Source organism: Rutilus rutilus, assembly GCF_951802725.1.
Source record: "Rutilus rutilus genome assembly, chromosome: 6".
NCBI lineage: Eukaryota > Metazoa > Chordata > Actinopteri > Cypriniformes > Leuciscidae > Rutilus > Rutilus rutilus.
In genome coordinates, this window is record NC_140214.1 from 17,144,656 (window position 1) to 17,216,744 (window position 72,089).

The window sequence follows — 72,089 nt, forward strand, 5'->3', positions numbered from 1 at the left end:
TTATTGTTATGACTCCCCAGGCTAGTGTCGTCAGTACAATAAGCCCACCAATGGAGATGAAAGGCGTGTGCTGTAAATTCCTCGGCTTCCCACAACACGGGCTCATCTGTCAGCTTCCTCGGGCCTGTCTGAATCTGATACACCTCTGGCTTTTGAAGTTACTGTCGAGGCCCCTCAGTATCAGGACAGACAGTGAGCGGGTCAAGGGTTTTGCCTCATGGAGTCGGAGAGCAACAACTGAGGCCGTGGGGCATGATCTCGGTCTACGTGTTAGAGTTTCAGTTTATCAAAAGGAACATGTTGAAAGCTTCTGCTTTGTCAAAATTGCTGATGTAAAATGAGAATTCCTTGCTATGCATTTACAAAAGCTAGGTTTACATGCACCCAAATAATCTGTTAATAATGGCGCAACGGCTTTGAAAAGCCTTCGATCCGTCTGAACTTGATTTGAATTAAATATTGATCGTATTGTGTAGACCTGAAATAATCTGATGAATAGTGGGGGAAAATAATTGAGCTGAATCTTCTCAATCAGATTAAAAAATACCTTGTGCAAATTTGTTCATGTAAACGGAAGTTTCAGAATCTGAAATCGGATTGGATTAATTCAAACTGACAAAAAGTTGTGTATGTAAACATACGTATTGAGAAATGCATATAAAATGGAAGTTTATGGGGGAAACAAGCAAATCAGTTAAAACACATTATCAATTTTCATTCAAATGCCCATTCTTAAGTCAATTATGTGTTCCTAAATCATGCATGAAAAGTTTAGGCAGCCTCCACGTTAAAGTATATGATGGAAATTTAATGTGACTTTAAACCAAACTCAACAGGTTATAACCACTAAATCAAGGTTGGAAAAACCTTGATCTGCCAAGACATAGAGAGCTTGTGACCATGAATATATATATATATATATATATATATATATATATATATATATATATATATATATATGATTAAACAAGCAGTTTCCAGATAAACTCCTGAAGAAGCAACAAAAATCTTCACTGGAGGTCCAGAGCTATCAACGGCTTCCGCTGGGAAGCACTGAGATTAGGACAGCTGACGTAGTTTAACTACATCTTCCTGAAGAGCGAGCTGCTCTGTGACGTACTGAACATGCTCCGAGTGAGGAAACTAGAGCGAGAGAGATGATCGCAGGAGAGATAGGGCTGTCTCTCATTCATGTCTGGCTTTGGCAGCGTATCGTGAGCTGTGGGAGCCAAACGACACTGGCACTGTGCAAAACAAAATGGGGGGTCTGACTCTGCCTACCATTCAGTTCTATAAACTTTATCAGAGCAGATTGAGAATGAGATTTAAAGAGAAAGATAGAGCTGTGTGTTTGTTTGTTTGTGTGTGTGTGTGTGTGTGTGAACTGGCAGATATGGAGGGCAGAAGCTGGCACAAACTGAAAGAATCTTTGAAATAGTCTGTAATATATGGGTGAGATAACAGCTGACACCTTTAACAACAGATAGCTGCGTCTGGATGGCAACAATCGGAGCAAAGCAGTGTCTATATGGGGCAGGCAAAAAGGAGGAGGGAAAAAAATTGGGTGAGAACAAAAGAAGGAACACATGATCTGCTGTGCTACTTGGGTGGCCAGAGGATGAGCGCTCATTGTTGCATGAATTCAATAGGGCTGATTAGTTAAAAGTGTGTGTGTGTGTGTGTGTGCGCTTTACATTTATGGTGACTGGCACGGGTCTCTCCCTCTCGGCATGACTGAAAATGGATAAAAAGATTACATTTCTATTCACTGTTTATCTCTTTTAGCCAGTATTATGGTTTTTTTGAGGGTTGATATGGCTGGAAAGGGGTGGTGAGGAAAATGTCATAAAGCTGCCATGTAAAATAGATGCCACTCTTTCTTTAGATATGGGGCAAAAACAACTCCCACAAGTTTACCTCCACATTGAAATGAATAAGAGATGATCAAAATACTGTACAAACACTAAATAGTAATAATAATAATACTTGTATTACGCAAGGATGCATTAAATTAAAGATGGGTAATTTCTCCAGCTCCATGACACCTCTGACCTGTGGTCTTCCACAGGGCTCTATTTTGGCTCCTTCTCTATTTTCTCTATACATGCTACCTCTGGGCGCTATTCAAGGAGTCATGGCGTATCCTTTCATTTTTACGCGGACCACACTCAAATTTATATTCCAATCAAGGGAAACAACCCTGCAGCGATGAATTCTCTTCTGCGATGCTTAGAGGAGGTTAAAGCATGGCTAGCCCAAAATTTCCTCTTCCTAAATGAAGACAAGACTGAGGTCATTGTTTTCGGCCCAAATGAAACCTCTCAGTGCATAAGTCCAGAGTTAGAGAGTCTATTGGCTTTTAAAGGAACTTAGGTGTTCTTGTTGACCAGCCTTTAAAATTTGACAAAACAGATCTCATCCGTAATCAGTTCCAGTTTCTACCAACTTCGTCTACTGTCTAAAATCAAAGGCTTTCTCACTCCGAAAACTCTGGAAATGGCCGTTCATGCATTTATTACGTGTCGGCTAGATTACTGCAATTCCTTATATTGCGGTATATCAAGTTTTCAAATCGCTCGTCTTCAGTTAGTCCAAAATGCTGCGGCCAGACTTCTACATAAGTGTCGCAAATATGACCACATCTCTCCGATTCTCAAATCTCTACACTGGCTGCCAGTTCGACAGAGAATAGACTTCAAAATCTCTTCATAACTTAGCTGCTGCCTATCTCTCTGAACTTGTTCATCCCTACACTACTTCCAGAAGCCTAAGATCCAACCACCAGGCTCTGCTGGTAGTCCCTCGCATTAGACTCACTTGAACTTGATTAAATTCATCAAAAGTCACAATAAAGACTTGCACATTGTTACAAAAATTTCTATTTCAAATCAAACTCAAGTTTTTTTTGGTGTTTTTTTTAAATAAATAAATATTTAACATGTGATAACCACAATTTTAACATTTATGAAAACATCTAAAAATCAGATGTTATGTTATGTTATGTTATTTTGTCATCACTGTAAGATGTTTTCTGGTACCTCGTAATAATCAATGCAGTATTTTGTCTAAACATGTCTATCATAAAAAACATCCACCTAAACTAAATCCGCCCTACTACATATACTGAAACGAGAAGCCGCAGCAAGGAATCAGTCTGTGTCCATCCATAGGTCTTGTTTACCTATCCTCATTAGTTCACTGACCTCATTATACAGAGCACGGATCAATATTTACAGAAATCACTTCAAACTAACAAATGTGTTTGCAATTTCTAGGTCCTATTCCAGTACAGAAAACAATATGAATTTTCAAGCCGGCCCCTGCAGTGTAAACATGTTTTAAATAAACAGGAACTAACGTAATGCTCTTTTAATTGATTCATTCTGCCCAGCGATGTTTACAGAAGGGCCTAAATACGAACATGTAATGCAAACCCAGTGTTTAGAAGTGGTTTGTTTGGTTAAAACAATAACAGTTTGAATGCCAGCCATGTTAGAGTTGCATTGTGTGCTTCAAGGGCTTTATTTGGGGATGTAAATCTTTCTAGACTGCATGCTCTCTACAAATTGTACTGCAATTCGCAGGGCAGAGCTGTCTACGTTCGAAATAGGAGAGGGAATAATCATAAAGCAGTTGTGCGTAGTATGGCACTCTGGGTAAAAGAACATCAGATTATAATTAAACACATGCGAGAGGTAATAAAACGTAATGAACGTAGTGAGGAGACAGGCAGAGCCATTTTATGTGGCCAGCACAACATGTTGTGTAGCGCTGAACGCCGCGCCATATGTGTCCTCGGGTGCTCTGGGTTAAAATGTCTGTCCATATATGGTATCTATAGCACTTTTTTGAAACACATTCATAGTACTGATATGGAAGTGGCCTTGTGGGTAGTGAAAAAAAATCCAAAGATCTGTGTTGAAGCTTTTTTGGAGAGCAAGTTAAAAGTGTCTGTTCAGAATTTTTTTTTTAATTAAATTTGATTTTACATGCAACATTGGAGAATAAAAACAACCTAATTTACTCATTACCAAGTTTAATATGAAAAACTTACTGTAAACTACAGGTTTGGAGACATTTTCTGCTAATGCAAGATGGACAGTTTTGGTAAAAGAGACTCTTTGTAGCTGCTTACAGCTTAACACAAAGTTAAGCAATTTTGTGTGATTAAAAAACAAACAGTTTGATTTAAAAACAGATTTTTACCAGTAATTGGAATGAGCAATTCACTGACGATTAGTAGTGAACCATGCACTTTCTGTAATTGCAGTGTAGACGTATTACACAACTCTGGTCAGTAAGATTTAAAGTGTAATGTTTAAGAGGATCTAAAATAGTTCATGATTTAGAGCAAAAACTGCAAGAATTTACAAGCTTATGCATCAACTTGCAAGTGGAAGTTTCAAATCGGAAAGTTATGAAGGTGCTTGATCACTAGGTGGTGCTGTTCAGACTATAATAAAGACTGCAAAATAAAAAACAGCAACCCACAACAGTCAGTTCCAGCTTTCATACAGTTTGAAGAACGCACTTGTGTCTTAAGCTTTATTTATAGACATGTTAAATTGGATAAACACACTGAAAAGTACTTGTAAATGAAGAGACTTGTAAGCTAGGTAACAAAGTAAGACACTTGTATATGGTGTAAAAGTATGGTGACGCTTGTAAATGTAAATGGAACAATAATATCTGATAAACCTTTGAAGCTGAATAAAGACACAGTAGGCTACGTAACCACTAGTTCCAGTCAAGTTCTTAGAAATCATGTAATGTTTCTATTCATGTTGGATTCATATTATTTTAAATGTGTTGATGAAATGACACCAACTCATTGGCTCCATAATCCATTTATTTTTCCTGTTCAACATTAAAGAATTATTTCTGAAGAATCTTCATGCAGATCTTTTCTATCCACATCAAGTTGCAAATACGTGTCAAGTTTCTATACGTCAAGTTGCAAAAATGACTAAATAAACCACAAAAAAACACCATTAAAGTATGATTCGTTGAGTGTATTCTCAAGCCAATCTATATATTTGTGTGAGGAACAGTCAGATTGAAAACTACGTCATTTTTCAACGATTTAGTAAGCTGAAATCGTGAACAAATCATTATTTTGAACCAGTTCTTTGAAATGAACCAAATTAAGACACTAGCTGTCTCAGTGGTTTTTGATTAACAGCTCACTGAAGGGAAAGTAACGTAATATCCGGTTGTTTTTTTACAAAAGTTATCATATTGGGATAAATTTGATAAACACTACTGTAAATTAAGACACTTGTAAAGCTAGATAACATAGTAAGACACTTTAAATGGTATTCTCATAGGCTGCAAGGGAGTTCTTGCCCTCATTCAGAGCTATGTATTCAGTCTGGCATGTTCGGCCCAAAGGGATGGGGCCAAGGCATGAGGAGGCCCAATATTCCAAACAAAATGCCTCTCATCGCCTAAATCCATCATTGCAGCAGAGACAGGCAAGTCCCTCTTTCTCTGGATGTTTAAATGAGAGAGTGTGTAAGCATGTATGTGTTGACTGGTCCTGAACTGGCTCAGTGAAAGTCCAGCAGACATTTCTTGCCTCTGGAATGATCCACAAGAGACCCTATTGATTTATCTTTAAATCATTAATATTAATTAGGATTAAGTATTCCAGAGAGCCATGCAATAAAAATACATATTGGCCATTAAACTACAAAACTGATCTGTAGTGCAGAGAGACTAAAGCAGATGTCACACACATCGTACTTAACCTGTTAACTCCCTTTTTGGAGCATAGATATGAACTTAAACGGTCGTAATTCATGAATGCTTTGGAATACAGACCTATGGTTGGTCTCTTTAAAAGAAAAACACTCTAAAGCAAATGTACTGAAGTAAACATTCATTTTATACATACATACATAATATATATTTTACAATATAATCTCCGGATTCACAGACAAGGCTAAAGCCTAGTCCCAGACACACATCAGACCACATGCACTGCCTAAACTGTGCTGATGAAATCACTCTAATTTAATAACATATAAAATAGCACAGTTAATCTTTTTTTTAGCATATTATATTGCTTCATATTGGCATTACATATTTTAACACATTAACATTTTTGCTGTTTTAACAAATTGGCTTTTTTTTTCTTTTTTGGCATTTAGTAAGTCAAGTCATTTTTGTATAGCGCTGTCACAAAACATGTAATTTCAAAGCAGCATTAAAGAAAGTCATTAATTAATGTCTTAAACCTTAAAGCCCCAACAGGAATAGAAGAGAAATAGCCTTAATTTAGAGTACTCAATTTGGGTAAAGAGTCAAAGACAGACATTTTTCAGGTTGCTGACAGTTAAGAGTAAAAGATTATAGAACGTCTAATAACAGTTACAATTTCTACTCCTTGCAGAGTTTATTTATATAAAGGCCTAAAAGATGAACGTCTGCATGAGTTTTAATAATACACCCTTTTTGTTAGACTCTGTGGTTTGCACACCTGTGTTGACGGGCACGATGTCCTCTAGACGCCTTGAAATGGAAGCATAAACAGGCATACCCAGCTGGGGAAACCCACACTCACCACAGCCCTGCAGACAGAGCATAGGCCTGCCGCCAGCGCCTGCATCTTTTCACACTGACATGCGCATTTGATCATTCCACCTGGAAAAGAATAGCAAAAGTATCACAAAAGACATAGGAAACATCCTAAATGACCGTTAGGAATATTCAACAATTCCTTGAAAACAGTGTAGCATTCATGAACAAAATCAAATATTAAAACACCTCTGTGAATACATTAAATTTAGAGACTCACTACCGGTGCCAATGAGCATGGCAGGCGATGCCAAACTGCATGCAAAATAAGCAAGCGCCAATGTGGCTGACTCTGAAGCTATTCAAGATGCTGGGAATTTCCTGGTGTGTAGCACTCACATTGATTTTTAAATGAGTAAACATGCTAAAACAAATAAATAAAAGTGCACATAAATTCCTCAACACTATTACAACGGCAGGAAATGTTATTTCTAATGCAACATTCACATGCGAGTTCAGTAAAAAGTCTGTATGCATAGTTGGACTGCCCTCTATTGGTAGGAAAGGATCATGTGCAGGACAACAAATTCAGCATTGAAACACTGCACCCTGAACTGCACATGAAAATATCGAAATCTAGAACAGTTAACAGCTAAAGATTGGATTGAATCTAAACCCCATTTATTTCTCCTGTTCAACATTAAATAAGTATTTCTGAAGAATCATCATGCAGATTTTTTCTATACGTATCAAGCTGCAAAAAGAACAAAATAAACCCACTAAAGCGCCATTAAGGTGCGATTCGTTGAGTGTATTCTCAAGCCAAACTATATATTTGTGTGAGAAACAGTCAGATTGAAAATTAAGTCATTTTTCACTGATTTAGTAAGATGACACGAGTCATTCTTTTGAACCGGTTCTTTAACCGAATTAACACACCGTCTCAGTGGTTTTCGATTAACAGCTCACTGAAGGGAAAGTTAAACAACAAAGTAATATTCGGTTGTACAAAATACACACATTGCCTGTATCACATTATAGACTGTTTGTATGGGGGGTGGGGGAATGGTGTAATATGTGTGCATGTGTTTATGGAAAGGCTCATCTCCAAGCACCATAACACATTTAGGCAGCCCTGCCACAGGCCTGGCAACGTTGATGGACACTTTCCCCATCCAGATCCATTCACAGACAATCCAGAGCCACAGAATGACAGAGAAGAAAGAAAGGGGTCAGGAGGAAAAGAAAAACAGAGGTTGTTCTGCATGGTCCTCCGATGGGCTCGCTGGGAGGTTTGTCTGTTTATTTAGTCTGTGGAGGTGATGGGAACTGAGCATAAGCCACTGCCAATTTTCTCCACATTGAGAAAATATTCATGTGGACAGCTGGAATCCAGAGAGCAGAGTCAAACAGACTCAGGGCCAACAGATACAAGACTCAGCCTCGCATGAAACACATTTCCAAATCGAAAATCCCAGCAAAAGCTCCTTCAGCTCTCTGGTCTTTTTTAAAATGCATGGTGGATAACCGAACCGAAGGAACCATGTTTGTAACAAGCCAGTGGTCTTTTTGCTATTCTAAGCATGTTGTTTCAGAAGCTGGCTAGATACAGCCAAAGACTCAATGCAAAACTGAATCAAAACTATTTCAGTCTGTTAAAACCAGTGAAGGATCCAATTATAATCAAGGTCTCAGGTAGGTTTTCCTGAGGTGACCCTCCCAAGTCCCTAGTCATGCAAGAGTGTGGGTAATATTAAAACAGACAAAAAAGGTTTGAACAAAAAGATTTAATCCAAAGAAAATATTCCAACCACTTAATTAGTTCACCACAACATCACTATAGGTGACATGTTAATATATTCAGAACAATTATTTTCTACATTTTTTACACATGCACACATAATCCCCCCCAAAAAACTGGATGGAAATTATACACTGATAATTAGATATAGAGAATGACAATCATTTATTAAGTATTAAACAATGAACAGTCTTGTAAAAGGAGTGCAACAGTATGTCTACATCAAACGTAGTGATCGAACAAGATACATATTTAACTTGTATTCACAATTTTGGTGCAATATATGCAAGCACAGATATATGCATTTACACAGTATGGGGGTAAATAGTTTGGGAGGGGGTGGGAAATACCACCCAAAGAGCTCAGAGGAAGCTGTTGAGCTTCTAGGCCTCACACGGAGATGTGGGGCCACCCACTCACAGGTCGATTTTGTTTATTTTCATCCTTTGAGGTAAACTGTTCAGTGTGAGCTGTTTATTAGGCCTTTGATTTGTCATGTGTCAGCTTGTGCTTGCAGGGCAAGTGTATACACTGTTTGTGGCTTGTATATAGTGGCGATTTGGAGGTCAAGGCTGGGGGTGGGGGTTTGGGGATGATGGAAAGGGTCTCATTTTGGTGATAAAAAAACAAAAAAACAACAACAACGTTTCAATGTGATGTGAAACAAGTTAGAACCCAAATGCACAAAACAAAAACAACAACAACAAAAAAAAAAAAAACCAAAAGCTGATGATTCATGAAGACTGCTTTGAAAAACCAAGACACAGCATTCAAAATGTGATTTACAAAAGATCCAAGATGAGGGAACCTTTATTCACTACACAAAAACAATTAAAGCGTACACACACAAAAAAAACAAAACACTTGATGCATCTCTAGCCAGATAGCAGATAAGATTATTAAAAGAACAAATTGAAATTGCATTAGCTTTTCTAAGAGGTTTCTTTGCAGTTGTTCGCAGCTGAATCTCATCTTAGATTAGGTTGGTGACATCCTGACCCTCTGTTCTGCTTCAATAGCTGATCTCAAAGCCTGGTAAGACTCTACAACAAGAAGAAAAACTATTTCAATGCTGTAATTATAAACGTTATATATTCAGTGCGCTGGTGTAGAATGCTCTAGTGACCTTCATAGACAATTATTTTCCCTTAAATAAAAGTACACTTCCATTCACACACACACACATACATATACATATACATATACATATACATATACATATATATATATATATATATATATATATATATATATATATATATATATATATATATAAAGAATTTAACACTTTAGCAAGGAAGCATTAAATTGTTCCATAGTGACAGTAAATACATTTATAATGTGTCTATAATGAAAGATTTCAACCTCAAAGAATAATGCTGCTCTTAAAAAAACAAAAATATCAATAAGCACAACTGTTATTAACATTGATAAGAAGTATTTCTTGAGCACCAAATCAGCATGTTAGAATGATTTCTGAAAGATTATGGGACTGGACTAATTGCTGCTTGAAATTAGGCTTTGCCATCACAAGAATAAATAACATTAAATTAGAAAACAGCTGGAACATCATTAACACAATATTTCAGTTTTTACTGAAATTAAGAATAAAGGCAGCCTTGGTTAGCACAAGAGACTTTTTCAAAAACCTTATTGACCCAAAACTTTAGAATGGTAGTGCATGTCTCTGTTCGGATTAAAATGAAATACCTTGCAGTTTCTTCATAAATGCATCAATCTCTGGTAAATTTGCTAAAATATCAAACGAGGGACATTCCATGGATCTGGCAATCTCGCTGCACCCCTGGAAATGAGAAACAGAAATGACTCAAGGTCTCAGAGCAGTTAAAAGAACTCATGTCTGAAGAAATGCATTCAGGGGTAAACAAATAGCAAAGGGGTGTTTTGTAATCTCACTGCTATGGGGAGTTTTATAACTTTTTGAGTGATAGTGAGGTTTAAAACAAAGCCGCCCACTCAGAGCAGGTGTGTTTACACAATAGACATCCGGAAAGCCAGACAGCTACAAACCTTCAATTCTTCATAAAACCTCTCCTCCATATTAGACACTTGTGATATAGCCTCAAAAGCTGGGACAACAGACTCCTGAAAAATAAGTACATTTGGGGGAGTTGAGCAATTTTTGCACCACATTTCTATAAATAAATCAAACACATGCATGTATATACACATGAATGTCAAGCTGTGACATTCTATACGCAAGCTAAATAGAAACATGCATTAGATGAGTCTCAAACATTAAACTCGGCATGAAATTCACCTATTTTCTAAATGTATCTTATTGTGAATGATTCATCCATGAATAGGTTTAATTTTTTTTATACCTTAAATAAGAAACATGAAGCCATAGCATGATCTTCTCTGATGACATATGCCAAACTTCTCCAGTCAATTAGTTTTCTCTGCCACTTTCTTACATTTGACTGCACTCACATTCTGATCTACCTCCTACCAATCAAGAACCAAAGGATAGAACAAAGTTCTCATCCTAAAATAATTTTTTTTTCAATGTCACAATTTTTGCCTTCCATTTCATCACAACTTTACGGCTAGCTATTTCAATTTGTTTGATTTATATAAATCAAAGAAATATTAAATTATGACTTCCTGAAATACAATTAACTGGTTCAAAATTGTCAAATTCCGTGACTTGGCATTCAAATAAAAGCTCTATTCAACCACTTATAAGCAAAACAAAAACATCAAATTCACTCACCTCCTCTGAGGAGTTTCCCTCCTCAGAAATCTCTAGGTGTGTACCATTCTCCACTGAAGCTCCCTTGGACATGCCATTCAATTCCTTTACCCTGTCAGAAAAACACAAAACTGCCTGTAATAACTAAATCACACCACCAGAGGTCGTTTGAACAAATTCAAATACATGAAGATTAAAAAAAAGCACCTGTTTGCATAACGTAGTGTGTTCAGAGTGTATTCACAAGAGCCCATACCAGGTGATATCATTGCGATCTATAACAGGCAAAATGGAAAAACAAGGAGATTAATGTTACAATAAATAACAGTATTAAAAGCAAGCTCTAAAAAGAGGGTTACTGAAAGAAAAAAGAAAAATAATAAAATCACTTACCATACAGGTCCTTGAATTTTCTCCAATGAAGGAGTCCCGGAGCACCTGGGTGAGTTTGCTCATCCTGAATGGGATATGCTCACTGTTTTGACCCAGAGAGCGGATACATTCCTGAACAGTCAGGTAAGACATGAAAGTTATTGCATTCAAACTCTGTAACTGCCAATTACTTTTGTGTTTGTATGAATGGTGAAACATCTGGGAACTAATTAATTTCTTACAATACAATGGAGCAGCAAACAAAAGCTATAATCAACAAAGTCTTGTTGCATGAAGCCAGATTCAGTTGCTTCAGAGTTTGAGATTAGTTCGAGCAAACTCCGCTTTTTTGGGCTCAAGGTGGATTGGTTTTTAGCGTTGTTCATCGACATTGCAACTTACGCTACAAGGCTAATCTGCTCTGGAGCAGGTTTTATTCTGGATTAGAGATCGCAAACCCAAACTGGACCAATCAGTTGTAAGCACAGTGACATATCTGATGCAATAAAGTCACTCTTGCTAAAAAAATAAAGCGGTTTAAAGTGAAAGCATTTTAGAGACAAAATTGAGTCATTTTAGAGTCAATTTTACCATCACTCCCACAGCTGCTGTATTAGAAACAAACCTCACAACAGCGTTAACTAGTTTCTTGTAATTTAATGCAAAGGTATTATAATACAAAGTATAGGCCTGGTTTCACAGACAGGGCTTTAGGCCTTAGTTCAATTAGGAAATTTAAAGCAGCGCTATGCAGTTTTGGCAATTTCTTCTGTTTTCTCGCTTTTTGCTCACAGGTTTCTCTATAGAGCTCCCCCTACAGCTTCGGAATAGATATTTGACAACACTTGTCAAAACTCGTTGCCGACTCTCCCCCCCTCCCATCTTCTCCCTCTGGTCATGTGCATTTGTATTCAAAGAAGCCGGCAAACGCACGGAGCCAAAGTTGCAAGGGTGTTTTTTCCGCTCACATGCGCTAGGGGGGTGGGATAAGACCACCATTCAACCCGAAAAAATTCCAATGACTCCGAAACTGTTCAGTTAAGGTAAATTAAACAAAAAAAACAAACAAAAAAAAAAAACCTTAAAAATTCTGCATAGTTCACCTTTAAATAGCTTTTATAAATGTGCCTTAGAAAACCACATTACTGGTGTGCATCTTGAGACAGAAATGGCACTGTCAGTGCAAGCTGCTTTCAGTTAAAACAGCTCAAACATGCATTTTAGCCTGGGACTAGGCGTAAGCCTTGTCTGTGAAACCAGGCAGGCCATAGTATTATAAATGTAGCTGTGCATTTAAAAAGAAAAGAAAAAGAAAATATAAAAAAAACCCTTGCCGGATTTACAATGCTGATGACCGTTAAAACCAGTCACAGTCTGTGAAAAGTCTATTCATAATACATATTCAAATAATTATATGAATTGACAATTCATATTAAACTTTGTATTTGAATACATATAAATAAGATTAAATGTATAAAGATTTTAGACAGATTAAGCTTACACGTTTTCTTTTGAGCTGTTTGCAAACCTATATAAATGAAATATATTCAGTTGATTCACCTGCATTGATAGTCAGATATTTTCTTTCAGCTGCCTTCTCAAACTTTTGCTGCAGCAGTGTTTATTCCTGCCCTGTAAATGCACTTAAATTCATGAATTTTTTTTATAATCTCAATCTTCAGCAGATAAGTCAATTGCGGCGGCTCTCTACCGAGAACTTAATCAAACTGACGCACAATGATCTGTGTGATTGGCTGTTCGCTGCACGTCATACTTTCAGGCGCACATGCTCTAGAGTTAATGACAAACTCTGGATCAAACCCGGAGTTGACAATGTTTATACCAAGCGTTGTGTCGAAATCAGGTTGGATTAGTTTGTTCAACTAGCTTCATGCCACCGGCCTCAGTTGTATGAACATATCTCAGATGGTTTACATAGTTTAAAAGTGTTTGAATTATTATTATTATTTTTAAATAATGTAATTTGATAAAGAATCCAAAATTTGTACTCTTTCATATTGACAAATAGAATAAAAATGTGTGTATTAAAATGAACCTATTTGGTCGATCAGTCTGAGGTAGACAAAGCACCTTCAAAGCCAGCAGGCTGCGGTTGATCTCCGCAGTCTCCACTAATGTGTGCCGATCATTACTGCTGACATCAGTGCCACGTTCGTTCCCAGCAAGGTCCACCAGAGAGAACTTCCCATGGAGGAAATTCCGGCGCCTTAGGATTACCTGCAAAACTGCATGTGAACGCGATGAGCTGGCATTTGCAAATGTTTGGCCAGACGTTCTGGGAGGGAGAGATAGAGAGAGAGACAGAGAGAGAGAGAGACAGAGAGAGTGTTATTGTTGAACTAATTATCTGAAACTAAAATAACAGATGCATTGTATTGACGTCACTTTCTCATCATAACACCCCCTTAGCCAGACTGAGTGGCAAAACATCCTGCAACATGACTAGATTTAATAGGAGAAACAGCGAAAACAGGAGTAAAACAAAAGGAATTCTTATATTGAAGGAAGTTGGACTCCACAGTGTTCCTTACAACTTACCAAAGAACCAGTGGTCCATGGACATTGACATGTGGCCAGAAATCGGGTTTCCTGACATTTATTGATGCCGCAGAAATGTATAAATCAAAGCCTGTGATCAGCTAGACAACAATATAAAGACTATATAGGTACTATCTAAATCCAGATTATATATATATATATATATATATATATATATATATATATATATATATATATCATTGTTATACATTGGCCAGCCCTATATCTCTTAGGCATTATAGACCTAACATTATAGTATTTCTGTAAAGCTGCTTGGAAACAGTGTGTGTTGTGAAGCACTAATACATTTGACTTAACGCTTGGTCATACTTCAAGATGGGATAAAAATCACAAGGACATCAATTGATATTCTGGTATTGCAAACATTTTGTAGGAACTTTTAAAAAAGTTATCTGGATAACGGTCTGTTAGCTGTTACCACGCAGAGATTGCAGACATACAGAGTTCCATGCTGTAAGAACTCTTTTGTGCTCCTATTTATCTGTCTAGACTGGGTCTGTCAAACATTCTTCTTTATAGAACACAAGGATCATCATAATTTTTTTTTTTTTTTTTTAAATGCTGACAAAAATATTACAGTAACGTAGAATATAAGATGCTAAATATTTAAGTGATGAGTTGGCAATACAATATATAACCACAGGCTCAGTGGGTATAACCACAGCGTAACACAATATTAAAATAACACTGGTGAGAAGAGCTGCAGCATAAACGTGACCATTTAAGCAAGCATGACACAGGGTTTACTTTAATATTTACCTGCATGCACTTCCCTTCTCAATCATCTTGATGACGTCATCAACAGATAACACGGGAACTTCGTGCAGGCCAACAACGTTGACCTGCTGCTTATCATCCTCCAAAACACGCAACTTTGCTTTCTTATTCAGCAAATCAAACACCTGCAGTGCACATAAAATGTTCATCATCATGCCTGAACAAGAACTTTATGCTTGCAACCACAATCTAAAAATCAAATCAGCATAAAATCAAATAATAATACCCCACTTGTTTAATTGAGCATAAAGACTACATTAATCATTTGGAAATTTGAGGTTTATTTGCACTAGCAAACACAATAAGCCATCCGTTTGACAAGACATCACATAAATGTTTTGGAAACATGTAATACAATATCTGCAAACCTTGCCATTGTAGATCTCAAAAAAGGTGACATATGGGCAAAGGTCCATATCAGCATATCGCTTTTGCTTTAGGAGGGTAAATACATCCTGTGCTGTGAAGCATGCAGACAGATTAATACCAGAGTGAACACGGATAAACGTAACAGCCCACTTTATAAAGTACATATGACAGTTACAATCACCTGCCAGGGCGTAAATCCCTTTAGAGCTGTTTTGGCTCTTTCCAGTGAAGTCTCCACCCATAGTCTGTAAAGAATGCCTTAAGATCAACAACATGGTTTTGCAGTTTTGGATTATTTGTTTTAAAGCATAAACAACTTACATGGGTTTTTCCACTGCCTGTTTGGCCATATGCAAAGCACGTCGCCATACCACCTTCGAAAATGGTCTTAACCAGAGGTTTAGCGGTGAACCTAAAAGTTAAATTCATAATCATTTGAATATTTTGTAGGTTAAACATTGTTAAAATTGGCATATCCCCCAAAAATATAAATTCTGCCATTATTTATGTGAAATACAAAGTTTTAACTAGTAATTCTATTCCATGTAAATACAAAGCATGATTCGTGTTTCTTGGAAGAAAGACAAAGGTTTGGGACGACACGGATGCGAACTAGTGAACTAATTCTTGAATAAACAAAACCTGCCATGTTCACACATGGTAATTAACATGGTAATACACCAAACAGAAACTCAAAATACTCAGCTACCTGTAAATCAAGTCATTAGTGGCGTCTTCATCGAACGAGTAATCAAAATGGAAGGTCTGATTCTCCAGGTACTTGGTCAGATCCACTTTCTGCTTGGGCTCGTGCAACAGCAAGGATCCATTACCAGGTATTGTGACCACATCAATCTCTTTCTTTGCCAACTCTGAACACAAATAAATGAGAAATACATGAAAATCGGCCAAACAAACAATTCAATTACGAGTCAATTGGAGAGGTCTTATCAGCAACCTACCCCTTTTATTCAGAGGACGTTTGCGAACGCAGACACATATTCTGTGAGGTTTGACCTAAAAAAAAAAATGCACTTTGTGTTAAAATAATATGAATGAATAGATGATGATATTAATATTATGTTCATTAACTCACAGGATCGGACAAGGACATGGGTACTTTCTCCAGGGTCTCTCTGTATTCTTCAATCATCTGGTAAAACTGCTTATTAGGGCGACTTGCATCTCCAAACTAGAAACAAAATTGTGAAAAGAGAAATTCAAATACATTTGTGCACATTTCCACTTCAAGACTACAAGTCTGTGACCAAAACAACTGAAAAGTAAAAAAAGAAAAGAAAAAAGGATACAGTAAATTGATAATACCAATAAATAAAATAACTTACAATTATTCTATTTGAAAGTTGAAAATAAAATAATTGTATATTCTGAAGTAAATTAGCAAAAAAAAAAAAAAAAAGTATACTAGTATTCACAATGAAAGTCTAATGCAGAGAAAAAAAAAAATCATATCTGAATGGTTCAGTAATTAAGTAATATTAATAATGACCACCGTTTTGTGCAAAAAAATCAGACTTCATTTGAAAAGGACTTAAACCTATAGGCCTGATATCTGGATCAAATACAGTACCTTTCCTCTCTTTTGTGCTTCAGGATTTTTAGCAAGCGACATCCGTTTGTTTGCCACCTTGTTCATTTCAGATATTTGAGACATGCGATGGCCTAAAAGATTACAATTACAACAGTTCAGTGCTATAAGTGCTGTAAATGTTAATAGCCACCATATCCATGATGTCAAAGCATGCATGACAAATTCAAAACAGTACATACTTGGTGGACCCATGGGGGCACATTTGGAAGCCTCACTCTCACATATAGCCTCAATGGTTGGTAGCAGAGGAGAAGCTGGCTTTGAAACAAGTCTCCTCTGGTAGCCTGCCAATCCAGATGGTGACATTTTTTAACAATGATTTTTTGAGTCTCCAAGCTGACAGCACAAGTGAACTGTATGGATGTGACAGTCCGTTAGGGCTGTACTCAACCAAAGAAAATCTTGGTCGACTGAAGTCCTGAAATTTTCGACTAAAAATCGACTAAAATCGACTAAAAATGACGTTAGAAAAAAAAACGTTAAATTAATTAGATGTGCACTGTGCGCAGTACTTGGTAGCCTTGTTGTCCGCCTAAATGAATTATAAATAAACAAACAACTAGTAGGCTATTTGCAGTATATTAAATCGTTTTTGACCTAATTATTTTGCACTGAAATGAGTCTGACACTTGAGTCTGTCAGCTCTGACAGCGCTGCATCACGTGCACCTGCGCAATATCATAGCTTATGATTTCCGAAAATAGTACTATGTTGTCAACTAGTGATATCATCACAAGAACTGTTGAGGAATATGCAACATAATTTAGACAATTATTTTTGTCATATGTTATAATAATAAGTTATTATTAGTCAGACACTATCATTTCACCGTGCATGTCCTCGCACCGAGCGAGGCTGAGCTTAACGTTAGCTTCGCAGCTGAGACACGAATAGACTATTAACTTAAAGCTTTTACTCTTAATAAACACAAAAGGCACATCCACTTTAATAAAAAAAGAATATTTATTAAACAAACCAGATCAAGAGCAGAAACGAAATAAAGTGCATAACTGAAAAATAAAGCATCCTAGGCTCAAAACTAACACAACCAACAGCACAGCGCAATTGCGTATTAGGCTCCAAATAAAAATTAAAAAGTTAGGTTATCACACTAAAACATTGAAATATGCAAATTCTGATATGTTCATAGCTTACTCAAAACAGACAGGGCAAGTTAACGCAGACAAGTGAGCTTACCACTTTTAAAACAGGCTTTACAGTAGATGATATGTCATGTTTGTCGTCAAGCTGTGGAAAACTGTTGCTTGCAAACTTTGCATTCGACCTTTTTCCTGTTATCAATTTTAACAAAATGCTGCCACACTGTCGATTTCTTTGTTGTTGACATGTGAGGACTGACTATTAAACGCTCTCACTGGGGCGGCAGTGGCTCAGTGGTTCATGTAGGTTGTCTACAAACCGAAAGGTTGGTGGTTCAATCCCTGGTTCCACTTGACCAAGTGTCGAGGTGTCCATGAGCAAGACACCTAACCCCAGCTGCTCCCGACGAGCTGGATGGCGCCTTGCATGGCTGACACCGCCGTTGGTGTATGAGTGAGTGAGTGAATGGGTGAATGTGAGGCTATGTAAAGCGCTTTGGTGGCCATAGGTCTGTGAAAGCGCTATATAAATGCAGTCCATTTACCATTTACCATTAAATAAATAATATTCAGCATCAAACCTTCTACGCTCGACGCTCTCTCTTGGGTTGGACTAATCCAAAAAAGGTGAAAACAAAGGGGGGTAGACTGTTACAGTGAAACAAGGGTATTCTGAAAACACCCCCATTAGCAGAACTGCTTTCCACCTGATGAAATGAGCGCGCCTCGATCAGCGCGGCAAAACTGATGAAATAAACGCGGCAGAAAATCGACCAATCAGAATTTTGGTCGAACCAGAACGTATCGACCAACTAATCGACTAATCGACTAGGACAGTACAGCCCTACAGTCCGTTCACCTCACATCGGATACCCATCAAAATAAGTTCATGCCAATCCAACACAACCTGTAACTTGACTACATATCTTAATATCATGTTGATGTAGAGACAGACCTGAAGGTTTAGGGATCGTAGATGTGGGAAGATCCTGAGAGAGAACTACTTCTGCAGCCGTTGCCGAGACCACAGGTGGAGGGGCAGGCAGTTGGAACAAGCATGTCTGACGTGTGGTCATTCTTCTAGAGGCTGAAAGGGACAAAAATATGCGTTATATGATGTCTCTCCAAAAGTGACAAATCATCAGCCACAGTGTATTGATGGCTGCTAGAACTAATGACTATCTCTTCCATATGTGACCTTTCTGGACTGACAGAGACTAAAGCAATAAGCCCCGCAAAGCCGTGTTTTACAGTGCATTTAGAACAGCTAAGGGGCGTTGCCTAAAACCCCCTTAGATGTTCTAAATCCCCTGTAAAACACAGCTTCGCAGGGCTAATTGCTTTTATAAAACGGTTACTCCATAAAAATATCCTTTTTAATATTCATTTTATTCATAAAATAAACACCAGCAACCAAAAATATAACGTTCTAACACATTTATTTCTCCGTCAAGCAATGTAGTTCCAAAGCAACATGCAGCAACAAAGAATCACAAACGGCAGTTGCGCAGTAATACTAATGTAATGCGGTCACAGGCGTATGTTTGTTGAGTAATTTTCACTGGCTTTGAACGCGGCTCAACCAATCAGAATCAAGGACTGGAACTATCCGTTTTATAAAGGAATTTTTAGCATGTCCTATTTTTGTAGATCATTTGTAGAAAAGACCATGTGGACAGAAGTGAGAAGAGACACCCTGATTAAGTCTAATGAGAAGTTCAATTCAGCCTTGAGTGAGTGTGATTGGAGGGCATAAAGAGAGCATGCACTTGATGCAAACCTGACTCTTCAGATGGACAATCCTGAGGAGCAGCTTCAAATAGGAAACACACCATAAGATTACACTGGTGCAGGTCAGGAGACCAACTATGAATTGGAGTAAACCTACTGGAAACAATGAATAATATAACTTACGTTCTGAAGTAGGTATTCTTGATGACCTTGAAAGAAGCTCTGATGCTCTGATGTTCTGAAGCATACATAAAGACACTGTGTAAATGACTAAGCAGTCAATTGTGCATAGAAAATTTAAATCAGATTTAAAGGAACACGCCGACTTTTTGGGACTTTAGCTTATTCACCGTATCCCCCAGAGTTAGATAAGTCCATACATACCTTTTTCATCTCCGTGCGTGCCGTAACTCTGTCTGACGCACCCACCGCTAGCCTAGCTTAGCACAAAGACTGGAGGTAAACGGCTCCAGCTAGCATACTGCTCCCAAGTGACAAAATAACGCCAACATTTTCCTATTTACATGTTGTGATTTGTATAGTCACAGCGGCCCTCATTTATCAAAAGTGCGTACACCAAATTTCCAGCGTACACCTGGCGTACACCCAAAACCACGGTGACTTTGAGATTTATCAATATGGACGTTGGCGTACGGCACGCTCAAATCCTACGCCAGCTCAGGAGGTGGTGTACGCACGTTTTGAGTGCGGGAATGCGCAGAAAAACAATTTCTAACACCACAAAACGCACTGACAAACTAAAAGATATGATATATTATGACCCACTGTAAAAAAACAACAACATAGTAATTATAAACTTCAGTGTTTATTTTTGTGCAACATGGACTTCAATGTTTAATTTGTGTGACTTTACCAAAGCATTTGAATTGTAGGCATATGTATTCCTTAAGTTGCGAGCCTGTGCGCTTTACCTGACGTTTCAAGCCTTGTTTATACTTTCGCCTGGCTCCGCAGCGCGTCTCCGCAGACTGCGCGCGCACCTCCCCAAACGGACGAGGCGTTTATACTCGACGCGCTCGCCGTTGTACTATTCTTTGAAACGATGGTTAGGCCAGGGTTAGGCCCGGCAGATGTGCACGGACTGGGTTTAGTAATGAAAGGCTTTCAATGACCAAAAAAATAATTGACAAAATAATAAAAATGACATTCTTCTTCTTTTAAATAATAATAATACAAATAATAATAATAACGACATTCTTCTTCTAAATAACAATAAGCGTCATTAATAATAAAAATCTAGAAATCAATTTTGTTTCTTTCCACTTCCCTGGTTTCGTTTTCTCTTTCTCAAAGAAGTTTCTCTTCTTTGCCGTCTTCCGTGTGTCCATGGCGTAAAATGAGGGCGTGTGGGAAGCGGAGACTTGAATATATAGGGGCGTGTTATTCTAATGACGCTCGTTTTCAGCCGCGGCATTTATCAAGGGCAGGTATTGCGTACACCTGGATTTCAAACGTACGCACAGCTTCATAAATCAGGCGATGAGAAGAGTGTAAGCATAATCTTACGCCAATATATACGCCTGTTTCTACGCAAGAATGATAAATGAGGGCCAGCGTGTACAAATAACAAGGTAATATGAGACAACCATCTTCTAACTGTATATACACTGGGAACTATATTCTCAGAAGGCGAAGCACTGCTACTTCTGCGGAGTGATTTACTCCAACTCTGAGCGAACTCTCTGCTCCTCACCACAGGGCTTCTCAAGTGCTGCGATCAAATCACTCCGCCCAAGTAGCAGTGCTTCGCCTTCTGAGAATATAGTTCCCAGTATGTATACGGTTAGAAGAAGTCTGTGTCTCATGTGACCATGTTATTTGTACACGCTGTGACTATACAAATCACGTTATTTTGTCACTTATTGGGAGCAGTCGGGTAATTTCTTTTTTTCTTTCCATTTTTTTTTTTTTTTTTACAGATCGGCCTTTGGTCGGACTCGGGCTCATTTAGCGTTTCTCCTTTCATCGTGCCCATAATATACGTGCAGAGCGCAGGCTACTGTATGAAATATTGTTATATTGATAATATCATAAATATGCAACGCAATATGCTATTATGCGAGTAACGCGGCGCGCGTGCAATGCATTAGGTGACAGTTGACCATGCAGAGCATCAGGGAGAAGTTGGAGCGTGGGGAGTTACTAAAAGTTCCCAATACTTCAGGAAAAGCTGCGTTTTGAAAGAGTTTTGATTTGATTACCACAACAAACAATGAGCCTGAAGCCTTCAACAGTGGCTATTCTTTTTCTTCACAACACTCGCGAATAAACAGTGAATGAGTCTACTCAGTTCAACGGATTTTTTTTCTTTATTACATTCGTATTATTATTTAACGTTAGCCAGTTGGCGAAGAGTTCTTTGAAACATTGTTCTTCTGTAAAGTTACTTGACATCAAAAAAAGGTAGGCCGTAAAACTTTATTTACTGCTGGATCACATTTGGCTATATAATATTCTCTACTGCATGCTTATGCTTCTCTGTAATGGACAGTCTGTATTAATATTTGTGGGCATAATTGTCGGTGGTGGTAGTTATGTTTGAGGCCTATAATACAATTTTACCTAGTAGCGTGTGTGTATGTGTGTGCGTCTAGCAGAGACAGCGTGCATCAGAGAGAGCTCAAAGTGACATTGATGTTGGTCTCGGGTCGGGTTCGGGCTGAAAGATTGCAGACGTTTTTGGGCTGGGGCCGGATTAGGGCTTGAACACCACGGGCCTGAACACCACGGGCCAGGTCTCGGTTAGGGCTGGATGTTTTGCCCCGTGCAGGGCTCTAGGCAGTATGCTAGCTGGAGCCGTTTCCCTCCAGTCTTTGTGCTAAACTAGGCTAGCAGTGGGTGCGTCAGACAGAGTTACGGCACGCACGGAGATGAAAATGGTATGTATGGACTTATCTAACTCTGGGGGATACGGTGAATAAGCTGAAGTCCCAAAAAGTCGGCGTGTTCCTTTAAAGATGAAGATGTGTTTTAGTTTAGAATAAATAACAAATGAGTGTGATTTCAGAGTGACACAGCATGTGCATGAATGTGCGTAAAATACAGTAATGCTCATGTTGTCCCATATGCACAGAATTTGAGGATACGAATACAGAACTCACTTTTGCCATTTTTATCCCGGGTGCAGCGATAGGGGCCGCGGTGCGCTCTGGTTCCTCTTGACGACATGGTTGAAGGTGTTGCATAAGGTCAGAATTGAGTTGCTTGAGTTCATCCATGTCAACCTAGAGTACAATCAATTTAATAGTCTAGATAACAAAGACATACTAGAGCATTGGGGCTGTGCAAGTGCTAACACCAACAACTCCACAGTGGTCAATGTACTAACTGTTCTATACAGTGAAAAAAAGTCATATGTTATGACAAATTAAGTACCAACCTCTTTTCCTTTAGTCATGCCTTTCTCAGCCCATTCCACACTGACTGTAGCTTTAGTGACATTGACAGTTTTCACAGTGGCGCTGTGTATTCTTCCTGCATTGATGGGAAACAGTGCCATAAACAAACAGCATTTTCTTGGTTGAACTTTGAGACTTTCCTCATTGGTGCAAAAAAGGTGTTAGTCACTTTTATTGCATCTTTTTTTTTTTTTACATACAATAAATTGTGACAGAGGATGTCATTCTGCATAACATCTCCTTTTGCTTAACAAAAGAAACTAAGTAATTTGGGTTAAGGTTTGGAATAACATGAGTTATAACAACAAGAGTAGGCTAAATTTTCTTTTTTGGTGAATTATCCCTTTAAAGAAACAATCCCAGCCATCTAGAATGTGTATGTTTCCGTAGCAATCTTATCCTACATGACAAGGGATCACAAGAAAGAATTAACAGTTACAGGTTGTTGTTGTTTGCATTATTTACACATTGATTATTACAAAAAGATTGCTTTCGAATTTCTCTTCTGTTGATCTTTCTGTGTAATTTTCAATCTTTAGAAACCTCTCGCTGCAATCAATTTTGCATCGCTAAGCATTATGTTAACTTTAATCTGATTTTACTTGGTTTGACATTAACTGATTTGATGATGCAGTTCGTGCTTGTAAAAGATTAGCAGTTAGCAAACAAGCATCTTACCATCACTACGACTTATATTGACTGCGAGTCCAATAAGTAGTTTCGCCAATGCAGGATCCATCTCAGGATATGGTTTGTTATTTTCGACCTCTCTAAAGCTCAGATTTTAATTTGGTATGTTTCTGCCACTTTGCCCTCACGAGTCGTAGACCAACATTAACCGCTCTGCATTCAAAAATCGTCAGCGGAAGTTATTGGATTATTTATGTAGGTGGTGCTTCGTTTGGACCAATCAGAGCACGCTAAAAAAAAATGACTGGCATTTCAATGCACCAATAAGATCTTAGAATAGTTTCACAGCACTCTTGCTGCTGGCACCACATGGGAACCTGCTGCATTCAAAAATCGTCAAATTTACAGCAAAACCGAATTTATTTGTGAAGTCATGGAAATGAGACGTTAAAAGCCAGTGTCTTTTGGAATATGTTGTCAAGTAAGTAATACAAATACAGTAAAATCGAATTTACTGGTAAAGTCATGGAAATGAGACGTTAAAAGCCAGTGTCTTGGAATATGGTGTCTAGGTAATAAAAATACACAAACGTCACTGAGTAAAGTCATGGAATTAATACAAAAGAACAAATCACACAAACAGGCTACTGATACAGTGTAAACTGTGCAAAGCAAAACTACGTTTCTTAGATTATCTCAATTATTGTTTTCATTAAGAAGCTGTTATGTCATTTTCAGTAGCTACTACAAATTTTTAGATAGCGTTTGAAATTCCACCGTATCAATTATACAATATTGTTTTTTTGTAAGTAATGGACTGGAAAGTGTAAGATTCTGATGTACTGAATACTAAACTCCACAAATTAATGCGTAGGCTGTTTTTAATATCAATTAAATACATGAAAACCCGAAAATATATTACATTATAATATTTGTTATACATTATAATATTTGTTATGCATTATAATATTTGTTATACATTTTATATTTTTATTACAATATCATTTATTTATTTTGTATATTTGATAGACCAGTTATGTACTATCAACTATTTATTATAATTATTATTAATAATAATATTATTATTATTTTACAAAAATATGCAAGATTATATTAGGTCAAGTTCAGCTGTCATGGAAAAATGGACCATAAACATTTTTTGTGTAGTTGTCAATGAATATAAAATTTAGCCTAATTTCCTATGTTCTCAAGTTTTTGCTGTAGTTGGAAAAACAATGCGTCATTTAGTATAACTTAATATTAAGCTCAATATTCTTTAAAGATAGTTACATTTTTCTGTGGTAATTTTAATTTTAATTTTTTATTTTTTTTAGCAAGCTGCTTAATTTCTCATTAAAAGTGTCCTTATTTAAAAGTTATACATATATATATTAAAAAATAGCACTTTTGAAAAGAATGTACAACAATGTAGCATTTCTACAGTGGCTCTGGTAACGTTTGCTTTTGCCAAATCAGGTAGTGCAAAAAAAAAAAAAAAAAACTGAGCCAACCTTTAAACGTGAAAAATGTGTTCTTTAAACCACAGTTTAGACAGTTTAGACATTATTTGTATTATTTGAATTATTGTAAAATAAATTCAATTTTGAGGTTGAAAAACACTTTACTGCTTACAGGTGACAGTTGTGATTGTGAATGGACACAGGACAACACACAGTCTTGTCAGAGTTTGTTGCTGAGCCACCGTGAGTGTTTTTACTGGCTGTTATTCTTGATTCCTTTATATAATTGTTGTTTAACTGTTTGTAGCTAAGACTAACACTATTTAAATATGTTCTGATTGTTAGAGTTCATAAAAGAATATTGCCTCACAAAGAGGTAGGAAACTAACAGTGCATGAACAAACACAATCTGTGCCAGGAAAGGGTTTATGAAATAGACACATTCACCGTGATTTTATATATATATATATATATATATGAAAAGAAAATGTCACAAATGATCAAACAAAATTTTCTGCTATTATGCCACCTAATTTTTCATATTGTGGTAGTCCTTTTGAAATCGTGATAGTCTATTAAGCCATGGCTTATCTGAAAGTGGTAATATTCCTTGAGAAGATGAAGGAAAACAGTTGTTGCATCTTTTTTCTCTACCAATACTTCTTTTTTTTTTTAAATACAATTTTTTTTTTAATGTTCAGTTATCCTCATTTACTTGCAAATGACTAGAATGAAGATTAAAAAATAAAATTTTAAATTAAGACTAATTAACAGAAAGCTACTGAATATTATTCAGATTTAATGAGAATGATGCCCTCTTAAATTAATCAGTTTCTAAAAAAAATATGGTACGGTATTTTTTTATATATATGCTCTCTCTCTCTCTCTCTCTCTCTCTCTCTCTCTCTCTCTCTCTCTCTCTCTCTCTCTCTCTCTCTCTCTCTATATATATATATATATATATATATATATTTTACACAAGTATATTATTATATTTATAATATAAATAATGCATATATATTTTAATTATGGAATAAAGAAAAAATTCAGTTGAAAATAAAAAAGATTATACAATCAATGCATTTAAAAATGCATAAAATAAAAATATAATAAAAGTAAAAAAAAACTCTCTATTTCTTAAAATGTTTGCATATTTTGATAGGTATATTTTTTTCAACTTAATACCAATAAATACCACTAGAGGGACTATTGAGCTAAACAGAAACAAATTGTGTCTGTAAAAGAAAGTGACCGGTAAACCAACTCGTGCCATTGCTGTATACCCTTTCTTGAAAATTCCCGGACTGGGAGGGAAGATGGTGTTCTAACCAGACACAAAAGAATAAGGATCTGTTCCTCTTGGATTTGCATATTGTATTCAGGTGTATTCACAACCCATCCCTGATGAGATCATGGCAAACACTTAAAGTGATTAATCCTTCCCTTATTCCTGTGATCACAGTTTCAAGACTGCTCACGTTAAATTTTATGTAGCACGGATAAAAAAGCTTGGCCGTGCCCTTTTACATAATCCCAAGCCATGGAGGAAATCAGGTTGTTCTTTCATATTGATTTCACATCATTATAAGACTTTTCATCTAGTGAAATGACTGCGCTTGTCCTTGTACACATCCTCTGCTTAGCTGTTCACTTCCATAGTAATTCTATCCTTTCATAGAGACAAACAGTATCAGTAATTTCCTTAAATTAAAAATGTGTCCCCATATTATATAAATGTAATGTTCCCTTAATTCTGTCTCTTTATTTCCATGCACATCCCATCTGCTGCGAGAACTGAGCCTTCGGGTAAGTTGTTTTGTTCCTCACCGATGGCTCCGTCTCTGTGTTTGGCGTAACGTTTAAAAGAAAAAGCTATTATTAGTTTTGTGTATGTTTTGGGAAATCACATACATCAGCATATATCTCAGCTAGCTGCTAAAACAAGCACTGTACAAAACTGCAGCAAGTAAAGCATTGTTAACAATTAAAATAAAAGCAACATACATGGAGGACTTGGCAGATTTGAACATTTATGAACTGTACTAGGCAAAACGTTTCTGCCACATTAAAACCGATGAAGTAGAAACCACGCAGGATCCTGGCCTCCCCCTCCTGTAGGGATGGAAAATGCACATTCGCAATCTACTGTGATAGTAAAAACAGGTATCTTTATCATAAAGCAAATTATGCTGCATAAAACATCAAGGTTACCGAGGCTGTCGTCAAGCTACTGAAATCTGAGCGACGTATACAATATCATGAGAACAGTTTATTTGAAACTGCAGATATAGTGACCCTCACAACACTGAGTGTGGTTCTTACATCATAGCAGACATGTATGACTGATAGATAGCTCCTGTATTCTGCTCCATCATGCTTCTAGACAGAAGGGTGGTTCCCAGCGGCTGGAACTCACAGCTCATTTTGTAATATTATGTGCTTCAGACGTGATTTGTTTAGAAGGAATTTCCAGTTCAGCAGCACAGTTTGATTGACATGTGAACAAAATACTTGAAAGTAGGTCAAGTCAAACTAAAAGTCTAAAATTACTTTTGTTTAGTTTTTGAATGAAATCTCATCAAATTGTTGAAACAACTTCTTGTAATTTTGTTGTAATTTTGTATTACTTAAAAGCTAAAAGGAATAGAAAGAGAGAAAATAAAATATCAGGGTTACTGAGGCACCCTCAAATGGAAGAGAATGGGGCCAATCCATAAAGGTTAAAATACTTACTGTTTTAATAGTGTAGCTACAAGATTTTTACATGATTTTAGTTTGGAACAAAATCCCCTATTAACCTAAGTTATATCCAACTTTTACAACTTTGTTGCCATGGCATTGAAACCCCTTAAACAACTGAAAAAATTATGATTTAAACAATTTTACAGCTCAAATACACGTTTTAACAGAAAAAAATGATGTATATGTATTAATGTAATAAAGCTTCTCACTTTTGCTGTCAATTAAGCTTAGTTTGATTTTCCTTTAACTACACATTAAACTATAATATATCGTCAATATTGCAGTTCCCATTTCATAATTTCTCTACTTATGTGCAATGTCTGTCACTGGAATCACATTTATGCAAGGAAAAAACCTATATACTTTGCAGACATTGCCAGAACATTGTGAAAACTAACTTGCGTCTACAGAAAAGCCATTTGCTCACACAGATGAGAAACAGATGAAAATGTTTTTTTTTTTTTTCACATTTGCAAGTAGAGGCAGTGACTGCAATAAAGATACTTAAGATAGAACAGACATTTGGAGATGTGAGGACATTGATATAAAAATTCCAATGTAGCATAACTATCGTGGAAACGGTGAATGAATAAGAAGAGATGTTTTATCGCAATTGCCAACATAAATCTTGCTTAGAATTTCCATTTGTGGGTTGGGCGGTTACAGGACCATATGCTGCTCATATTACATTAGGACGGTGGCACGGGATAAGAAGTTGTGGGCCCCTGTGGGGATTGCATGTGAACATTGATGAAAAGAGAACATACGCTCATGAAAACTAAATAAACAAATGCATAAATTACTAACACAGACTGATGGATCTCCATAATCAGCAAGGAAATAGTCTTTGAAGTAATTTCAGTGCTTATACAGTAGTAGCTATTTCTCGAAATCTTACCATAAATAAAAAGGGAAACATTTATGTGCCTTCTCTCTTTCCTTCTTTAAGAGATGTCTGGCTCCAAGTGTCAATGTTGATTCCAGAAGTTGGTTTGGTCCCCATTTGTTTTGATGACAGCAGCAATTGAGCTACATGAACTGCATTGTGCAAAACTTGATGATCAACATGAATGATCCAAAGTGTGCATTAATGTTCACATGGTCACGCTCTACGTTTGATTAGTAACCTAGAATTAGTGGACATTTTTTTTACATTTTTTAGTTTGTTTTTTCCTAAATACATTTCCAAGACGTTTAGACCCCACTGTATATCTGAACTGTTCTTTAAATGTATATCTTCTGCAGTGTTCACAGGACGGCTGTACATTCTCATGATTCATAAATCAGAGGAAAATAACAGGCATGCTCTGAGCTTGGAAAAACTTCATCAAGCTCAAAAGAAACAGCATCTTGTTATTTGAGGTTCCACCTCTGCGATTGCCCGTCCGCTGTGCTCGCCTATTTTGAGATGACAATGAGGTAACTTAAAACGTAGACGTACCGCCTGATTACAAGGCAACATTCGAGCCGTTCCACCCTCCTTCACCACAGAATGCGTGCATACAGGATAATTACCCTCGCCTCTCACACACACAATAACGTCACATATACACTCACACGCTGTGTGCTGATACAAACACACACAGCTTGGGATGTGCATGGTTTTCATTATAGTGTCAATGATTTCTGTTGCTTATTCAGAAGTCTAACTCAGTGTCAAAGCATAGGTGTCATCACAAAAATTGTTAAAGGGGTCATGAACTGAGAAATCACATTTTTCTTGAGGTTTTGACATATAAGAGGTCATCATATTATAAGAATAGCCTATCCCGAAAGTTTCAGACCTGAAAACTTCCTTATTAGTCCAAAATCAGCTTTTATTGTTACCAGGCCCAGCAACAACATAAGTAACCATGTTCATTCTAATGCCTGATCTGTGACCAGTGTATGTAGAAAGCGATCAAAGAACGCTCCGTTTACAATAGCTGTAGCCTGTAGCTGTCAATCAAACGCATGTTTATCACTGAGTTCTGGACTCGCGCCAAAACAAAATCAATTAATCTCTTATTTACATTGTGTTTGCGCTGTTAGTTATGATGAAAGCATTCGTTGGTTAGAGTGCAGACATCGAGTTGCATGACGAGATCGCTGCATACATGTCTGTGATAGGCTGCAATGCTCATCACTGCAACCTTTCATGCCACGATCTTAATAATGCCATAGATTTAATTGCATTGCGATAATTATCACTTTTCACGAGTAGTTAACATTGAGAGCAGTAATAGTAAAAAAATGCTAAAAGGTTTCAAGAGAGTTCCACATGCAATACTAGCATGTGCAAAGCTGTTAGCCAATCACAGCAGTGGGCTTTTACACTGAAGTCTCTCAGCAGACACGCCCCTTCAAACAGAGTGTTCAAATCAGAGGGCTAAAATTAGGCTAGGAAAATGCCTTTTATTTATAATTTATGACAATTTTTGAAGAATCATATACATTATGTGCACGCAAGGAAACATTATGAAACAATAAAACAATGCAATTCATGACCCCTTTAAGGTTTTCTATATTTGATTTTACAGTAATTTATTTGTCAAGCTTGAGGTTGATAATTGAACTGGATGGAGGTGGGATTGAGTCACCAATAGTTTTATTCTTTATTTAGGAATAGTTCTGTTTTGGCCTGCATGATTCTGGATAAAGTTTTTGCTTCATACAAAGATCACGACTGATTCTCCCACGTTTCTGAACAGACAACTAAACAAAATAACATGTAATTTACTAGAGGTTCTGACAAAAAGTTAATTGCTGCAATCTATTTAAAATGTTTAATTAATCTGAATGAATTATTGAAAAAAAATGGTTTGAATGAATGAATGTTTCAATGATTCACTGATCATTTGTTTCATTACTGGATGAATCAGCGTTTTTGAACGAAGCTCCTGAATGAATGATTCAATGACAAATACATTTTTTAACAGTCACTTATAACAATGTAATCGATTCAATCATTATTTGAAGTGTCAAGTTACTTTCAAAAAGTGATTTGCCCTATTTTGATTGCTTCTGTATACATCAGTGTTTATATCCGAACTATAAACTTTTATCCCAGTACTTCAGTGATAATATGAATATTTGTAACACAGAAATAACGATACTGTGGGGTTGAGAAGACTGTTTGTGAAGCTGTTTCATAACTACACGACAGCTGCTTTCTCTGGGTCAGCGGCAGCCGCAGCGCCAACGCAGATCTGAATGTTTGCTGTAATTGTCAAAGGTTTTATAGACACAGGCAAATCATTGTCATTTAGGAATTATCACAATCTTTTAATGATTAATCGTATGGCTAGTTCTGTTATAATTTACAGTATTTACCTTCATGTCATTGAATGGAAAATAGCAGAATGGACATTGGTTTTTCCTCAGAAATAAGAAAGTCATACATGGTTGGAATGACATGAGTAAATAATTACAAAATCTTATTTTTTGTCCAAATTAGTCAATAACATTTAAAAGCTGTTGTGTGTGTGTGTGTGTGTGTGTATATATATATATGTATATATATATATATATATATACATGTATGTGTGTGTGTGTGTATATTCTCTTGTTTAAGGCATCATGTTTATTTAAATTGTAATGTATAGCTGTAATGTGAAGTCATTTGTTTTACAAAATGGTACATTGGTGTAAGCTTAGCAGCTGGAGGCCTGGAATTTTTTGTGGTGCGTATGGTAGTTATCCATCTGAGTTTTGTCAAATCAAACATTGTTCATGAAATGACATTGCCGTCTCCTCCACCCACTCATCAGTCTGAGTTCAGTGAAAATCACTGGGGCTTGAGCCAGAGCTGTTCATGAACATAGACGTACACAGAGAAGAACTCTCCTTAACTGCTGGACTGAATCGAGTGATGTAATGCATCTTAATCTCGTCTTAGTCCCTTTCTGTAATCATGAAAGGCCACATTTGTTTTCCAATTTTTTTGTTGTTGAAAAAATGGGAACCACACTGACAGATGAAACAGAGGTTTTGTCAGTGTTGTTTGAAACATTCAAAAGAATCATTCTGTGAAGACAACTGGTGGGTGGCAAAGGAAAGTTGGCAAAAAAAAAAAAAAAAAAGAAGTACAAGCTAATCATTTCCTTAAATTCACTGGATCGAAACTGCCTACTTTGTCATTGACTAACATAAATGTGTGGTAGCGAGCCATGTGAATTTTTGCATTTATAATTACACATTGTCACTCTTCAGCTACAGTGCTGTTTTTTGTTCCCAGACATTAGACGGGAGAAAATATTATTAGAAATAATTAGTGTGTTAAATATTATTAGAGTGATTTAAGCAGTCCAAATGTCAATGTGTTTGTGCAACAGTGATGACTAAATAAAATTCTAAATTATTGCATTGTCTTCTCACTCAGTGAAGCATGCATGGATTGTTTCTACTTGCTATTTTTGACTGAGATTTAGTGTTTGTTTTAGCCCTCCTTATCTGCAGATCACTCTTTATTGAATTGGAAAAACAAATGAAGCATTGTGCATTGATCCAAAAGTTAATTCAATAGCGTTCAATAGCCCCATATAAAAGTCATTCTCATAAATACAACTTTGCACCATGGCTGCTTGTTCTTCTACCTACTTTTAGTGCCGTAAGGCATTGGAAGACTTAGATGGATGAGTGGGCTGGGGTACTCCAAATATATTACATATACCACCCACCACCAAAACCATCTTAAGGAAACCCAGCATGAAAACATCATTTAATGGATTGTTCATAATGGCTTACAAAAGATCACAAAAATTTAGACGCTCATAAATTTGTGCGGCAAAGTCTACTGCAGTAGAATGTTTCAGGGTAATTTGACAGATTTAGAACAGTACTGTCCTTGTTCAGCCTTTTTTTCCGCTCTGATGTGCTTAATATATGGGTTGTCTACATGTCAGTAGCCGTTAAGTGGCATGGAATTAAAAAAATAATCTTAAAAAGCTAAACATCTGCTCTTATGAGAGAAATACTGAGAAAATGGAAATGAATTCTTACATGCTGACATAATGTTAATTGTTTTTAACTCTTTTCATTGTTAGTCCCTTAAATTGCATTAGATTGCATTGAATCACGCTAATGTTTTCCTCATTTATCGTTTAATTTGGTCTACATAAAATTTCCATTTTCTGTGGGAAAAGGATGTTTGTAAAGTCATATTCTTCTCTGGAAGTGTTTGAGTCACTGAGAGAAACGCCATGTGTTTTCATTTATTTCTAGGTGAAACCTTTAAACTGTATGTGCTAATCATCATGACTTAAAGGAAAAATTCACCCAAAAATGAAATTTGACATAATATACTCATTCCAAACCTGTATACTATTTTTTTCCCCTTGTGTAATGAACACATTCATTAAAGCTGTTATTCACTGAAAATGTACAGTCACAGTGAGCTGTTAACCGCTGCAGGTTGATCGTTGAGTTAGTGAGTTGAGCATATTCTTATGGTTTCCAAAGAAACTACTTCACAAATGTTAATTTATGGATGAAATGTTTGCTTAATGTGTTTGACGTTGGTAAATATTTTGGACTGACCCATACATATTGTAAGTATTATATAATTATTATTTAAAGAAATTAATACTTTGATTCAAATGTGACAATAAATGACTTTTTAAACAAAAAAATCTAATTCAAATAGATACTGTTCTATTGAACTTTCTATTCATCATTAAAGAAATCATGGTTTCCACAAAAATTTAAGCAGAACAATTGTTTTCAACTGTGATAAGAAATGTTTTTTTGAGCATCAAATCATCATATTAGAATGATTTCTGAAGGATCATGTGACACTGAAGACTGGAACAATGGCTGCAATATTACTGTTTTATTGTATTTTTGATAGACTTTTAAACATACACAGTATATGTGTTGTTGGGTTGTTTGTTAACAGGTCTCAGCTTATGTATATTCATGTTGCCTCATTTTATATTACAGATCTTAGAAACTGTCCAGATTCATTTCTTTGTCTCATTTAGTCTACTCCATGAGAATAACAGCATGTCATTGCTATTAAATTATACAGGGCCTCTGGTTTTTGTTTTCTACATTATTGACCAGGACCCTGTTTCCAGCCAGATAATCTCATGGCTAATACAACATCAACTGTTTATATTTCAGTAAAACAGAAAGCCAAACAGTTCCTGTTTTGGCCTATAGCTTTATGACATTTTTTAGAGGTTCAGTTCTAAGTGTTAGCTTGCCTAGAATGTTCTGCTAATGAAACAAAACCTTTTTCAGTTTCATTAATAGCATCCTTGTTTGCTCGATATAGCATAACAAGTACAGTTGTTGAATTCACAGTATGAATTCCTACCTTCCCTCTGATCTGGCAACTCTCGGTCCTGCGCTAGTGTTGTGTATCTGAATCCAATTTCATCTTGTAACACGGCGCACAGTCTACCGCAACCCCTCAACAGCCGGTTAATTGACTTCAGGCTGGTGAGATGCTTAGAGCAGGGAAAAAGCAACAAATATATTTACATTTCAGGCTTCAGCTGTGGATATGTGACAGCCTTTTACCTCATTCTGACAGAAAGTTTTGCTTAAACTTACAAACCATATATCTCTAACAAAGAGCCATCTGAGCCATCATGAGGGAATGAAGAGAAGATGATCTCGTCACACGCGAGCCGCCGAAACGCTTATTATGTAACTGTGGAGGGTCCACAGCTGCAATGAATTTGTGTGCTTTGTAAACCTGAATGTCCCTCTTCATGTCTCATCAGTTGCCCTCTTTTGAAACTTTGGAAATAGAGCCTTTCTGTGTGATGTTTTTCTTATTTGGCACCTTTTGCATATATATTCATACAAAAATGAATGAATGAACAAAAAAAGAGGCGGCAGCGAAGCAGTTTAAAATGTTCTTTTATTATTTCTGTTTTCTTGATACTCTTTCACTTGTGGAAGTGAAACATGAGCTGAGTAAGATTGACATATGAGTCAATAAGCTGAATTATTACATTTCGCCTTTCACAGATGATCCAGTTGGAAATGTATCTGGAAAAACTCTGCTCCTATTATTTGTTTAAACCTCAAATTACAGGAGCAGCCTTCCTCCATGGTCTTTAGATCTTGCCAGATAACGAAAACTGTTCTTAGGAGTATGAGCCATACAGATGACTGCATTTTCTGTAAGCCGCAGAGTCTTCGAAAACGTTCTTGGTCTTAAGGGGCTTAACTCCGGTTCCTGCTGAACTGAGCCAGTGCTAAATACATCAACTGTTATCAGCTCAGTAGGCACAGGAGGTTGAACCCAGTGTTGTACCTCACACTGGCCTCTGTCAGTTACAAGGCTCTTTACAAGGCTCCATTTTTTTCCCTTCTGATTGATCATAAGTGTATATCATGATGACAATCAGAGCTGGATAGCAGCTGGATGGCGGATTTATTAAGGATATAAAACATAATTGCATCAGAGTCAAGTATTAGCACAATAAGTCATATGTATGCCTGGGCATATAAAACATCAAATAGAAATCCATTCGTCCGTCCGTCCCTATCCACCCATCATTTGGGTTTTTTAAACACAAATTTCACGTTTCAAAGCCCAAAAAGAAGTAGTGGACAGTGGGGTCCAAAAGTTTGAGATCACTAGTTAGAATGCTTCTATTTTTTTTTTGATTCATTACTATTTTTTCCTTTATAAATTATATTATCATAGCTGAATTGAGGGAAGTTCATTACTGTCTCTGCTCCAACCCTATGTTGAATAGTGCTCTGGCTTAACGCCAACATGACCAGACCACCCTGTCTGACAGGGTGGGTGGGACTGAGGATTACACTCTGACTTCTTTCCCTGGCGGGTCATTTCCCGTAATTCCTCTGCAACAGGTTTGTGTCCTTTTTCCGGTTTGCTATAGCATGGCCAGCCATCATGTTTGTCTTCTCACCTCTTGGCTGATTTTGAGTGTAGGCCTCAGAGGAGCGGAACTTAGCCACTGTGAACATAGGATATCCGAGATCTGTTCACAGAGTGAGCTAAGTCCTGCACCTCACGAAACTTCAGACATAAAAATCCAGATGCTCTTCAAAACTTTGCCTAAATTATCGTTGAATTCAATAACAAAAGTCACTATGTGTAAACATTATAAAGTAAAATAGTTCAGCTCTCAGTAATGTAATGTTTTTAAGAAGTAAATTACTTATATATATTTATTTATTAGTATGTACTCAGATATGTATTGTATTTAGCAGAATAGCTAAACATGCACAAAGATATGTGGGTGTTTCCTCAACTTTGGGCACTTTTGAATCCATGTAGTTTATTTTTAAAACTCCTTTTTTTGTGTGTGAAGAACACTTTCAAACTGCCTTAAACTTTTTGTCATGCCTTCAACATATTTTTCTGCTTTTCAAATGTTATGTATAGATTTTATTTTTAACACTATTTTAAAAATGTTATTTAGAAAAATACTAGCTAAAAGATGACAAAGAAGTCTTCTTTTTTCTAAAAATATTGAAAATGTCATTTCTATCACTGTGATTTTCACCAAAGAATACTAATACAATATATAGTTTGTGATGTTGGAAAATTACTTGTGCTGGAAATGTAAAAACAACACAAATAACCACGCATTCTCTTCTATGGGGCTTGTATACATCTTATAGGAGCCAATATACTGTTACACATGTGCTTTCTTCTGATCGGTTTACGTTGTTGAATTGAATTGATAACTTGTTATTAATAGAAATTTTAAAAAGGCATGATTAATGAGAGTTCTTTTAAGTAACTATCAACAGAAAAAAGCCCATAGTTGAAGAAACGCCTATAAAAATGTTGTCAGTGTAAATAATATAAATTATATCACATAACTGTATACTGTAAACCAGAAAACATTGGGTTACACCAATGAAAGTAGCTGTGAGGTAAGGTTAATTACACATCAGTGTGTGCAGGTGCTAAGGATTTTTTTTTTATTAGCCCCCACTAAAAATATAAATAAATAAATAAAGTAAAAAGTGTTGTTGTTGTTGTGTTGACCCATGTAACAATCTATTCTAATAAACAAGCCACCAAAATTTTAGATACCAATTCCGATACCACAGCAAAAACTACTAGCCTAACTAAAATAAAGTTCAAACATGATTGAAGACAAGTGAGTCTTCAGTAATAAAACAAGAACAACTAAACAAATTACAAGCAACAGCTCAAATAAACACAACAGAACAAAGATACAAGTGAAATAAACAGTGCTTTTAAGTTTTTCAGGTATCTCTATCAGTATTCATTTCAGGCACAGAAATGGAATAATCAAATGGAAAATAACAATGTAAAAGTTGTTCAGTCAAGATCAGTGAGTAATTTTCCCTTTGTCTTTTATTGTTTGCTAAACATTAATGGCACAGACGGCATCAGGAATATTAGGCTGCTGTCACTTTAAGACCGAATGCACAGATCCAATATACTGTTATACATGTGTTTTCTTTCTCATCTATTTACGCTCAGTTAAGACATAACCGACAGTGTTTACGTGAATACTCACCAAGAAGGGCATTTTTACATTCTTTTGTTGTGTGTATTTTTCCTTTGAAGCACAAGACGCAAAGGAAAGAACTCAATTCAGTACTCGTGTGCTGTTTTCTGTATATGCACATACACCGTGCGCGCTCTCAGAGAAAACAGTGCTCAAGTACTGAATTGAGTTCTTTTTTGCGTCTTCTTGCGCTTGAATCTGAATGGTTTAAAATGAATGTTTAAAATGACAAGACTTAAAAACACATGCAAATGACAAACTTTTGTGATGAAGCAGCACTGTCTCAATTAGGCAAGTGACAATTCCGTCAACTGTCCCGAGCAACTTTCACGCTGACCCCGGCCCATCGGCCAGTCCTTGTTGTCGAGCCCTGATATATAGGGATAGACAGGTATATTGTTCAGCTCTAAGACTTTAAAAATTCTCAATGCTGTCTTGAATGTTTCTTTTCATGTTAGATAAATGTTCATGTAAAAACACCACATCTTTTACTAAATGAACCCATTATCACTTTTTTCCTCTCATGTCAAGTTATTTAACAAAGCAGTGTGGCGCCATTTCAAAGACAGCTTTTTCTATTAACATATGTTGGGCCACATATGTCTGTATGGCACGATAGCCTAGTATCATGTTTCTAGTTTCCCAAAACCACAGTCATAAGTTGAGAGCCAGTGTTTATGCAATGAACAAAAAGTGGTGAGCAAAACATATGTGGGGCCTACAGATATGAGCTTTCTCTTTCAGTGTATTTCGGCCCTCAGTTATGGTTCATTCTGAGGGTAGATTATTCATTCCATGGGGCATGGCGGAAAAAAAGTTTTGGTTCGTTCTCTTCAATACGGATTTGATGGCTTCATCAATCAGGGTGTAAGCAGGGTCGACTCACAGAGACTTTCCTGGAGTAAACAGTTCACAGCTGGTTGGAAATCCCTGGCAATGTGATTTTATGATATAATCCCAAATCACTCTGCCAGGAATCCCTCCAGCCGGCCCATTGATGAGATGACCAGAAGAAAGTGAGGAAGAAAACCAGCAACTAACATAATAGCCTGCCAGTAAGCGTTGGGGACACACGTTGTTCCTCAGTGCTGTGGTATCGCACATCTCCTGTTTCACACTCCGCTCACGGGGATACTTTACCCAGGCTCACGCATACTCTTTTGAAAACAGGCTTTGAATGGAGCCATAGTGTCTTCTGTTTACATGACCCTGGGTTCTCTGTGTGTGTGTGTGTGTGTGTATGTGTGTCCACCTTGCCATTAGATTCTGATGACAAGATTTGTCCTCTCACCAGCAAATTGTTACCATCTTTAGCCAAGTATGATCCACACATCAGAGTTTAGCCTGTTAAATGGTGCTCATCATGTGGAATGAGTGTATCATTTCAAGTGACTGACATAATGAGAAACATAAAATTGTCAGGGTCACTGCAACAGCTAAATAATAGAGTTAATTTTCCGCATGAATCATCAGGGCTGTTGTTTCGTGCAGTGGCTCACGATATGGGGCCATGATTGCGATCGGCCTCTGCTCCTCCTCTCATGTCCATGGAGATGTTGTGATTTTTCATCTCTGTGACTGTAGCCAGAAACCAATTGCATTAGAGGCCATATTAAAAGCTAGAAGCCAGTTGTCTGAACTAAATGCAAATGGATGTTTTTACAAAGAGCTGTTTTCTCTTGTAGTCCTTAGCTGGAGCCTTTATTACTGGGTTATGGGTTTCTATTTTGAAGGGTGCGTGTCATGTTGACAACTGCGTGTGAGATTCACTGTGACCTAAAATTAAAGGATGTGTTGCTTTGTCCTTAGACAGTTGCCTTTTGATATCTCTTTATATGAACATGTCTGTGAATTTCTGGAGTTATAAGTATGACATTTTCTCATGACGGTAAACTCACCCAAGTCTGTCTATTAGAGATTATCTCCAGACAGGCATTATGGAAAGGATCTGAAAAAAGAGAAAGAGAGTCTTTTTGTTCATTTTGAAAGCAGAAAATTTCCTTCATTATCTCTGAATGATATATAGTGAATTAGTCTGTGAAAAACATATCTTGTGCTACGTGCACAGATCCCCTTTCACATGGTTTTATAGACCAAGCTGTGATATGCTATAGTGCCATTCATCAGAATATTAGTTTGAACAGCTACATTATATTTATTGTTTGAGTTTATTTATTCATAAAGCTAATTTTTGATAGATCTAACGCATGCCAAAGTGCTGTCCAACGGCCAGACATGACAAAACAAAACTATAATAAAAACCAGAATGCAGCTGAACGTGTTGAATATATCATAGTATGCTTCAAGTCCTTTAAGTATCCTATTGATATATAAACATGTGTGTGTATCACATAAATGAGTTTGAACTTTGTTTTACTGTCAATAAGTGTGATTGTACTTGTTAAACTCTGAAAAAAAATGCGTTGAGCTATGTCTCTCATGCGGGAGACAAAATATGGCTTGAATCTTGAAAAGGGAACATAAAAACAAAAGGTACATAAATATAAAATCTCTGAAATCTTTACAGCTGGCTTCAAATATAAAGTCTATTCCAAGCTTGGATGGACCATTTACACATAAGCGTGTTATTCTTAACAGATCACGCTGAATTGATTACTCAAGTTATTATGATTTATAAAAAAAAAGCAAAAAAACATTTTTGCTGCATGTTTATGTGTGTTTGCATTTTATTTTCAATTCATATTTTAAAATATATCTAAATCAACTTTTTCCTTTGAGTTCATCTAGTGTTTGTCATTTTAACATTTGTTTGTCAAGTTAACATTTTTCATTCTTTAATTACAAAAATAAATAATTTAAATGTTTTATACATAATTTAGTCCTTATTGTGATCCACAGTTGACTTCATTAGATGTATACGATCTTGTAATTGTCTCATTTGTCAATCAAGCGAGATCTATAAGTCAGACTAAGTTTAGTTGAGCCTTGTTACTGATTTAGTATTTCATTGGGGAAACTGTGTTTTCCATTTGTCCTTGACAGCTTAACGTGTTACTTAGTTCAATTCCAGAGAGAAAGCTCAGTGAAACCAAATAATTGTCACATCACTTTTGAAATGACTTAAGCACCTTTCATAAGCCTCATCAGATCCAGGCATTTAAAGACTTGTTCAATTCAAGTTCAACTGTATAGTCTAATCTAAGAAAAGAGTAGGGTGCTATTAAATAAAAAAGAAGGTGAATAAAACAGAAACTCTGTAAAGGAATAAAATATTAATATTTCAGTATGATAAATCTATGATTTCAAGCTGTAAAATAGTTAACTTTGAACAAGACAATTTCAATATACAGTCATTGGAAGTGGACTTGTTTGATAAGATGACTCATAATGTGGTTTCATCAGTGGCCATGTGAACAAAAGTCACATTGCAAAGTTTGAAAAAATTCTTGGCAAGCTTTTTGCTTTAAAATGATTGGAAGTTAAATGGACACAATACAGTGTTTCTTGTGCTTTTATGCCAAGTGTCAAAAAAAACCCCCAAAACATTGTTTTGCTATCTTTTTCCCATCATCCCCCAGGAGCATGAATTAAGATATCAATTTCAGCAATGTTGTTGAAAAAACATGCTTTTGGGTTTTAGTGACAGGTTCCCTTGCTCTCATAATGTCTATCATCTACTCGCCTTGAGCTGCTGCAGCATGCCTACGAAATTATGGCAATTGAGGCCAGCTCTGGCACCTTGTATTTTCTGCCTGCATCTAGTATTTGACACTCTGTTATGCCCCTGGCAGACAATCACAGGACTTGTGCTGCATGTCTGAAATAACGCCAGCACCCCTCTCCCCATGATTACACATGATTTTAACAGTCTCAGCTGTTATGGCTAGACGGCCTCAGGGGCAGCCCAGGACACGTGATTGGTCTGGCTGCTCTGACGCCATTGCCTTGTCCTGGCGGGGAGGAAACACTTATGTGGACAAAGGGAGGCATTGCATGCTGGGAAGTGGGTGGGCGGGCTTCCCAAGCTGATGTTGCAGATAAAGTTGACTGTGTGCCCGGTGCGTATGGAAAAGGCCCTTTGGCAGGGGGCTGGGGTTTAGAAAGGGGAACCGGGATGCAGATCGAGACAGAGACTTGTGATGTAGAGTTGAGAAACTGAAGGAAAAGGTGTAGGACTCATGATAACAACAACCTATTGATAATCATGATAATCAATAAGCACACAAGCACACAAAATATGCTTGCAGAATTTTTTTTATAAAATAATATATGTCTCCTGAAGATTTGGACATTAAATCTTTTATTGAATTCTTCGGTAAATATTGCTCTATGTTCAGTTGTTATTAACATAGTCCCTGGAAATAATCAGGGATGTCAGTGATTACGCATCCAAAATGAGATTTGCTGGTTTCTAAAGGGGTCACCTCCCTTCCAGGATTTTGTAACCACATAGATTTCACATTGCAATTACTTCAAATGTACTTGAAATACTTGTTTGTGACTTTAAGCAAACTGATTTGTGGTGTCATTAACCATCATTTTAATATGAAACAGAAAAGGTCAAGGTTTTGATTTGCAGTACATAAACCATTTTTTTAAATCAAGTATTTGCGCAATAAAAAATATTGAGCGTGATTGAATTATTAATCAGCACAATATTATTCCTTAAATTTTTTGTGTATTTGTAAATCTTAAAAACACTGATCCAGTTTATTTCCTATTTAGTCATATGGAATCAAATGGTAGTCTTAGAAACTTGGAATAACATGCTTAGAGGAATTTATCACAGTCTGTCTTAGATGGTTTACATTTTCCTCTTGAGGGACCACATCCAAAAAAACAAAAACCTCCACATCGAGGTTAAACCACATTTGCTGTACTGTCAAAGACACTCTTCATTAACTAAATATCTAACAGGCCTTCAGCTGAAGGAGCTGTCTGGTGGTATAATAACTTTGATAATTATTTAATACATAGCAGAGAGTGTATGCTGCATAACTTCAAAAACACTCTCGAGAACACAAGAGGATGTGCATAATCAGACTTAGGCTAAATGAAAACGTGGTTGCATAAGCCTATACAGGCCCTTAAATAAATGTACAATGCCATATTAAAGGACATCAGAACACTAAATGTTTCAATAGATTGGCTAAACACCGCAAGGGACAGTACGATTCTGCTTTCAACTATTCTGTGTTCCAGCATATGGCTTTGAAAATGTACGGATCATACATCTAAAATACGGTGTCCTGTGAAAAAAAAAAAGAACACAGGGATATCAATTATTAAAATAATAGCTAATAGCTGATTTTTGGCCAATTAACCTGGCTCACTCTTGCCAACTGCACTCGCTGATTACTAGCGGCGCTGAGACAAGCACTACTTTCCCACGCATAAATGAAGGTAGGGAAAATTTGGGGACTTTATTGGACTTGGAAAAATGCAATAAAATCTCTCTCTCTGAATGCACCCATCTGTTGGACCTTAGAAGACTTCCTGTAAACAAGTCGTAGAGAACAAAACCTCTCACACCAGGTCTTTGCCCATAATTACCCTTTCATCTTTATTTTCCTCTTTTCTTTTTAGCCTGCTGTCTGCCTGCTGTCTTCATGCTCTTACTCACATTATCACTGCGACACTTAGCAGGGCCCTTGGCACTGTGAAGAATTATTATGATGTTTAATTCCATGGATTTATTTTGAACACTGCTATTTTACTTGTCAGATCTTAAAATATAAGCGATTAATCATTTGATATCTCGGAAGGGTCTGAAAAGATGGAGCTTTCATATAAAATACGATAAATTATTTTGCTCGTCTCCCACTCGAACAATGAAATCATTGTGATGTCTCAGTAAAGTGGATCATCTCTACGTTCCTTATGTTTTGTTTCTTACATTTTGCAACTAATTAACATTGTTACTTTCTTAGGCTGCCATTGTAGAGGAAATTAGTAATGAATCCTAATTTGATTTGTTCAGATATGGGCCGTTATGATGTAATTTCCCTTCCCCCTCCTCATAATTTGTTTGCGTGCATCATGTGCCATTTCCTTTCCCCTGCTCTACTCTAGTAGCCTTTCAGCTGCCAGGAAGGGGCATTTTTCATACAGTTACTCATTTACTGGTAGCAACACAGCGCAGTTTTGTATACTTGAAATCTTCCAGATTACCCCTGTTGCTTGTAATTTACATCAGTGAATTGTAGCTGCAGGATTACAGGATTTACATCCCAATTTAATTTGATTTTCTGTTAGGTTTGATTATTCTGAAAATGAAGAATATAACCCAATCATTGAAGTGCACGACTCAGTCATTTAAGCCAATGCTCTGAAATAAGGTAGACCTCCTTGGATAGAACATAAACATGAATGTGACTTTTTAAAATGCAGTCAGCATGGTATTAAAATGAAACTCTGCTCACACGCGCATACTGTAATAACAAAGCTTAATTTGTAAGCTCACAAAGCTTCTCACAAAGTATTTACTGAATTTATTGCTTTTTCATTTCATCCTTTTTTAGATTGATATCATCATGTATGCAGTCATTATTTAAAAGGCTTTTTTATAATTATTTAAAAACAATTCATAGGTATATATTTAAATATGTTCATACAATTAAATATATATTTATAAATATGTATAGATTTTTGTCAAATCAACTTCAGATAGCATAATATTTTGAGTTTCTGTTGATTTAAACCAATCTCCTTCATTGTATCAGCTATTTATTTATTTTTTTCAATGAACTTAAAATTTTAAGGCAACCAGGTTACTTACTTTTTAAGTTAAATCAAAAAAAATTTTTTTACTATGTAGTTTTTGGTTTTATACTTTTTTCCTCATATCAGGAATTTAAAATAAAAGAAAAAAGTATTGGAAAAACTCAATCTTAACAATCTTAAACTCATCTTTTGGCATACACACAAATTTAAATTAATTAAATAATGTGCTATATATTTACAATCTTTAAATATGCTCCAGTTTTGTTTGATTTACTGGCTGTACATTGAGGCTCATTGACGTATGTAAGCAGAGGCAGTGTGCAGCTTTAGGCCACACTGTTGTTCTAATCACGTCAGTGATGTCAGGTGGAAAAGATGGCTTACTTCCTCTCTCTCTGCCAGGATCCAATTGAGAGAGGCAAAAGTAGCAAGACAAAGCACATGCTCAGGGCCTCTTAATCATGACTGTTGAGGGTCCCGGGAATTAAATTACATATACATTTCTTCCACTGTCTTTATATTTCTATAAACACAGTGAACGGAAATCTTTTGGGATTTTTTAATGACTATAAACACACACATTTTCTTTTTATCTATGTACGGTTTATTTATTTATTTGTTCACTTCGAAACACTATTTTTAGATATAGTCTCGCTGACAATATTTTTAGTTAAACAGCTGCTTTATATTGTATAAAACCATGAAGCCTCAACAACATGGAGCCTCAACAAATTGTTAGGAGTATCACTAAAATCTGGCGGCTATTAAACCCGATATAAATCCAGTGTTGCAGTCTAAATAGAGGCATATAAATGCATTGCTAAACTATGAAGTGTTTTACTGCAGATTAAATTCGGTTTATTATTTTCACTTTAAATCTTTTTTGATGTCTGTCTACTGTGAAACTTTATGTCGGAACTGTGGTTTTTAGCAATATGTGGGGTTAAATACAGGTTCCAGCATTAAAATCTAATTTCAAGCACGATAAACACAGGCCCATAAACCTCTCCCGCCACATTATAATGAGCAGCGATTTTTGATATTTAAACAGCAATTTATGAGGGAGGGGATGGAGGAAAAATGCCATATTAATGCTTATTCTTTTTAAAACTAATGAATTAAAAAAACATGTAAAAGTGAAATCGTAAATTTAAGTTATTCGCCATGAATAATACCGTATTTAAAAAAAAAAATTGCACTTATACTCTATTTCTTTTATTGGATCCCTGTTTTCAAATATATATTAGAGATTTTGGTAAGCAATTTTCATGCCCTTTATATCTTACAATAAATGCCACCGTTTATCATTTTTTTACTATTACAAAATTGCCGAGCTGTAGCACTTGCACTTATTCTTTCTTTTTCATTTATTTATTTGTATGTATCCCAAGCGTTCATGCGTTCGAAACACTTAAACAGGTGAAAAATCACAGACACAATACCGTATGCAGACAAAAGGGAAAAAAAACCTGCCTCAAGGTTCGCTTGTGGTGTATAATCCAAAAGTTTGGGTCAAGCAAATCCAGTGGCAAATGAATGTGTTAATTTGACAAAATTTAAAGTTACCAAACTGCTGCATCCCAAAATGAAGTTTTTACTCACAATTAAGTCCAGGTGACTCGCACTCTCAGAGTTGAAATAAACCAAGACTGGCACTGTTGTGGCCTTGGCCGTGGTGATCCTCACAGCCAAGCATGCATGGAACCAGGGCCATACAGAGTGTCCATACATGCGGAGACTGGTCTCCACTGTAAGAGTCCCGAGCAAAGCTCTGCCCTACACTCCTCCTCTAGTCAGACTCAGGAACTGAAACGGAGGCGTACACATCATTCAGAAGTTTGTCTTTGAAAACCACACCCATCCCAGAGCAGAGAGAGGAGGGGAGAGGCTGCCTTTTCCTTAAATAACACCAGAGAGGGGAGGAAACTTGTGTTTAACTAGTGTTTTCAGCCTCAAAACAAGCCTCAAAGGATCAGGCAGGAGGCTGAGTTTGGAAAATAAAAAGGAAACAGAAAGTTAGTGATATTTGAGGTCATAGCCTCCAGGTTTTTCTTTGACTCTATACGTGTCATAGATTTTGATTTTATTGTCATTTACATGCAGTAGTTCTCAAGTCATCAATCTCACAGCATTATGATCATCTTTAATTATTCTGTCTTAAATCATGCCCTGTTATCAACATGCATGAGCAATGTTCTTTATGCTTAATGACCGACTTGTGTTTACAGAATGACTGTTTGTGTTGCTAGGTAACTGGCTTCTATATTATCATCTTAATCCAATCAGCTTCAATCACAGCCCACTTTCCCTGAAACTAGATACCACATATCCACATCCATCAATACTTGTTGTTCAGCTGTGTAAATGATGGCTCAAGTCATCTATAGCGGCGGTTCACAACTGGACCTAGTTTTTACATTAGACATCATGTGGCGACCCTACATATTACCAAAATTTTATTTTAGTGGTTTTATTCTCTTGGCAGCCAATAATTCACTGCATAAAATTCATTGTGGGCAGCACAAACCATGGCTTTGTTGCAAATGAACCCATGTTTTATGTCTTCTGGGTCATATTTTCTTCTACCTGGCAAGTTTTGTTTATTGTTTGAGGATGAGGGCACATCCCTGCATCTGACATGTAACATCTGCCTAATTTGACTAAAGTGATAAATGAATTTTGACCAAAATACAGTAGTTTGACTGGATACTCAACAAAATTGTTGTGAATGTGTATCTTTGTTTCTTTATTTCGATTTGCTTTGCGGTTTATTCAGGGAGTCATTTGTAAACTCAACAACTGCTCGAAACTATTCTGATTTTGACTGACCGAGTCTGATTCAAGCCTGAAGACTGATTAATGATACATTAAAAAGAGCTGGTTCATTAGACACATTTGCAGCTCAATCTATTTTCTTTTCTCAATGTTGCATAAAGGTAAGCACTGGTGCACATTCTTTATTATTGCACACAATTATTGTTGAAAATCCATTTTTCTTTTTGTCTCATTTTTGACAGTTGTAAATACTGTCTAGAATCTTACTAGGGACTTTTTTCGGGGCGGCCTTCAGACGTTACTGCAGGTTATGGCTTTGACTAATCAGAGCCCTACTGTGGAAGAGGAAATGACACAATTAACAGCCCTGTGAGGACCTGCTTACAAAGGAGAGGTCTAGAAACAAAGTATAAAAGTCTTATTTGGTCTGGCTGGTTGCCTGGACAGCAAGTGAAAACAAAGTTTGCTCACACACTCCCTATCGGGGACTTCAGACAGCCAGACAGCCAGACCTTCATGAACACTTTCACCTGTAACTCCCTGAAAAGGGGAAACTGTGCATGCCTGTGTGTGTGTGTGTAGTGTATGCATGTATTAGGTTTGTGTATGTATGAGTCATGCTGTATGGGAGACTCCACCCTGCGTAGGAGGGCAATTGAGCCTGTCACTTACTCTGTCCTGGGAAGAACTGCCCAGACAACAGCTCTCTTTGTTCAAATGTCAGTTAAACTCGGGTAATGATGAGATCTTTCCAGCTGTCCAATCCCAAAGCTATTTCGCTTGCTTTATACAAATTAACCAATGCCATAAAAGTACAGCACGATCAGAAATTTAAATGTGTATCCCGTATGTTTTTCTTTTTCTTTTTTCTTTTCCTTTGTCGTCTTATAAAAAAAAAGAAAAAAAATTCTTAGATTGAAACTGCTCTTTAAAATGTCACTTCAATTCCTGTAGCTTCTCTATTTTAGTGCATTTTCTCTTTAGTCATGCAACCTTAAATTGCACTTGTAATAACCGTAAGTATTCTGGTTTGTGAATGTGTGTGTTGCCTAATTTAGAAGAATCTGGCTGCTAATTCAAAGGCTCAGTCTGGAGTAAAAGGGAATTCGGGACGTGGACATTTTCTGGGATCACAATCCTGCCTGATTGGGTCTGAGAGCAAGGCAAAGTTTAGCAGAGCACTCCTTCACCAACCAAATGTAAGCAAATGTGTGACCATGTTAATTCCTTTGTACAAAAGGTCAGATGTTCTTTCTTCCGTTGAAGAACGGAAAGCTCTTTGGATGATTCTCTAATCAATAACACGAACGTGAGGTTTTGCTCAAATGTTATTTAAGATAATGTAACTTGTAATATATTTTAATTAAATTAGAAAATATATATTTTTTATAACATAATTTATCATTATTTAATAATATATGATTTAATTATTTTAAACTATTCTGATTTAAAAAAAAAAAAAAAAACATTTAATGTGTCATTTTCAGTCCTGTTACTTTTTCACAAAATTAGCCCTGTTCTTCTCGCAGAAACATCTCTGAAGATCTGTTGACTGCATGCATGCTGTTTTCAATTTAAAATGAATCTGAGGGAAATAATATTCTGATATTTGCTTTGAAGTCTCTAAACGCTGGGTAACTTTAGGCCTGAGATGCAGCGGAGGAAAATTAGACCCATGTGGTCATGTGTGCCACTTAATAAGGGACATTGGGTTTCGCTCTGAAGTAATCTGCCAGCTGGCTGAGTAGCCAGAATCAGATATTTGCTTGCTGCTCAGTCCAAATAAAGCACGTCTTCCCCTTGTTGCCTGCATCGTCCCACTGCGGCAGGTTTGTTTTCACCAATTAAGAATCATTCATGTTGAAATCTGCTCGCTACTTTAGCCAATGTAGCTCTTGGGATTTTCTTCCTGTAAGGGTGCACACCATTTTGAAACGTATAATTCATGCAGCATATAATACAGACTATTTATGCATTTCCTTTATTAGTCAATGATTGACATTTCACCTCACTGATATATTAGAGTTGGTTGTGGGAACAAGGGGGTTTTGTTTTGAAGGGAACTGTGAAGTCGGATTGGTTTCTGGAAACACTTATCCGGGGGCCTGACTGATTATGCTGGGTAAAGACTGCATGCACACTCTGTAGTTTTATTTAGCAGACTGCATGGCAATTAACTAATCACTCCGGCCTAGAAGCAGGTGATTATGCCACATCTCATTCAAACCCGCCGTTCATACACTCTGAACGTTGTTTTGCAACCTTTGTCTTGTTTAACTTGGAGGAATCCTCAAACGTATACATATTCAGGAGCTTTATTTTGAAGTGCCGATTTTGTTGCTTTATGTTGCTTTATTTTGTACAGCCATCATTTTATATCTTTCGAAGAGTGATTCATTCTTAATAGTCGGTTAGAATTGGTATCTGAATAAAGCTAACTATGTCTTAAAGCTTGCTTATCACCACCTGTATTAGCGTGTAAAACGATCCACTTTATGGAACAGTTTTTCCCTCGCACATGCAAAACTAGCACCTAGAGGCATCCATTAAGGGATTTTATTCCTTTATTTAACAAGATCTGATTGTACGACTTCTTCATATAATAGGCATGTATATTGCTATCTGTGGCAAGTTCTGACAGTCTGTCAATGAAATGTAGGTTCAGATGGATTGGGACACACCCAACGTAAGCTTTATCTGCTCGGTGGCCTGTGTTTCTTTCATTCAGTGGGAGAAAAAAAAACTGCTTCGGAAATGTGCAAACAGAACATGTCACGCTGCTAAAGAAAAAGAAAGGCAAGTCAAATGAACTCCAGCAAAGGTCAGCAGCAGTGAGCCATTTGGACTTGTCTAGTTGATAAAATGCCTGCATTGTAATTTAATATGTGTGCCATAGTAGTGCATCAAAGACAACCTCCAGGGGAAGTGACTGAGAGCAAAAAGGTCTGTGCTAATGCATGTTAGCTTCTCTGCACATCGTCTGACACTATAGCTGCATCTCTGTTCATGGTATTGCGCCATATTGATTTTGATTATACTGATATAATGCCTGCAACTGCTGACTCTGAATTGGCCCTTTGACCTAATGGGTTTTAAGCACCTTGCACACGTGCCTCTGCTCAACATTGACACCCAGAAAACTTAAGTGTGCATCATAATTAAGACCATAAGACTTGAAGAATGGGGTACTCAGACATTTTGTCCTTTATGCATAGTTGTGGTTGATTGGGAAAGCAGCAGACAGATCTAATCTGGTTTTGGGCGTATGCATATTTTGTGTGTGTGTGTGTGTGTATATATATATATATATATATATATATATATATATATATGTGTGTGTGTGTGTGTGTGTGTGTGTGTGTGTGTGTGTGTGTGTGATTTCAATTAAATACATTTTTAGAATAAGGATAAGACATCTTAGACTGATAATCAACCTAATATAACGGCCAGACCTGTTCATTTTGATATTGCTCAAATTATATTTCAGGGTTCCATAATCAGTTTAGACCCGATCCCCAGATGAGCTTGATGACAACATCCCCTGGTTCTAATTTCAGGGAGAAAGACAGGAAGTTAGAGCATACTTCATTTGTAATGATACTGCAATCTCGTGAACACTCCAGAGTTCAAATTATCTTGATCTTGATTTTCTTCCCCCAACACATGTGCTACTTACAATGCCACAAGAAAAATACGGCATGTGCATGCATGATAAATATTCCTGTAAACATCAATTTACAAATGAAACCAAACATATTTTTTTATATATAATGAATGAATGGACGTTTATAAAGGCAGTCCTTTGTTATGAGCATCTACATAAAGTACATAAAAATACATACATTTTATTTTTTATATATGAAATCTATAATTATATTAGTACAAATACTGTGTATATAGCCTATTGTAAATAACAATGAATTAATTATAAAAAAAAAATAATGACACTAAATATAAGTACTTGGTTTACAATTTATTATATATATATGATGTTTTCCCTTTAATTTGTCACAGATCATTACAATGTACATTTAAATGAAATATAATAATCTGTGAGTGCCTTTACAAAGATAAACACTCTCATTTGTCACTGGATATGAGAATTCATTTAGCTGTGTTCAAGAAATATTTGATTAAATGCAGATTAAATTTAGGCAACAAAAATAATTTTGTGCTGAACAGTAGAGGACATGATCAAATGCCGTTACAAAAGCATCTCCGTTAGCTTTCACTGCAAAAGTTCAGCTCTTAAGACTATTTCGTTTAGCCTAAATTGTTACTTGTTTTGGTGGAGAGCCATGCTGTCTATTCAATTCTAACATACATTACACTCTTTTACTGTGTTTTACCAGTGAGGGCATGCCACATAGCTACAGTATTAGAGAGCCTCTTGATGAAATATGCCTTTAATCTTAGTACAAGGACACCTTGTGTTCTCAGCAGCACTGCAGTGCTTTTACAAGGTGACACTTTTTTCCCTTTTGTCTCATGGTGACGTGTTTTTCATGATCTACTACTACATGTACATGATCATGCACTCTGTTTCTCTGACATAAAAAGATTAGTGTGAAAATACTAATCTTATTTGCGTTCTAGGTATTTCTTGTTCTAGTTTACAAAACTTTAAGTAAATATATAATATTAGTGCATATTTTATTATCAGCATTATTTTTCAAATACCAACCTAACCTACTAACTGCAACAACCATGTACAGTGAGGTTCAGAAGTCCACAATGTAAAAATTCAAAATCTTGAAAATGGAATTTGAAATTAATATGAATTTCAGGATATCTTACTATTTTGTGATTTCCCTCTTTTGACTTAATGACAGCAGCCCTCAAGTTTGTGCAAATCCTGATAATCATGTTATCCAGCATGATTTGAGATCAACCAAAGAGCATCTTGTGTCTCCATGGAAGAAAATCAGACATTTTATACAAAGGAGTTCATGGTCAGTGTCACAAATTTACTTATTTGAACTGTGACCAAGAAACAGTGCAGAATATATTTTCATGACGTTTCTTTGTTTTAAAATCCTAAAACCCTGGTTATTTCCAGGTTTAAATTAGATTTTGATTTTTTCCATTGTGGACTTCTGAACTTGTACGTGGTTGTTGCAGTGAGCAGGTTCTAGGTTGATGTTTGAAAAACAGTGCTGATTGGCTCTCAGCACAACAAGGATATTGATTGCTTTTCTTGTTCTCACATTCAGCAACTATTTGAATACTCATTTCAGCACCAAACGTTTTTTCTTTTAATTTGTTGATGTTCAAGCAGGTTTTTCAGGTCTTGTTAAGCTAATCAAGTAATCTCAGAGTAAGGTTGACACTTCCAAATTCACTACTAATGTATTTGTCTGGGTCAGACGACTCAGACCCTGATCGGTGAACAGTCAACATTAGTGCCATCAAACCATGTGTTTCTGGCTATATCTTGCGGCATCTGGATCCAATTTCCGCCTTTCGTTCTGTCGCAGAGCGAAGGGAAGCTTATGCCATGAGTCACTGCCCTGAGGCACTTTGTTCGGTGGCTAGCCGTGTACACGGGAACCGGTTGTAAAGCCAGCCATTGTAATCTCATCTCTTCTGAACACAAGCCCAAGAACTGGCCTGAGGTGGCAGGGCCGAGTCTCTTTCCCACACTTGCACCACCATTAAACTCCTCAGTCTGGCTTGGGTGAGACAGACAGCTGGAGCTTACTGTTAACATGCCTTCTTTCTCTCTCTCTCTCTCTCTCTCTCTCTTCTCTTGAGCTGATAATCACCAGATGGTTGATAGTGATTGTAGAATCCACTCTTGTCTTTACCTCATATGACCGCAGGTGCTCTGATATATTTTAAGGAGCACTGAGAACTCTTTTCAGATGCCACTTATATATGAATGGAAGGCATTTATTAAGCTGCCTGTCTTTACATGTGTTAAGGTTTACACTGTAGATGTAAAAATTAAAGATTCATACTGAATATTAGCTCATAATTTCTTAATGGAATAGTTTTTCTTTTATGTTCCAAAGAAGAAAGAAATTCATGGTTTAGAACACCATGAGAGTGAGTAAATAATGTCAGAATCTATTAACAGTTTAACTATCCATGAACTATATCCAGCCTGTAAAACCTATTTGAACCTACTGTGGTAACATATAAATGCGATGGTTTTAAACAAAGAAATTATTTAATATTACTAACCCTGAATAAGGTCACTCAAATGAATTTCCTTTATGACTTTTTTTTATTAAAAATATACAAAAGGAGAAAAGCATTTTAATAAACATTATACTTACCACAATTATTATGCATTTAAACTCTTTGTCTATAATGCTGTTGGAGAAATTTTCACCCATTCCACACCCATTCACATGTCTAAATTTGGTCAGTCCAGTTAAGTCCTTCCACAGATCATTTGCTTCGAACCGAAAATTCTGTCAACATTTACCCTCCCTCATGTTGAGTGAAACTTTTCCCATGGAACACAAGAGGATTCAACATGTTGATCTTTTCCATAATGAAAATGCATTGTGATCATTGGCTGACAAGTTCAGTGCCATTTTTATTTATAGTTTTTTATTATTATTATTGAATCATCAGGATTAAAGATTATAAACTAGTAATTTAAAAAAGGCCGTATCTTATTCAATTCTTTATCCAATCTATGTCTTTACCCAAATTACCCAAATTTAGTACTCTAAATTAAGTCTATTTCTCGAATTCCTGTTGGGGCTTTAAGGTTTAAGTTTTCTGTAACGCTGCTTTGAAATTACATGTTTTGTGAAAGCGCTATACAAAATGACTTGACTTGACTTGCTATATGCAAAAAAGAAAGAAACAAAGCCATTTTGGTAAAACGCCAAACATTTTAATGTGTTAAAATATGTAATGGCAATATGTAGCAATATAATGCTATTTTATACGTTATTAAATTAGAGTGAATTCATCAGCACAGTTTAGGCAGTGCATGTGGTCTGATGTGTGTGGGCGATCTGAGTTCAAATCATTCTCATTTTCATTGCATAATAACTAAATTAACTAAATGATTTCAAGTTAGTACATTAATTCGAATTTTTTTTCCCAAACTTATTATTTTTGTTGAAAAGGCTTCATTTAATTGTGTAAAAGAATGCATCTCAATTTAATTTAGTTTCTTCCATTAAAAAAGAAAGTAAGTCATGCGGGTTTGGAACACCATGATGGTGTGTAAATGAAGACATGCATCATTTTTATTTTTGGGTGAACGATCCTTGTTAGGTAACAATTTCAAATGTTCACTTTTTCATGATAGCTCCCTTTCTCTCCGTTTTGCATTCTGGTTTCCACTTTTGAAACTACATTTAAATAATCAAATAATCAGAATTTCACTCTTTAACATTTAATGAAAGTTTCGACTGGATCCTAGCGCCCTTGCTGTTATGTTTCAGTTGTGTTTGTGTTCTCTCTCTCTCACACCACAGTAGCGATGTGCTGAGGGACTATATGTAGCTGTAAGACCTAAGTGTGAAAACAGCTCCATTTTCATTGCCTGTCTGTTTTCCTCTCTTTCTTTTGTAATAATGGCTGCCTGGCTGGTGTTGAAAACTTGTGGTGTGTTCAGAGTAACAGTGTGTTCAGCCCTTAGACTGGCTCTCTGCACCTCTGTCCACAGCTCTGGAAATGACCTCATTAGTTTTCACATCCTATGCATTGTGAGTGATGGAGAGAGTAGTGATTGAGATTATGGATTTAGCTCACATGGAGGGTGATGTGGTTCCTCCATTTCCTGTTTGGATGTTTAGTGATGTGGGATTTTGATAGTTGCTAATAACAATGAGTCATTTCAAAACAAACCTAAAGACTGTGATTCACTCAAAATCTGCCATGACCTCTGTCACAAAGGGGCCCGTTAGACTGAGATATGCAAAACCTGCATCTCCTGTACTTTAATGTTGTATTATACATGCTGGTTTATTAAATAATATTAACAGATTGATATCCATATTTTGAATATTATTAAAAAAGTCCATGCTTATTATGAATTATAGCCATATTAATACTTATTTATAAGCATGTATTACTATTCTATAACTATATTTATAAAGGCTCATTAAGACCTATACTGCATTATAAGAACAGTTATTTTTTATTACTTACAAGTCATGCATTTGCTTTTTCAGTGTGCATGCTCATAATCCATTATGCACTGATATAACGTCTAAATATAAAATAGTTCCAGAGGCACTTGTTTGCTGTACCAATTCGTTATCAGTTATGTCTTTAATGGCTAATGCTTGCATTTGAGGTCATGAATGGTCATTTTGATTTGTTAAAATCTATATCTCAGCCATATGCATGGTATTGCTTATAGCAGTTTGAAATTATACTTTAAAAAATATTGTTGCAGTGTTTTGCTAGTATGCAACATTAAAAAACTGTTTGTATTAATGATTTCTGTGTTTTTCCCAATTATTTTATTATTGTTCATTAGTTACATTTACATGAAAAAACTTACAATGTATAATGAGCACATCTTCATGATTTCTTAACATTTGCTTTAGGAAAATTGCATCCTATGTTTTCCCTTTACTTAAAGCCATCAATGATGCATTTATAGAGGTTAGTTATAAGAACACAACACGGCTATATTATCTATTCACTCATTTGACAGAAATAAATCTGCATTACTAAAAAGTCATAATACAAGATAATATTAATAATAACAATATAATAACATTATAGCAATGCAAGTTGCATTTTTATAACTGCATTCATGGAACCATACGACTGTTATACTTATAAATCAGTGTATAATGGATTATGAGCATGCACATTGAAAAAGCAAATGCATGACTTATAAGTAATTATAAAAAAATATATAAATGTAACTGTAACTGTTCTTATAATGCAGTATAGGTCTTTAATGAGTCTTTATACATACAGTTATAGAAAAGTAATACTTATAAATAAGTATAAAGGGAGCAATAATTCATTATAACCATGGACTTCATAGAAAGTGTTACCAAAATGATTAATAAAAAGTAAATTGACACGATAAAAAATACATTTTCAATTAAAAGGAAATTTAGCCTCATGGGCAGCGCTCTGACATATAGCACGGTTGCGCTTCAGATGACCTGAGTACGAGTCCCGGCACTGCCAATTCCTATTGGGCTAAAATATACAGTAGCACAAAAGTCGTATAGACTTGTCTTATGTATTATTTAACTTTAATGATGCTTCAAGGCTTCGCCTTTGAAGCTTGACAGCTCCTATTCACATTCACTTTCATTATATTGATATATTTCATTATATTCATCAAAAATTCATCTTTTGTGTTCCACAATAGAACGAATGTCATACAGGCTTTGAAACATGAACATGAAAGTAAGTAAATACTGACAGGATTTGAATTTCTGAGTGAAGTGATCCTTTTAGCAAGAGGAAAAAGCAACATTAAAAAGACAAGTTCAGTCAGACCACCGTGCACATTTGACAACGGTGTACGGTTTATTATTTCAGTCCTTCTGACTCCCTCCTCCCTTCACTTCATTTGGGTTAATGTCCTCCTCTCATTTCCATATGAGTCATTTTGTGGTTTGGAAACGGGTCGGTATCTGACTGTAGCTCCCACTAGAGATTGGTAATAGAGTTAGGGTAGAAACAGGGCGGTCTGGGTGGGCAGAGGGGGAGTGCACACAGTAGCCATGATGCATCTGCGTTTAGGGTTGAACTCTGGGGTGGTTTCCGTGTGTTCCTGGTTGGCGTGCTCGAGGTAGATGTGATGATAGATACCAAAAGACAAGGGAGCCCGTTTCAGGTGAATGATAGCCTCGTTTGGCCTTTTGCAGAGAGCTGAATTTATCGAGCTTGGGTTTATCCAGTCACTGCTCTCCTAAGAAGCTTTTGTTGTGCTAGAACATGATCATTAATCTTCGATCATCTAAGAAAACTGTTCTAAGAAAAAAAGGTTCACTGCCGATGGACATAAGCTATTAGCTTTCTTTTCATAAACCATTAAATGCTAGGGAGTAGTTTTGGTGTCTTTTAGAGTTTAGCAAAGTAAAAAAAAAAAAATATATATATATATAATAAAAACATTCTGTATATAAATATAATAATAAATAAATATGAACTAAAGCAAAATATCAAAAATAAATATATATATGAATGTTTGATATTTCGCTTTAGTTCATATTTATTTATTATTATATTTATATACAGTATGTTTTTAGTATATATATATATATATATATATAAAATAATAATAAAATATACTGTATATAAATATAATAATAAATAATTATGAACTAGAGCAAAATATATTTAAAAAAAAATCGCGTTTTCAGAAGTGCCACATTGTTTTTTACTTATTACCCTCAGGCTGAGTACGGGTGGGTCTAGTAAGCTGCTTTATCATGGGATGGATCACTGTCATCATTAACATGCAATCCTGGCAGCCACCAAACTCAGGCGGCTCATTCATTTACTCCTAATTGGGGATCTAAGGTAGATACAAGCAATTTATTTATTTTTTTGCTATGCAATGCATCAATAAACAGTCCCTCATATAACATTGCGGGCTAACAGAAACCAGAATGTAATGCTACTTTCTATGCCAGTAATCATTACTGTAAGTTTGGCAGAGCCTCTCCAGACTCTCCTTTCAATTGCATTCTTGTTTTGCACAGAAACGCACAGCATGATTTTTTTTTTTTTGTGTGTGATGATGGAAATCATACTGAATCACACAGCTTTAGAATAGGGATATGTCTGAGGTTTTCAACCTGCACTTTATTTAATTTATGATATAAAAAATTCATAAAATATTTATAAATAATTTATACTTTTTATATACTGTATATTAGGGTTGTCAATAGATAAAAATGTTTTATCACGTTGCACACTTATCGTGGAATTAAGCATACGTTTATCTTGCATACATTCATTCTGTCATAATTTGCTATATCCAACAAAGTAAATCATTAGATTGAAGGGTGATTCTCACAAAACTGTATTTTCTGCAAACTTTTTTCAAGGTAAATTTAGTTGTCTTTCCAAAAAAGGAGGGAAATTTGTAGACTCCAAGGACACCAAATAACCAAATGATATAAGGAGATAAATGTATGCACACCAAAGCACCCATGAAAAAGGTTCTGAATTCACTGTGTAGTACATGTGTAACAGTGCAACAGCTAAGAGCTTGTTTACATTGTAGACATGTCAAGTTGCAATAGCCAACAGGACCACATGGAGATGCCCCAAAAAAACCTAAAAACTAAACGAACTACATTGACCTGACTGCATATGCCTACTACAGTACACGGATCCATTCAGAATGACTAAACACAGCAACATACACATGACAAATCAAAACATCATCCTATGTGTGGAAACAACGTGAATGTACCGAAATGTATCTGTGCATAAATAGAATGTGCGTTCAGTGCATGGAGAGTGCACATACACGGCTTGTTTGCGTATCAATATAACGGACTCACGCATGCTTACTGTACGACTCCTGTACATAACTGCAATCGTCTTTACCTTGATTGCAATCCTCATCCATCAAAACTTTATTAACGAGACACTGGTTTGCTTTATCAAGCCAAGAATCGTAGTTTGCATATCATCTGGCGATACAGCGGTCGGTAGGATGTTTTGATGTACAGTTCAGTCTTTATTTCACACAGCGCGATACGTGAGGTATCACGCTCTTCAGAAACAATCAGAATATGACAGAGCTCATGTTTTAAAGCAAAACTGGAATGAATAATTCACTGAAAATGTAATTTAAGGTAAGTACATTTTTGTAAGTTAAGGATTTTGAATTAAAACCATGGGTCGACAGCCCTATATATAACTTTGTTTTGACCAGTAGGTACTGCTGTATGGCTGTGGTAACCACTTCAAACAGGTGTCACTGACGCATATGGGGACATTCTGTCCCTGTTTAAACCTCGGAAACTGTAATTGTTCCCAGAACATTAGGGAATAACTGTGTGTCAGTGCGTGCAAGGAAGAGGGGAAAGTTGGAATCAGCCCTCAATATTGGGCTTTGGCTACACTCATGTCTCTCCCTCTCTCCTTCTCTCTCTCTCTCTCTCTCCCTCTCTTGCTTTTTCTCTTCCTGCACTTCTCTCTGGCCTATGTGGAATAAATTATGTTCAGCTTTGGTATGGGTAGTCCTGATGAATCATAAGCTTGTGATTTCAAAATGTAAAAATATCACAAAGAGCTACATTGTTTCAATGGGCAACCCCCACTTTACTGACAGCAGTTTTTTTCTTTTCTTTATTTTATCTATTATTTCTCCTCCATGTAGTAAATCAATGCTAGTGAATGTAAATCAATTTAGAAGTCACATGTTGTTAAACCAATTTCACTCAGATTTATGATAACTGTAAATTCTGTTGTACAAATGCCTGAATTTTAAATAATCATTGTCCAGTGTACAGTGTTCTGAACCCTTTACAATATTGTTAAGTAATCATGAGGATGATTTGAGAAAATTAAATATCTTGGTGTTACCAGGATCAGTTAAGTCAACTAATATGTCATGCGCCATTCACACCCATAGTCAAGTCAAGTCAAGTCACCTTCATTTATATAGCGCTTTTAACAACAAAGATTGTTTCAAAGCAGCTTTACAGTGATAATATGAAATTAAAGTAACAGAGATTGTTTTGGCTTTACAGCAGCTCTAGAATAAAGTTATTGTCCAGCTAAAGTTAGTTTTGATTGATTCACTTCCGTCGCAACGATCATTAGTTATTAACTTAAGGGCCGCAACACGACACCGTTCTAACAGAAAACCCTTAAGTTCTCTCTGCGCAAACTTTAAAAACGTGAACCTGTGAGAACGCTGATGGTGTGTATATGCGTATTACGTGTTTAGTCTATAGGTATGCACGTTTGAATATATATGTGTGCAGGTGTGTAGTCCTTCTTTACAAACCAACCTTCAACGAACTACTTGTCTGGCCTTAAAATTTATAATACAGAATTTGTATTGCTTCCGCGTAGCCACGTGAACCGGAATTATCCCAATAACTTTTTATCTGTACAGAGGTAAAGGGAAGGGAAGGAGGCCTTCACAAAGGAGAGACTAGTTGACACTTCAGGACTGCAATGTAGTCATGTCCAGGCGCAGGTCCTTCATCAGATCTGGATACGGCCTGGATCCGGTGGACTGCGGTGAACCTCGGGATAAACAGAGAGACTAATATTAGCATAGACGCCATTCTTCTTATGATGTAACAAGTACATCAGGATTGATGGGAAGTGTTCCCGGTTCCAGCTGACCTAATCTATGCAGCCTAACATTGAATTATAGAAGTCTATAATGTGTTATGTGTATGCTAGGTCAAAGAGATGTGTTTTTAGTCTAGATTTGAACTGACAGAGTGTGTCTGCTTCCCGGACAATGTTAGGAAGACTGTTCCGAAGTTTTGGTGCTAATAGGAAAAGGATCTACCACCAGCAGTCGATTTTGATATTCTAGGTATTATCAACTGGCCGGAATTTTGAGATCGCAATAGACGTGAAGGACTATAATGCGTTCAAGAGCTCGCTCAAGTATTGGAAAGCTAAACCATTTACTGCTTTGTAAGTAATCAGCAATATTTTTAAATGTATAAGATGTTTAAAAGGGAGCCAATGCAGTGTTGACAGAACGGAGCTAATATGGTCATACTTCCTGGTTCTGGTAAGAACTCTAGCTGCTGCATTTTGGACCAGCTGTAGTTTGTCATAGTCTCTTCATTGCTTGGCCATTTCCCTTCACAACTCTCTAGATGGCAGCATGTTTAATCCAGGATGACGTAAATCTATTTTTTTTTTATGCCTAATTGAATATAGAATGAAGTGAACAATCTGCTGCACCTTTTGGAGTATACAGACTCAACCCAGATTGGCAGTCCAATTCAAGTCCTTTTCGGTCATTATACTTGAAGGCAGAGGATGATCAAGGGTTTGCTGCATCATGTTGTAGGCATGGCTTTCCACTCTGAGAACCTTTGATATTAGTCACTGACCGGATAGATGTGTCTCTGGAGGGACATGGTTTTAGTTTCCCAGATTTTATGGGTGTTTATTGACAGAAGTTCGTAGTTGTTTTAAAATGGCTTTATTTAGAGCTTGAAATGTAATGCTTTGGGAAAATCTTTAATCAGTGTGATGCTAAAGTGGTTGAATAACATGTATAGATGCACTATTCAGATTTAAATATGTAGGCTATTCTTTTGTTTGTGGAAAATGTCAAATTAGAGCAAGGAGGAAACCATGTGATGTTTATTTTACCCTTTTTTGTTAATTCTTTTATCCCTGTGTCATTGTTACAGGTTTCTGAGAATCATTTAAATAATGCAAATCATTACAAATGCTGTTTGCATTATTTTGTTAAACAGGGAAAGCAAAACTTTATACATAGCCTACCTTTATAAATGTCCAATCATTTGACTATTTGACTAGCCTATTAACTCTATCCCCGCCATTGATGGAAATTTCCATCATAATGAGACAACGCTTCCACTCGCAATTGACAGAAATTTTCGGCTTTCCGTGTTTTCACTGGGTAGGGAGAGCTATTACTCATCTTCTGAAAGAGTATTGAATCTCCTGATTAGAACACAGGCTAAGAAGTAGAAACAAGCGATCGCATGTGCATATGTAAAATAACGTGATCATCAACATTAAACCACATATAAAACAAAAAAAAAGTACAAACTTTGCTAATGTGATTTTGTGTGTTTTTGAAACAAGTCTCTTTGATCAAAAACACAGCAAATATTGTGAAATATTATTACAATATAAAATACCAGTTTTCTATTTTCTATTTTAAATGTAATTTCTTCCTTTTATGGAAAAGCTGAATTTTCAGCATCATTACTCCAGTCTTCAGTGTCACATGATCTTTCAGAAATCAAGCCGATATGCTGATTTGGTGCTTTAAAAAACATTTATTATTATCAGTGTTGAAAACATGTGTGCTGATTTATATTTTAGTGTAAACTGTGATACATTTCTTTAAGGATTTTATGATGAATAGAAAGTTTATAGAACAGCATTTTTTAAAAAGAATTTTTGTAACAATCTAAACATCTTTGCATTCTGTCTATCTCTATCCATATATCTTTCTCGATGGATGGATGGATCTGGATGTACTGTACATACACTTCAGATAAATGACCTGATACCACCAAACGGCTATTTCAAAACTAGGCCATTAGTCAACCATTGTGACCCTTCCCTAAAATATGCATCTGTCTGTTTATACAAAGCCATATAACTCAGCACCTGCAAAGTCTTCATAGGCATTAGGCATGTCATCTCTAACAATTAACTGATTATTTACATCATCAGGTCTAATGAAACTTATATGACCCAAGCGGTGATTGGATTGAAAGGGGATAATCTTTCTCATAATGACTCCTCCTTTAGAACACAGCAAAATTATATTTGACATAATTTACAAAATGTATGCCTGGGCAAGTGCATTTACTACACCCAGACTAAAAGCATTATCAATGGGATCAGCGCTCTATGTAAAGGAAGGAAAGAGGGTGTTTTCAAATGCATATTTCTGGTGACTCATATCACTGAATCTCCTTGGCTAAGGTACACTGCTGATGAGCAAGATTTTCTCTTGCGTCCATTTCCCCTCAAACATATTACCATTACCATTTTCTGCAAAATAACCCTCATCTTATAGCATCAAGAGGAAAAGAGATGACGTCCAATCTTAAAAAAGTATGCAGGACTGCCATTATGAGTTCAAACTACTTTTACTATACAGAACTAACTGGATTTGTTATTTCATTTTCTCAAATGTTGTTGTATTATGTTTCTTGAGAAAATAGGCTCTGGAGAAAAAGATAGTTTGGGTGTGGAAATCGTAGTGGCAGCAGCATCAAACTGCTGCAGAGAAACTGGTTGAGTTACTGTTGCCGAGGGTGCAATCTTGATGACTTTTCGAGGGGTGTAACCTCAGTGACTCAGATGTGAAGTATGTTCTCATTCAAGGTGAATGAGTCACTGGGTAGCAAGAATACTACTTCTTAAGTGAGCACAAATCCTACTCTCCCATGCTTTCTTTCTTCTAACATGAAGTTGGAAAAGGAAAACAAATTATTTAAAAAGAAGCTTTTGGCCAAAATATTGCAGCATGGATTTTTATAAAAAAAAGTTTTGCTCTGTTGGCAAAATAAATATGTGTATAAAAATAAAGTGTGCAGCTGTGAAGCTGAAATGATTATATACTGAACATGTGCAGCTGCATGAGTGATGAAACTATCAGAGCAGTAAATAGTTAGCAAGGCATTCAGGTATGATTTCTTTCCTGTATTGGTAACAGCACTAGCTACTAAAATCATACTTCATATTTCATGCATTTCATACACTGAAAAAAAAAGTGAAAAAGTCACTCAGAAATTGCACAAATAATTACAAAGAAACAGCAAGTAGCAAACTGAATTAAAAGTGAATAACAATTGTTTTATTTACAACTGTGTTTTAAAACCGCAGACTTAAAGGTGCATTCATTAATTTTTACACATCGATAAATGAATAGTGCTTTTGAAATGTCCCAGGAGGCACCACTCATATCAGTAGCCTAATAAAAGCTGTTTCATTTTACATGGAGCAGGTTGTCTCATGAGGGCCACCATGTTGAGATCACATGACCAGCTGAATAATTCTTGCTTTACAATGGACCCTTTTCACAGACCGTGATGATGTGCTTCAACAGTTATCAACATCTCAAATATATATATATCTTTAGTATATATATATATATATATTTTATAATATACAATTATAACACTATAAACACGAATTAACACTGCTGCATTACTGTTTCTAATACAACGGCTGATGGATTGGCGGTAAATTTCACATCATTCTCTCTTCTGACTGCTGTAATCAATCTCTCGATATCTCTTCTCTAGTTTGGAAAGTCACAGAAACTTCCGCTTGTGAAAAGTGTCCATATCTTGACTTTTAACGGATATTTGCGCTCATTCAGTAAATGAATCATGGCTGACTGTGAATAGCACAACTTACATGAAAACCTTTGCTTGGGAAGCAAAGTCCAAAACAGCTGTAATATCGGTCAGAGCAATAGATAAAATTTGAGTGTGTGGTGGGCAGCTAAATAATGCATCAACTGGGCAAAAATCATTGTGATTCACTTAATCCAGAGGTGAATTGCACAGCTCATAATAATACTCCAGGGTGAAGTACAATAATTCTGCACAATGACTCACAAAGGAAGGAACAAACAATGAACCATTAAGTACGACTCCCCTCCATTCCCAGCATGAATTCAACCAGCAAATACATAAAAACAACAATCTCTAGATTATCATGAAAAGAAGAAAGAAGCAGCAGTAGATCTGATTTCACCACGCTGGCCTCAAGAGGAGGCCGAGCAAAATATGAATCCTTATATGAAGTTATACATGAATTTGAACTACCATAAGTATCTCAATTACATGAAAATGTGTCTCTGCGTGTGCGAGAGCTCAGGCATCGGTCATTATTGATGTGAAGAGGAGTGTCGTTTTCAGCGATACGAGACTTGCCTTTCTTAAGTCTGCCTGACAAACATTGTTAATTATTCCCTGCATTTAAACCCTATTGTCCTTAGCATGTGAAACAGTTGGAGGCTGTTAAATGTCAGCCGCTGTGGCACCTTTAAATAGTCTGCTTAAGACTAGAATAATTAGGAGGATATGCACTGGATGAATAAATAAGTTTTATGTGCACTTCAGGCAGCTGTCTCTTTTCTGGAGTTTAGGTGCCTGGCTTCCTCCCCCTCGCTACTGGCTACTGGGTGCACGGCATATTGATTTACAAAAACATTAAATGAGTGAGCGCTAATATTATTTTATTTCCATACGCATACAATATCCACTTCAGAGCCATATGAAATGAATGAAAAGTGCAAACAAATGAATGTTTCAGTCAGTTTATTCAAGCACAGAAATTGGCTTTATATAATGAGATGTAAAATGCATTCAGTTTTGCATCATTAAAGGTTCTGTTGATGTTGTGTAATGCAAATTTGCTATTAAAGGCAAAAAAAAAAAAAAAAAATCTAAAAGCCTCTAAAAGAGGCTATATTGTCTGAAGTTCTATGATAAACCAACTGCAGGTTGTGTTGTTTAGATTATTATTGTTTTTACATTATTATTTTTGTGCTTTGAATTATTCAGTCAGTTTTTAGAAACAATTATATTCCACAAAATTGTAGATTATACGCTTATCAAAATATATAATTTAAATGAGCCTTGAAAAGTAAACTGCAATTTTAGAAGGTACTTTTCTCGAGCAAACAGGTAAAATCATTTCTGTTGTTGGCTTAACCTCAATTTGAATATACTGAATTTATGGCTTCTCCGAGTTTAATGATTCAGAACAGTACGAAAGTTGCTTTTATTCCATTCTGTTCCTGCAAGAGAAGCTGTTTTGAACATGTATTTGGCTTGTTTTCGAGATGTATAAGTCAACAGAAACAGGTGTCCCATTGGTCTCAGTACACTCGGTCGGACTCGATGGAAGTCTGCTGTAATTTTTATATGATAAAAAACAATGGGGTGCTGCAGTGCTATTTATCATCTCAGCAAGCAATCAAACACAGTAATTTAGTTGTATTATTTTTTTCGCCATCTTCTCTTGGGATTATGCCTTTGTTCTTTAATAAATGATTAACTGTAAATGGTTGCTGGTGTCCTCTCAGTGACTTTGAACTGCAGCATAAAGCTTCACGATATCTCGCTGCCTGGGCCGTGCCCATAGCAGAGTTTTTTTTTTCTTTTGCATACTACCCGTATTACAAAGCCATGTTTGTTTTTACTGAAGATGATTGTGCTGTTCTTCTGATAAGGTAGTCAGGCACAGTTTAAGATGAATGAAATGGAGAATTGGAGAACATCTCTCCGGCTTTGAGAGGAAAGTCACTCCTATAGTAAATCTGTTCACTATTCAGTGTTGAATCTGGCCTCGGAATGAGTCTAGCTGCTTTGTCACAGCTTTTAAAGCATTGTTTAATTTCACGACTCAAAAACTTCTGTAGAGAAAATTCTGCTGGCAAGGAAATGCGAAATTTGCTACAGACTACTATAATTACTCTACTGCTACAGATGCTTGGCAATGAGTGTGAGATTTGCTTTTGTAGAGTAGCACACAAGGTTAACTCCTGACAATTTTGATAAATAGTGAAGGACATTTTTTTTTATCCATCTTTTTCAAATGAAGTGTCATAAAGGACGATAACTAGAAAATCCAACGCCCACTCAACAGCCTCATCCATCCCCCATTCTTTTCTGTGGCAGGCAGTTGTCCGTGTCTGACTAGCGCCCAGACGAGCGTGTTTGTGCTAGACTGAACGGCTGCACTTTAAGTATCTCTTGGCAGACACACAGCAAATACCTGCGCCAGGTGGATCGGCAATCCCAACACTCACACACACACACGGCTCAGGTGTGACTGCAAGTCCGAGAATTCCCAAAACAGTCAGTGTGGTGTCGACTTGCACTTTCAAACTTAAAACCTTGGTAACACTTTATTTTGATGGTCCGTTTTAAACATTCTGTTGACTGTAACTTTGCAATATGTCAAGTAACTCACATTAGTAGACTTAAAATCTGCTAACTCTTTTTTGTGATGGTTCTCCAACAGATATTCTACTGATTATAAGTATATTTGCAAACTTCTAAAACTTTTAAAAGACAGTTTTTAAAACTACTTCAAACTTTTCACTTCTCAAGCCAACATCATTGTGATGAACTTCTTTTATCTGGTTATTTATTATAAACACTAGTTTGTAGCACAGATAGTTTTACTGTTTATCATTATTCTCCTAGTTATACTTATAGCGTAAATGAAGTGAGATTTACATACTGTACATTTCGTAACTTGGAAGTCTTGACTTAATATGAAGCATTCTCATGTTTAAGACAACTTGGGTTGTGCAGAGTTCACTCTCTCTGCTATCTATAGATGTATTTTGTCTATAGAAATGCATTTTTATGTACAGTGACTGACGGGCGTTTTCAATGCATAGCTCATAGACCCGATTTATTGATAATTGACATTTTGTATTGATGGATTGCATGATCGATTCCACATTTACCGTCAGTGGCCATCGCAACTTTTGGTGCAGTGCAGCATAGAAAATTGTGAGAAAATTATGCGCAAAATGAAATCTTGAGGAAGTCTCCCACGACAGGACAAAGCAATACTGATACGATCCATATATATATATACTTGTGGACTCTATGCATGCAGACTATCGAGTTACACTATAGAAAAAAAGTCTACTTAACTTAACAGATTAACTTAACTTAACTAACCTGGCAGACAATCTATTTTTCTACTGACTTTTTTTCTATAGTGTAGGTCGATAGTCTACATGCACAGAGTCCACAAGTTGTTGCAACCCTATTTCTAATGCAGGTTAATCAGCATCCTCCAGACACTTTTCAATACTACTACTAACAGCAAAGTAGGTACTTACGACAGTAACTTACAGTAGTACTGGAATTGTGCCTTCAGGGGTCACAGAATAAATGTTGCCTCAAATAAACCTTCAGAAAGAAAAACAAACCTCCTCTTTGCCATATGTACATGTGTGTTTGAGACCATATGGGCAAGTTTATTTTTAGTTGGGAGCCATATTGGGTTTCATTAAGGCTGCAGTGAGGGTCCCAGACGGCCCGCCTCGGTAAAGACCACGCAATGCCAGAGGCCAAAGTGGTTTTTTGCCCATGTTGTGACGCAGAGCGGTGGAGCACACATGCTTACATACACACCATCTCTCTCACACACAAAGAGCGTGTAGAATGGGTTCTTTGTACTGCTTTGGTGCCATGTCTCTGTGCTGACAACATTTTTCCCCTTCAAAGACCAAATCCAACACAACTCCAGCTGCCCCGTCTGTCTGTTTGGGTGGGCGAGAAAAGGGTCAGGACTCTGAAGTGAGGGAGAACCACGGCATTCTTATACGTTACTTTAAATTGTCTACTACGTCTGTGCCAAAACAGTAGCCATGATTAGACACCGCAGGGTGTTCTAATACACGGGTCCGCACTGGTGTCAGGTATGGATTATAGGTTTTCCAGACCAGCCGCATCCTGCGTCACTGATTGCTGTCTAAATCTCGGAAAATTAGACTTCTTCAATGTTCTTGCCCTTTACCACCATTTTAAAAATATTCCCTGCTGGGTGAAAGCAATTATAAGTAAATATGAAAAAGGTCCTCCATGTAGACGTTTGTTCTCATTTATCTCCATCAGTATTGCTTGCGTCTCTTACTCTCTGCTTCCCTCTTAGGGCAGAGAATAGAATTGCAGAGCTTGTTCTTCAATTCATTTGCAATCCAATGCTGCTGACAGGTCTCTTCCAGTGAATGCCAGTCTTAATGCTTCTGTGACCTTGAGAATGGAGCGAATAGACAAATAGATTAAAATAGAATGTGGACGCTTACAGAATTCGAAATGGGGTAGATTATAGCCTCATATAATGAATAAAATACTAATTCTGTAAGTGTTTTACTGAGAATCGGAAAGATTTTTATGTTTTATCAACTGTGCGCACATACCTTTAGTTTTTAGAATTTGCCTTGGTATCAGAATTTCCATTTTTTGTTGGTTTTTGGGAAGGTTAGATTATAATGTGATGTAAAAAAATAAAATAAAAACTTTTTACCTTCAGAAATGTATTTAAAATCTGGAACTAATTATTAATCTGAAGTAGATGTGTACATTACACATCTACTTTTATTTGTATTCATCTTTTATTTGAAAAATATTTAAAAAGTTATAACCCTAGTGTACATGGATGTGTAAGGAAAATGTTTTTACTTTTTGTTTGTTACACCTCAAAAGGTTTTTTTAAGCATCTGAAACCAACATGAATACATACATTTCTAAAAACTTAGAACGTGTTTTAAACAAGATTCTCCTTTTAAAGGATTTTTCATATTTATGATGGGCATCCAAGTTGGCTTTCTCAAGTGCCTTTAAGGGCAATTAACATGCTTGTGTACAAAAGTTCTACCAAATTAATGAGTTCTGCTAACTTATTAGGGTTTACAGTGCACTTCTTTAATTTTACTGACTCATTTTCAGAATAATACAAGCATAATGAATATGTTTAGTATTTGTGTGCTGATAATATTATATGCAGAAAGAACATGTCTGTACAAGTAGTTTCAATAAGGAAAACAGAAATGTAAATATCAAATAAGATATAATAATAATAATCCATCACACACGGATTTGTTAACGGCTGAAGTGAACATACATATTTCACATAAGAAACCTTATTGGGCAGTGGTAACTGTTCATGAGAAAGATTGCCTGCAGCAAAAACAGTCGATGGGTCTCTGACGACTGCCTGCCGTTTTCTCACTTTGGAAGTGACGAGGGGCGGCAGGGGTGCACTAATGATCTTCTCAGCTGCTGTCTTGACTGTCTGTTGTAGCCAATTTTTGTCTGATTTGGTCCCAGAGAAAAACCAGACAGCTACAGACGTGCACAGACTCAATGCCCACTGAGTATAACTGTATCAGAAGCTCCTGTATTTGGCAAGTTTAAAGTCCTCAGATGGTGAAGGAAATACATGCACTGAGCCTTTTTTACATCAATGAAGGTTTCCCACAAGTTCTGGGAGAGTGAATGACAGTGAGAGTCCATGGCTGACAGTGATGTTGAGTATAGTGAGGAGTTTTGATGTCCACTATTATCTCTACATTAATTCAGTAATAATAATTTATGATTTAATTTTAATTGTTTTTCATAAATATTGTGGAAATATGATGTACAAAACCGAAAGAAAAAAAAACATTGTAACCAACTGCTTAATACAAGTTTGCAAGCAATTTTTTCTCAGCAGAGAAGGATTTTTCAAGCAGTGTGTTTTCATTTCTTTTGCAATGCATTTGAATCAACACCAAATTCCAAAAACACTCAGACACCCATTTCAGTGACAAGTGAGTGCACTGGAGAGTGATTACAGAACCAGTCTCTCTGTGCCCATAAAGATGATGAACTTTGGAATTTATGCATTGAATTAAAGAGAAAAACTCAAATAAGTGTTTACTCCCGCACAAGTAGACATATCTGACATAAAAAAAATAAAAATAAGAGAGGGGAGAGATAATTGCGCCATTCAATAAATGTGACATCTACCACCTCTCCAAATAATGGACAGTCTGATCATCAGATTTTTTTTTTAAGTGAAAATGAAATGATTTTTTCATGTATACATTTTCGTTTTTTAATTCCAGTGTCAAACCTTAGTTACATCACTTTTAAACAGTTTGTATAATTAAAATAAACTTACAAATGTTTTGTGTCATTTTTCATTTTTTAATTGTCATAACATTTACATTTAGCCTATATGTGGATGAGGGGTATAGATTTAAAACAACTCTCATATTTCACCAATGTTCTTACCCATTTACAAATTGTATTTTTTTTTTCATTTAAAGTTTATAAAAAATATATAATAATAATAATAATATAGATATATTATTACATTATAATGTAATAATTTCACAGTTAATCTCCAAATTTATGTAGAAACAACATACAGTATATTTAAAATACTTTAATGGTATCTTTTTATGAATTAAGGCCATATATCACTGATTCCAATTCAGCTACTGATGTCTCAATGAAAATTATCCCCCCATTTTATACATTAATATAGCCATTCAACATTACAGTGTAATTGAAAGCTATAATTTTTTTTAAACATTTATTAGGCTAAAAAAAAAAAAAAAAAAAACTTTTAATTTAAGTGAACTTAAAACAATCCTCACGTAAACCCATAATAAATTTCATATTTACCTGTGCCCTATAATAGGTATGAAATATACAGAAATTGAAACAAGTTATCAAACAGTCTGAACTGCACAAATTATAAATTAAATATAGATGAATCCTTATTAAAGCTACAAAAGATCTTTAGTCAAGAGCAGTGAGTCATTTTCTCTGTTCCCTTTCTTCTTTGATTAACATTAAAGACAGACAGCATTATTGGCTGCTGTCACTTTAAGATCTGCCGCTTCTGCATATGACGCGGATCTCACACGCGCCTCCTTTTCTGACATCTCTTTACGCTCATTTAAGACTTTATTTAACTCATTTAAGACTGCTCTTATGAGGATACTCGAAAAAACTGACATTTTGGCATAAATCTGTGTTATTGTTCGTTCAAACGCGAAAGAGAACTCGATACTGGCACGCCTCTTTCTGTGCGTCGTGTGTGTCATAAGAGCGTTCAAAGACAGCGCGTTCTCTTTTGTCTAGTCGCACTTGAATGGTTTAAAATTATTTGCATGAAAAAGAACGTGGTCATATAATATAATGCTAGCCAAAAGATGACAGAAAAAACAGATGCTGCGTTAATTGCATTAAATATTTTTTAAGCGTTAAACTGTAAAAAAGTTACCGTATGTGTTATATTATATCATTGACAGCATTTATTATATTATATTATATTATATTATATTATATTATATTATATTATATTATATTATATTATATTATATTAATAAAGATTTTCATTGATTGTTGTATTTATGACACTGTCAGTTAATATACAGCATGACTGTTTTGAATGTAACATCAGGCTTTAACCTACTTCTAGTTTAATCGTATCAGATATGATTAAATTATACATTTAATTGACACTTGAAACTGCTGCTGATATTTTGAAGATGTTTGAGGTTAAATATCAGTGGTTTGGGCTAATTATTTTCTGAATAAATTAGCTAGTGTTACAATTATTCCCCAGTCTCCTCTACACAATCATAAATAATTTATTTGGGTTTGTGATACAATGAATAGAGTGACTCATTGCATCTCACTGTTTTAAAGTGAATGAAACTATTGCAGTGCTTCTGCTCCATTTACTGACCTTAGGCCAAGTTGTGGACAGATTATTTAGCGCTTTGAAATGGCAAGACTGATTACGCACTTCCTGCCCCTTTTCCAGTGATCAAGATAATAATTGGCTGCCTGTGTAGGTGGCATCATGGGGTTATTTCCATGCTATTAGTCCATCAGTCCAACTGCTTCATTTTGCCTTGCTGTTTCTCTGAGCAATACTTTTCTGCATGGCAATTAAAGATGCATTATGCAGTGAATATCAAATATATGCTTGATGTCACTTGAGTAAATTGAAAAATTATTAATAGATTTGGCAAATTTATTTATGCTAATCCACATTCACTTGTCAAATACTATACATATATCTCAGTTTGAAAACTCTGATTATACATTTATAGATATAAAAAAAAAAAAAACATTTCTCAATGCAGACAGTATATGCACTGATATTGATTATAAGATTCTTAAATGGACAGGAAAT

General features: G+C 36.2%; 1 protein-coding gene across 2 annotated transcripts; it reads right to left on the reverse strand.

Annotated features, from left to right (window-relative positions):
- Positions 1-8,288: 8,288 nt before the first annotated feature.
- Positions 8,289-23,895, reverse strand: kif2c (kinesin family member 2C). Of its 2 annotated transcripts, XM_084411526.1 has the most exons (22): positions 23,675-23,895; positions 22,978-23,072; positions 22,700-22,822; positions 19,761-19,815; positions 19,627-19,659; positions 18,802-18,933; positions 16,926-17,030; positions 16,726-16,817; positions 16,231-16,326; positions 16,097-16,151; positions 15,844-16,006; positions 15,456-15,546; positions 15,316-15,379; positions 15,134-15,225; positions 14,748-14,890; positions 13,500-13,704; positions 11,430-11,540; positions 11,244-11,311; positions 11,058-11,148; positions 10,352-10,426; positions 10,031-10,124; positions 8,289-9,363 (listed from the first exon to the last, which is right to left on the reverse strand). In XM_084411526.1, the coding sequence occupies exons 1-22, from the start codon at positions 23,733-23,735 to the stop codon at positions 9,299-9,301; spliced, it is 2,109 nt and encodes a 702-aa protein (XP_084267652.1). In that variant the 5' UTR covers positions 23,736-23,895; the 3' UTR covers positions 8,289-9,298. The 2 variants fall into 2 exon arrangements, with proteins under 2 accessions (XP_084267652.1, XP_084267653.1); XM_084411527.1 differs by lacking the exon at positions 19,627-19,659 and having other exon boundaries at positions 23,675-23,860.
- Between the last annotated feature and the right edge of the window lie 48,194 nt (positions 23,896-72,089).

What these genes read in the sequence shown, in the direction of transcription:
- kif2c (XM_084411526.1), bottom strand. Translation starts at nt 23,735, where the DNA reads ATGGATCCTGCATTGGCGAAACTACTTATTGGACTCGCAGTCAATATA. An exon ending in CAATATAAGTCGTAGTGATG is followed by an intron (nt 23,073 to 23,674) that starts GTAAGATGCTTG and finishes CCATCAATGCAG; the next exon opens with GAAGAATACACAGCGCCACT. An exon ending in CCGGGATAAAAATGGCAAAA is followed by an intron (nt 19,816 to 22,699) that starts GTGAGTTCTGTA and finishes TGTATGCTTCAG; the next exon opens with AACATCAGAGCATCAGAGCT.